General features: G+C 36.2%; 1 protein-coding gene and 1 long non-coding RNA gene across 5 annotated transcripts; one reads left to right on the top strand and one right to left on the bottom strand.

The window, feature by feature from the left end:
- Positions 1–30195: 30195 nt before the first annotated feature.
- LOC114291566 (sterol 3-beta-glucosyltransferase UGT80A2) lies at positions 30196–65735 on the bottom strand. 4 transcript variants are annotated; one of them, XM_082883443.1, is made up of 15 exons: positions 65097–65643; positions 56951–57126; positions 56422–56488; positions 53365–53607; positions 51725–51836; positions 41500–41670; positions 40263–40326; positions 39967–40024; positions 39667–39841; positions 37235–37365; positions 36224–36326; positions 36015–36091; positions 31741–31788; positions 31171–31320; positions 30196–30670 (listed from the first exon to the last, which is right to left on the bottom strand). In XM_082883443.1, exons 3-15 carry the CDS (start codon positions 56431–56433, stop codon positions 30488–30490), a joined length of 1527 nt encoding a protein of 508 aa, XP_082739569.1. In that variant the 5' UTR covers positions 56434–56488; positions 56951–57126; positions 65097–65643; the 3' UTR covers positions 30196–30487. The 4 variants fall into 4 exon arrangements, with proteins under 4 accessions (XP_082739569.1, XP_082739570.1, XP_028091210.2 ...); XM_082883444.1 differs by having other exon boundaries at positions 56951–57113; positions 65097–65429; XM_028235409.2 differs by lacking the exon at positions 56422–56488 and having other exon boundaries at positions 65097–65735.
- LOC145797110 (uncharacterized) lies at positions 47028–47403 on the top strand. Its single transcript, XR_014338198.1, has 2 exons — positions 47028–47166; positions 47260–47403. It is a non-coding gene; the product is annotated as an uncharacterized LOC145797110 (long non-coding RNA).
- Positions 65736–72089: the final 6354 nt, after the last annotated feature.

Raw genomic sequence — 72089 nt, 5'->3', positions numbered from 1 at the left:
CATTCTTGGTTACACAAAATGGAGTTTTAACTCAATGCAAATACAGCCCTGGGCTTACATTCAACAAATAACAATAAAATAAAAATGAAGCCTCAGCTCCGAGTCCTTCCAAGTCAACACCTTGGCGAAGGCATAGCACCTGTACCTAAAATGATTTCCCTTATAAGGTGAGCCACAGCCCAGTAGAGATATGCTACACAACATATGAACCATGACAAGACTAAAGAGGAGTATGCTTATGCTATGCTTATGATAAAACAGTTTATCTCTCCTTTTATAAAGCATGCAATGCTGAAATGAAACAACAGATATAAAGCCATTTCCATTTTAAGCCATATCTGTTAAGCGAATACAAGCTCTGTGAATCTCTAGGTGAGTGTCTGCAAGTAGGCCCTAATGCACTACCACTGTCATTTATACCAGTAAACTGGAAGGCTCGACACCTAACCGCGCGGTTCCACACTCCCTACCCAGATTCACCAAGTATTCATCTTTTCGCAAACAGATACATTTACAAACCTTTCTAAAAAATAGATACATTTCCAACGAAATGAATGTAATGCAATGCCCAATGCAAGAAATGAGAAATATGGTTCGATTTACCTAAGTCTCATGCCTTTCTACAACAATCATGGTTATTCTCCACCGATAGTCCAAACAGATATTTCTAAACAGATATTTAAACAATTAAATTTCAAAAATTCTGATAAATACAATCTATTTCACATCTCATTAAATATGAACAACTACACTAGTTTTCATATCACAATCACGTCCACTAACCTCTCAAGGTCCATTTCTAACCGTGTCGGTTTTATTCTAACAGATGCATTAAGCAAAATAATACTGTTAATGCCCAATAAAACATCATTTTCTTTCTAAACTCATTCTCCAAGCATTATTCAACTATGACATCCTATTTTGATCAAAAGCCCCAAAAGTTAAATGTAATTCCTTTGTTTTCTTTAAAAATGCTCTTTTGATCACAAATCGGTAAAAATTTCAAAACCAATCGAGTCGAAGCCCGTTTTTGTTCAAATTTAAAACATAGCTCTTTCATAACCTTACAAACATATTTCAAGTTTATACTTTCACAATTTGGGCATCAACTCTTTATTTTTCTAAAAATTTCCCTTTTAAGCAAATAAATCACAAATTTTTCAAAAATTCTAATTAAATTATATACAACTCTAAGCTCCATATAATCAAGTAAAAGTACATAAAGAAGTGTAGGAAAAATCCCTACCTCAAGCCAAGAAGCTTTCAAATTTTTTGGCAACAGAAATTAAATCTGCTCCCAGCCAAACGACGCATTTTCCGCCCTCTACGTTTTAATCCAAAGCCCTAGGAGTCAAAAATGACTTACACTAGATCAAACCCATGAAAAAGCAACATTGGAACCCTTTCTCTTTTCTTTCTCATTGCAAGAACTCCAAGAACTCTCAAAAGTTGAATAAAAAATCCTTTTGGTTATTTTTATAGATATTTCCTAAATAAATATCTAACTATATATATATGTGTATATAAATTTAAAAATACATTTCAACATCTTTAATGACAAAAGTGAATATAATATTTTCTCACCACAAAATATATTTCGTTTAATGGTACACACCATAAATATTCACAACTCTTTTATGGTAATTAAATAATAATAATAATAAAACCATAACAATATTACATAGTTACTAACGGGTCACAATTCAATCAATTTGGTCCAAATGAATGGAGTTTAATAATTTAAAATAAATCCCCAACTGAGATTAAAATATAAATTTAATTTGATTCAACTCGTTACAACCTTCCCCCCTTAAGGAATTTCGTCCCCGAAATTTAAACTAGATAACCTCGCTGAATCAAAATCAATTACAACCGTAGAAATGCAATCATGGCATGATAACACAACCTCCCAATTAAACATAAGAAATTCATATTATTCCATAACACATACAATGTACATGCTAATATCAAAATAACATTTCTATTACAACTCTCAAACATCGATAAAAAGGTTCGGATACTTCTCGCGGATTTCAATCTCACGTTACCAAGTCGCGCTCTTCAACCCCGTGGTGTCTCCACAACATTTTCACCAAGGGACAAATACGAACAAAAGATACACAAACACATACTGACAAATACAGAGAAAATACACAGATACGTACATATACACAAACACATTTGGGGAATATATCGTTACTGACAAGGAATATTCTGTTTATGGACGTCAGCGAGCATATGCCGTTACTACGACGGAATATTCCGTTAGCTGACGTCATCACGCGTAAGCAAAACACACAAAAGGAAAAGAAACACGAATGCAGGGATACGGGGTTTCGAACCCCCGATCTCGGGCTCAACCTCTTTATCCTTAAACGTCGAACCAGACTAATTAACCAAGTCACTCTTGTGACAAAAATAGTCAAATAAATGTATATAATACATAAATATACAATATATATACATATATGTATACAACTTTCCCGCTTCTTTCTCTTCCTTCGAAAACTGCGTTTGACACGCGGCCTTGCTTTTGCGTCAGCTGGCCGACAAAAGCAAACCTCCTCGATTTGTAAACTCGCCTCGGCTCTCTCTCCCTCTTTGTCTTCTTCTCTTTCGTCTTCTTTTTCGTCGGCTGGCCGACAAAAGCTACCCTCCTCGATTTTCTTCCATCTCATTTTTCTATTTTTTTTGCCTCGACTCTCTTTCACTTTTTGTCTTCTTCTATTCCTTCTTCTTCTTCTTCATCACTCTCTTTCGTCTACTTAATCACTCTCTTCTCTTTCTTCTTTCTCATTCCCCTTGAGAGAGACAGAACATCGAGACTGAGCAGAGGAGAAAAGCTGCCCCAAAACTCAGTCTGTTCTCTGTTATTTCTCTGTGACTCCTTTCTTTCTTTTTACACTTCTCACCACACATGGCCTCATCTCGTCCCTTCACTCTCTTTCCGGACCTCAATGATCCAAGCTCTCCTAGACCAAGTGCCCTTGCTCCTATTCTTCCTATCCTTCTTGGACTGAGTGTCCATGCTCTTACTCTTCTTAACCTTCCTGGACAGAGTGCCCCTGCTTCTACTTTTCTTAACTTTCCCATGATGTCAGTTGAGAAAATCATGGCCGCTCAATCTGACATTGAAGCTAACCACTTCACATTGAGAACCTGCATGGAGACAGTGACTGCGGTTACCAAATTGTCTCACTAGCTGCAGAATAGGACTGGTGAGGTACATAAGTTAAATGCCCAACTTTCTCTCCTTCAGCGCATGTACAAAGATGTGCGAGCAGAGATTTGCGCACTGAAGGCGGAGAATAAAGAGCTGAAACGGAAGACTACCGCCATGGCCCAATTCGGAGCACCTTCGTATTTCGCCTTTGACAACCAACAGGGAGTCAACTCTTTTGGCAGTCCTGTACGCACTGAGGCAGGGCCTTCAAGGGTCACCCAAGACGACAAAAAAATGAAGAGCTCGGCAGGAGAGTCGAGTAAATGAAGTTGGTGTATGGTTGTTACCAAAAACAAGATCCCTCTTCTTTTTTTTTCTTTTTTTTTTTTGATGTCACTGCAATCGGGGATGTCATCTCCTAACTTCAATAAAATCAGTTTCATTTTTTTTTTCTTCATAATCTAGTGCAATAATTTACTTAATATCCATCCAAAGTGATTATCTCAAGACTCTTAACTAATGAGAACACCCTCCCTTTAAAGACACAATTCAATGATATATTTTGTAATTGCAACCGTCACATGACAACTAACTCATCTCAATATTAAAATGAATTCATACTCAGTTACCCAATTGAATAAAACTAACACAAACAATGACTCCTAATATTTCACCCCATGAGAATCTCCATTTGTCCCCTAGTACAATCATATTCTTCCATGAATTATTCCAAAAACAAAATTCACAGATCACCTTAGCCTCAACAACTTCACTTGAACAAGAAGAAACACCAACCCTTACAAAACATAATGCAATCATGCCAAACACACTACTAAAAAATTCTTAGCCACAACTTTAGTTGCCTAACCAAACAATTTCTGTATTATTTTTACCTATCCACTCTATTTCTTTCACTCGACGAACCGACTAACAGTTTACGCAAACTTGTCTACATCCACCCACACAATTTCACTCTAACATAGAATTTACCCAAACGCTCACACAATGCACTTCGAGTCCACATAGAATTCATCAAGACTAGATACACATTCTAACAATACTAAGATACTCCCAACAAATACTCATAGTTGTAGTGACTTTGAAATCTCTTTTGAAGTCTCTGGTCAGCTCGCTTCTACCCAAATTCTAAAATATATAACCACAAGCTATGATGCCACTCATTTACTCTAAAAAAAAAAAAAAATTATATGTTAGCAATAGTCATTCCATAACAATTTCCAAGACTAACAAAACAACGAAAGTACTTCATACCAATTTATTCCCCTATGAGGGGTCTGCCCAATAACTTCTTCTAAGGTAATATCACCACAAAATACGACGAAACAAAATTAAAATAATGAATCATCATCTATTAGGCAAAACTAAATACATTTTAATTAAGAAAACACTTACTACTTAAGGTCAAATACACTCATCAAATTGAACTCAATGGTAATATTAGACCAACATGCCAACAATACGAATTCTTACCACACTTATAGCAAAACGAAGGATCAATATAAAGGATTCACAACTTTTACTCTAAGGATACAAAACAATCTTGTAGCTAAAGGACAAATGATACAAAATAATCTCCATTTCCATTACATGAACCACGCCATCACGACACACACCGAATTTAACTCAAAATACTCTCATATACCTTCCATCTTCACAATTTCTAGCTCATACATAAAAGTAACTATAAAAGTTAACATCAATTACTTTCGATGGGTCAAGCATAAATTCCCATGGAAATACTCAAATTACCATCATACTAAATATCCTAACGCACCTAATTTAGAATTATAATATCCTCACAAAGTAATCTTAAAAATTTTCTCTAAAAACATTGCTTGCTAACACAATTCCACAACATCCATCACATCATGTCCCTCAACACTCATTTATTGCACTCAAGAATATCAACAACTAACACTAAGACAATGGACTCCACCAATCTCGAAGGCACTCAGAACTCGGCTACATATTCTAAAATATCGACTCACGAGTCAATGTTGTTACTACTAATAATCTCATCAAATGGCGTAACCTAAATCAAATTTAATCTCATTCTAATCTATCTCAAAATTATTTATCTCATTTGCCCTCTTAGGATTTGCAGCAAAATTATGAATAAAATAAACTCTCTAAGAAACACATCTCTTACTACACGATATAATTTCTATTATGCTAAGACTACGTTTATCTCCAAACACATACAAAATAATTGGCCTAGGCCCATCACTAACCTCACAAGTAGTTCATCAAGTAAGTGAAACAATCCAACTATAACTAACTTCATCTATCCCAAGAAAATTTAGAACTAGTTTTACGTGTTTTAATGTCAACAATCCAAAGCATATTATCTTAGATTACTTTAATCATAAAGCTGTAAACACAACAATAACTCCTCAATGATGGTACTACTATTTCTTAGATTTTTTTTTTTTTTCATCTAGTCCACTTCTACAAACTTGATATAAAATTGAAAAATAGTTAACTCCTCATAACAACAAATTAGTCGCTACACAAAACAAACTCTACTATTTTAAGGTCACATTTACACCCGCAATCATATAAATTGGTTAACCTACGCTTCAATACTAATTCCACAACATCTTGACCAATCATCCCGACCACATTACTCTAGCTTACACCTTCTTCCTGGGGAAAAGGTATGATCCTAATTTTCTTAAGTCATTTATTTATTATTATGATTATTATTATCTTATTTTATTTTTTGCTTTATTAATTGTGTGGTCACATGAGAATTTAATGTGATATTTAATGAATTAAATGTGGTGATTAATTAACTTAATGTGTTATTTAATTATATATAATTAATCCAAATCTTTAAATATTTATGTTTGTTATATATATAAAAAAAAGAGAGGTGATATATATATATATATATATATATTTAATCTTATATTTATATTTATATATATTATAATTATGTTGTATTATATAATATAATATATAAAATAGTTTATTAAGTTAGAATAGGATTAGGTTTTAATATAATATTATAAAATAAAAAAAAAAAACAAAAGAAAAACAAACAAACAAAAGGGTGTTATATTATATAGTCAATTAGGTTAAATGATTAGAGGCTTAGTAAGAAAGAAACAAAAAAAAGGGGAGCCGCAGCAGAAAGCCTTGGGAAGAGAAGAGAAAAAAAAAGGGAGAGACGGCTCGAGAGAGGAAGGTGAAGGAAAAAAAAAAAATTAGGATTTTGTTTTGATGGTTCTATTAGTTTTCCAAATATTTCATAGATCTTCAAAATAATATTGTGAGTACAAAACCCACTTCCCTTGATTTATGTTTAATTCGTTATTTTTATTTATTTATTTATTTTTATTTGTTTGATGTTAGTTTGATTTTGTTTTTATATAAAGATGATAGATTAATTTTAATTATTTTGATTAGTTGTGGATGCAAGATTTAGGGTTTATAGATGATTGATTGATTTTAATTTTTTGTTTAGATGTGTATGTAAGGTTTAGGGCTTTTTAGTCGATTAATTGATGTTAATTATTTTGATTGGTTGTGTATGCCAGGTTTAGGATTTTTATATGGATTTATTTTATGGTTGTAATTACACTCATGGCCAGATGAAATTAAAATTAATTAAGAACCTATAGATAAATTCCTTATACTCCACCATGACTCCATGGATTGTTGTTTTATTTGAGTGATGGTGAAAAAGAGTGTATAAAAAAAAATGTGAGGATTATGAGATTTATTTGAATGCCTTAGGCTTGGCATTGTTATGTTTATTCTCATGTGTGAGATGTTGTGTGTATATATATTGTTGCCTCGTTCTCATGAGTAGACGAGTGTTTTGATTTGCGCGCGTACGTATATGCTAACCATCCGAGGAGTGTGAGTCAAACTCGGGACGATATCCCCGTGCAAGTTTGGGTTCGGAGCGGTGTTAGGTATACGGGAGGCACATGAGATATATGTGTAGGCCGGAAGGGGAGGGCCAAAGTGGTGGATTTAAGGTACAAAAAATTTAATTATGAGTTTATTGATTTGTACATCTTGAAAAATAGTAATCAACTTCAATAAATTATGAGATTTGAGGAGAGGCATGTATACGTGATTTTGGACAACTTTTGTGTTGTACCTTTTTATTAAAAAGATCGATTAGAACTTATAATCGGATGACCTTGGTTATTGTCGGTTTGATTCATTTTGGTAATGCAAATTTTATAGGCTGTTTTAACTCACGAAACGAGCTCATTTTTTTTGGTTTCGCGTAAACTGAAGTAAAACATTAGTCTGCACACTTTTCGTGTTTTGAACTTTTTTGAAAAAAATCATCTTAGGGCGGTTTTTGTTCATTTTCAGCTTCAGATTTTTTGATTGAATTCCGTCTAGATTTTTAGATCAAGTTTTTCTCTTAACCTGTTCAGTTTCTGTTAAATTCGTTTGTGCTGTCTTTTAGGAAATTTGATTATGTACAACTTTCGTTCTTTGAGTTTTGGTCAATTCAAATTATTTAAGTAGAAAACGGTGCATTTTTATACTTATTCAGCAAGTTACTTATGATTAAATTATACTAACTTTATTTTTTTTGCAGGATGGTGGGTCTTACTAACTTTTTATGCAGGGCTGACCCACCATATTTTTATTTCTATTTTGTCTATTTTGTAATCAATTTATATTTCATTGTGTACGGACAAGAAACTAAATGCCACCGTATCTCGAGAAACTACCCATTCGTCTCGGTGCGGTTGGAACTACTTGTCTTGTCTTGTAATAAGAATTTAATGTATTTTTGTTTGTGTCTGGTGGACACGTGGGTGTTGAATCTTGTACTCATACCAGTATACCTGTATACTGACCTGTTTTGTCTCTTAGCAACTCGGGTGCGTTCTGTTTGAGCGCAGCCGGGCTTCCTTTGCAGGATTAGTTGAGGCTACGATGGTGACGAGAAGTAACTATAGTTTTTGGGCATATCTCTTAAATTTCTTTTGTTTTCTTGAGCTTAGGGTTGTTAGTAGTTTATGTATTTATTTATCTTTATGACTATAGTATTGGAATAATTTAGCATGGTTTGTAACCGTACTTTATTTAAGTTGTTTTGACTAGTTGTTACTACTTAAATGTTGAGGTATTGGTTAGTTATGAAATTATGATGGATGATTTGGTTGGCGTTTACTTTTTTTTAGTTTTTTTTGTTTCACTCCTAAGATTTAGATGATGGAATATTGATTGGGGTTAGTCCTAATATAATATTTAATTGTCCGAATTTTGGGGCGTGACAGTATCCTCCTACATGAGAACATCCCAGGCACCCCAAGTGCCTCTATTACGGCCTCTCCCGCTTTATGACATCTTATATAAGAGACATAATTTAGCTCAGAAGTAAGTACTCCACATTAGTTCTAACATGCTGCGTACGGATTAAACATAAACCTACACATGTATCTACATCACATAAGGCAAACCATATAAGCACATAGTCACATAGAGCACATACGAGTTACCCCTCCAAGATATTGACTCGTTCCACAAACATTCAAAGACTTCCAAATAGAAATAGCATTGATTAGGTGCTTTTCTAAAAGGACCTCAAAGAATTTCATAGACGCAAATCACATCTCAGAAGTTTAACCCTATACCCACATAGTCACCCAAACATGTTATCACATAGCATATAAGATATGCAATATTTCTCACTAGCGGAATGAACCCATTATGGTAAAAATCACTTCCCACGAGCCCCAAGTATTCAAACCCAGTAGCTTTGATACCAAGTTGTAACGCCCCGAAAATTGGGCAGGGTATATCTATTTATGCAACAAAACCCACCTGATACACAAACACATATTTATAGCTAACTATTCCATACATCAATTTCCATTAAATCCCAAATCCCAAATACATGCTATTCGCATCTCAATGCCCCAGTTCTAATCCCAAACTTGCATTTTACAACAAGTATGAAATGGAAGCCAAATAGATAATAAGTGCCCTATAGCCTTACAAATTTATCCAAAAATATTCTTGGTTACACAAAATGAAGTTTCAACTCAACGCAAATACAACCCTAGGCTTACATTGAACAAATAACAATAAAACAAAAATGAAACCTTAGCTTCGAGTCCTTCCAAGTCAACGTCTTGGCGGAGGCATAGCACCTGTACCTGAAATAGTTTTCCTTATAGGATGAGCCACAGCTCAGTAGAGATATGCTACACAACATATGAACCATGACAAGACTAAAGAGGAGTATGCTCATGCTATGCTCATGATAAAACAACTTATCTCTCCTTTTATAAAGCATGCAATACTGAAATGAAACAACAGATATAAAGCCATTTCCATTTTAAACCATATCTGTTAAGTGAATACAAGCTTTGTGAATCTCTAGGTGAGTGTTTGCAAGTAGACCCTAATGTACTACCATTGTCATTTATACCAGTAAACTGGAAGGCTCGACACCTAACCACGCGGTTCCACACCCCCTACCCAGATTCACCAAGTATTCATTTTTTCGTAAACAGATACATTTACAAACATTTCTAAAAAATAGATACATTTCCAATGAAATGAATGTAATGCAATGCTCAATGCAACAAATGAGAAATATGGTTCGATTTACCTAAGTCTCATGCCTTTCTACAACAATCATGGCTATCCTCTACCGATAGCCCAAACAGATATTTCTAAACAGATATTTAAACAATTAAATTTCAAAAATTCTAATAAATACAATCTATTCCACATCTCATTAAATATGAACAACTACACTAGTTTTTATATCACAATCACGTCCAGTAACCTCTTAAGATCCATTTCTAACCGTGTCGGTTTTATTCCAACAGATGCATTGAGCAAAATAATACTGTTAATGCCTAATAAAACATTATTTTCTTTCCAAACTCATTCTCCAAGCATTATTCAACTATGACATCCTATTTTGATCAAAAGCCCCAAAAGTTAAATGTAATTCCTTTGTTTTATTTAAAAATGCTCTTTTGGTCACAAATCGGTAAAAATTTCAAAACCAATCGAGTCGAAGTCCGTTTTTGTTCAAATTTAAAACATAGTTCTTTCATAACCTTACAAACATATTTCAAGTTTATACTTTCGCAATTTGGGTATCAACTCTTTATTTTTCTAAAAATTTCCCTTTTAAGCAAATAAATCACAAATTTTTCAAAAATTCTAATTAAATTATATACAACTCTAAGCTCCATATAATCAAGTAAAAGTACATAAAGAAGTGTAGGAAAAATCCCTACCTCAAGCCAAGAAGCTTTCAAATTTTTTGGCAACAGAAATTAAATTTGCTCGAAGCCAAACGACGCATTTTCCGCCCTATACGTTTTAATCCAAAGCCCTAGGGGTCAAAAATGACTTACACTAGATCAAACCCATGAAAAAGCAACATTGGAACCCTTTCTCTTTTCTTTCTCACGGCAAGAACTCCAAGAACTCTCAAAAGTTGAATAAAAAATCCTTTTGGGTTAACACTTGCCAAAATTCTTTGGACCTCCAATTTTATAATTTTTTTATATATTACGATTATGCCCTAAAGTAAAATTACATTAAAAGACATTATTAAATAGAACACTCACCTATCAATAAGAACTAATACTCTATAGTATTGGACACCCACCCCCATCCACACCTCCAACTCCAACTATACGTATTCCATGTTTGTAAACCCTAAACCTATTACTTTTCATAACCAACTAACATAAACCCTAAATCTATTATTTTTCATAATCATCTTAAATCCTGAATGTGTCATTTTCATCACCATCATCAACGCTATTGAACTTGAAAGTTTTGCTTCAAGTATAACGTATACTTCATCACTTATTTCACTGTATAGAGCAATAGAGGACGAGGACAACATTCTTGGTCGTTTATCTGTCTTGTATTAACATTCTCGGTCGTTTTCGCTCGTTCATGTTTCGTTCGAACTGTTCGGTACTGGTTTGCTGACTGTTAGAATTATGTTCGGTAATACAGTACTGAACATAATCCTTTTGTTGAATACATAGGTTCCGAATATTAATGCAGATAGTCAGTTATGTAATTTTCTTTATTAAACTAACTTAGAATGGAAAATAGTAAATTGGAATGGATTTAAGTTATGTATTTTGAATGGATTTAATTCATGTTATTTTAAGTTGTGAATTGGAATGGATTCAAGTTACACAGTGATAAACAAATTTGTTCGGACATACAGTATAGCGATCCCGGGTTTACCCTTGTTGAACAGTGATCCGGACATGTGTCCATGGATGTTGGTAGTTGATTATTATCTTATTTACATCCTTTTTACTTCGTATTTGAGTTATAGGATGTGTTGGGCAGGTTTGTTATGGGTTGGTTGAGTTTAGAAACCAAAACTAGTTACCCAGATTTTGGCCTGTCTGCTCGAGCGGGTCTTCTTGCGCTCGAGCGGGGATTACACACTTCCAGTATTTCGTGTCTCTGCAAAACTTCTGCAGATGTGATTTTTGCGCTCGAGCGGGTTTGTTTACGCTCGAGCGGTGGCGCTCGAGCGGGTAGGTGGGCGCTCGAGCGGGTAGTACTTCCAGAGTATTAGTTCTGGGAGGGGGAAATCCATGCTCGAGCGGACTGGTTTTCGCGCTCGAGCGAAAGTGCTTTATTCTTGTGTCTTGGCGCTCGAGCGGGCCTTATTACGCTCGAGCGTGTCCAGATTTTTGTTCTTGGCGCTCGAGCGTCGTGTTCTCCGCTCGAGCGGGTCATGCGTATATGAGTTATCCGCTGGGTGATTTCAAATCACTTTTTGCTTTTCTTTCTCTCTCCTACTTTTTCTAAAAGCCATTTTGAGAGCTCCTCTCTCTAAAATCTTGTCTTCTCTCTAGATTTTGATCTAGCTAGGGTGAGTTCCTCACCTTCGGCCTTTGTAAAAGTCGTGTTGATCGTCGAGGGCGTCGTTTTCATCCGAGAATCTTGGTCTTTGGAGCATTTTGATTTTGGTCTTCATCTCCTTTGGAGCTCAAACTTTGAGGTAGGGATATCCTACTCCTCTCTATGGATTTTGTCTTTAAATTTTGGTATTTTGAGATGTTGGGGTTGGTTTGGTAATTTTGTGAAAGTTTGGGGCTTTTGTGTTATTTTACAAAAGTTGGGGTTTTATTTATAATAAACCTAGAAACATGTTTGGTATAGAGAAATGGAATAAATGTTGAATCATTGATGAAAATGGGACCTAAGGGTTGGGATGGTAATTATGAAAAATGACCTAATTACATTGTTTGATTAATTGAGATAATTAATTGTGAGAAATGAGGAAATGAAATGGAATTGTTGAGATTGGGAATGTATGGGGAAAAAGGGTGTAGTTGAATTATTTATCACTCACCAAATTGAAATGTTGATTGAATATCCATTGTGCATTTATTTTCTGTATAGAGATAACTGCTTTGGGCTATCGGCGGAGGATAGTTGTGATTGTTGTAGACAATGCATGATGATTAGGCAAACGGAAACTAATCAATGGAATGTGTCATGGAAATTGACGGTTGATAGAATACATTAACTGTATGTATTGAGTGATTGTATATAGAACCAATGTGTTTGTATACGTTATGTGTAGAGGAGGAGATGGGGGATGTACTCCGCGGTTTAGGGAAAGATAGGAGATGTACCTCTAAGCCGGATAGTGTTGGAAGAAGATAGGGGATGAACTCCGTAGATACAGCTCATATGCTTGTCTAGAGAAGTGAAGATAGAGCTCATATGCTTATCTTTGTGAAGTGTGGATACAGCTTATATGCTTATCTGTGAATGTGGGATATTGTTTTTATACATATCTGTTGAAAGGATGATAGAGCTAACATGCTTATCTGTTGAAAAAGGGGAAAATGAAAAGTATCTTGGACTCATAAGTCGTATGACATAAATATGTGATTTATGTGAATGTATCAGTGTTGGCCATCTATCAATTGCTAATCTTTTAGTCATTGTTCATGGTTGGTTTAGTGTATTTCTACTGGGCTGTGGCTCACCCTATATGGGAATATCATTTTCAGGTACAGGTAGCATGCCACCTCCAAGGACATAGCTTGGGAGGTTAGAGGCGGACATACTTTTGTCGTCTTATTTTTGATGTATTACATGTAAATTCAAGCCAAGGGCTTAATGTGTAAATGAGTTAGCACTCTTTTGTTGTAACTAAGTGTTAACTTGGAAAGCTGTAAGCCCATAGGGCATTTGCTTTTGTTGTTAACATGTAGTACTTTTGTAATGAAACTCTGATGAATGTAAGGTTGTGGGACTTTTATATATCAATGGATGTCTTATTTGACGGGTGTAATGTTATTATTTTGAGGGCGTTACATACAGTGTTGACAGAATCATTATTGTTCGACAAAACAGTTCTGAACAAAATACATTTTATCGGCTACACAGTGGTAAACAAATTGGGAGGGTGTGCATTTCATTGTGAAAATATGGAGATTAGTTTTCTATTCTGAAAATATTATGGAAATATTATGGAGATTAGTTTTTCGTATATATACATTGTTTTCTATTCCTACAATTCACATCAATCTTCACTTTCTCATCTGAATTTCCCAATCAATGACAAATTCCAAAGAGACCCACGTCATCGAAATCCCAATCGACGAAGAACACCAACCCCACAAGTAAATACATTGTGTTTTCGGGAACCACTTTTTAGATGTGGTTAATGTTGGAGAAAGAAGAGAGAGAAAAAGCTAGGGTTTTGAAGGGGTTTTGAGAGAGACAGAGAGAAAAGAGAGAGAAAAGAGAAAAAAAATCTTCACTTTCTCATCTGAACAAAAGGGGTTTTGAGAGAGAGAGAGAAGAGACATCACTGATGAGGAGAGAGAGAGAGAGAAGAGAGGGAGGCAGAGAGTGGGTGTGGTTGGGGGTGTGAATTGCATGCATTTACTTATGGATTTAGGCTAAGGTTAATGTTGGAATGGATTCAGGTAGGTGTGCATTTCATTGTGAAAATATTATGAATATGGGTAGATTTGGTAATAAGTGGGGTGTCCAAAAAAATATTATTAAAATTTAGGATTTAAGGTTGGGGTCCAAAGAAATGGGGGGTCCAAAAAATTTTGGTAAGTGCTAATAGCAGCATACTTTTATAGATATTTCCTAAATAAATATCTAATTAAACAAATATCTAACTATATATATATGTATATAAATTTAAAAATATATTTCAACATCTTTAATGACAAAAATGAATATAATATTTTCTCACCACAAAATATATTTCTTTTAATGGTGCACACCGTAAATATTCACAACTCTTTTATGGTAATTAAATAATAATAATAAAACCATTACAATATTACATGGTTACTAAAGGGTCATAATTCAATCAATTTGGTCCAAGTGAATGGAGTTTAATAATTTAAAATAAATCCCCAACTGAGATTAAAGTAAAAATTCAATTTAATTTAACTCGTTATACAAATCACTCTAATTTAGGCTTAATCGTTATATAGATAATTTCACAGAGTTTATATTATTATAATGCTTGAAAGAGTGTTTTTTTCAACACTTTTTTTTTTCTTCTAACCAGAGTTTATATTATGTGGTGTTTTGAGAAGTTATTAAAAAGTTAATTTTTTAGTTTTTTAAGTTTATTTTGTCTTTTTGTGAGTAAAAAATATGAGAATTGATGTGATCCAAAATAGATAAAAAGCTAAAAATTGACTTTTTTTTTACTTCCCAAAAGACCCCTATTTATTTTAATATTTTTTTTATCTAACCATCATTAAACAGTTGATACAAACATTACAATTTAGGGTTGAATAAAGAATCCGTAAAATCCGTAATCCAATCTAGTCCAGTCCAATCCGGTAGGTTTGGATTAGTTTTTTGAATCCGCGGTTCGGTTCTGGGTTGAAGAATTAAAAATCCATAGCCCACGGATTGGTTTTATAGCGATCCCGGTTGTCCCTTTACTGTTCAGTTGTATTCCGGACTCGGTTCCGTGGAGTTGGTAGTTGTATCTATCTTGTTGTCGTCCTTTAAATCCATGTGTTTGAGTTTTAGGATGTGTTGGGCTTGGTTGTTACAGGTTGGTAGAGCTTTGGCTCCCATTTCTGTTGCCCAGTTTTTGAGTTGTCCACTCGAGCGGGTCATTTTACGCTCGAGCGGGGTTTACACCCTTCCAGCATTTTGAGTCCCTGTAAAACTTCTGCAGGTGTGTTTTCTACGCTCGAGCGGGTTTCTTGCGCTTGAGCGGGTTGCGCTCGAGCGGGCTTGTTGGCGCTCGAGCGGGTAGTGCCTCGTTGGTGAAAGTTCTGAGAGATGAAAATCTACGCTCGAACGGACTAGTCTTTCGCGCTCGAGCGGGTGTGTTTCGTCTTTGTGTCTTGGTGCTCGAGCGAGAATTCTTGCGCTCGAGCAGGTTCAGTTTTCTGTTCTTGACGCTCGAGCGTCCTGCTATCCGCTCGAGCGGGAATGTCGTATATCAGTTGGCAGCTGGGCATTTTGAAATCACTTTTTACATTCTCTCTCTCTCTAACTTTCTAAAAACACTTTTGAGAGCTTCTCTCTCTAGGATCTCCCTTCTCTCTAGGGTTTGATCTAGTTAGAGTGTCTCCCTATCCTTCGGCCTTTGTAAAAAGTGTGTTGATCGTCAAGGGCTTCGTTTTGATCCGAGAATCGTGGTGTTTGGAGCATTTTCGCTTTCTTCTCCTTCTCCGTTTGAGCTCTAACTTCGAGGTAGGGATATCCTACTCCTCTTTATGAGCTTTGTCTTTGAATTTTAGCATTTTGATATGTTGGGGGTTGTTGGGTAATTTTGAGAAAGTTTGGGTCTTTGTGTAATTTTACAAAAGATGGGGTTTTATTTATAATTAAACCTATATGCATGTTTGGCATAGAGAAATGATATAAATGATGAACTATGGATGAAAGTGGAACTTTGGGGTTGTTATGTTAATTATGGGAAAATGCCCTAATTAGTTGGATAAATTAATTTGTATAATTAATTTTGAGGAGTGAGGAATTGAATTGCGAGTATTCAAATTGAAAAGATTATGGGGTTAACGGGTGTAGTTGGATTCATTTAATCGCTCACCCAGGATGAATGTTGATAATATATCCATTTGGTGCATTTATTTCCTGTTTAGAAATAACTGCTTGGGCTATCGGTGGGGGATAGCCTTGATTGTTGCAGACAATGCATGGTGATTAGGCAAACTAAAACTAATCGATTGAGTATGCTATCGAATATAGCGGTTGTAATAATATATCGACTTTATGTATTGAATGTTTATGTATATGATCTATGTTTATATACATTGTGTGTGTGGGAGGAGATAGGGGATGTACTCCACGGTATAGGGGATGTACTCCACGGTTTAGGGGAAGAGAGGGGATGGACCTCTAAGCCGGGTTGTGTGTGACATTGATACAGCACTACAATGTGTATCAAGTGTTGATTATGGAAGTGTTTAGATTGATTTGATATAGCACTAAAATGTATATCGTTATCAATTGTGAAGTATAGAAGTGTTTCTATGTCATGTTGATACAGCACCACAATGTGTATCGTTCGTATAGTATGGGAGTGGCTTATGTGTTATTGATACAGCATCAAAATGTGTATCCACCATGAATTTCGAAAGTATTTTTAAGATGAGTCTTATTCTCATCAAGTTATTTGGCTAAGTTTTGAGCCTTGTTTTCAAACTCAAGGTTGAAAAAGAAATGAGAAATGAAATGTAACATAGACTTAAATGTCATGAAACCGGAATGTGATATAAGTGAGTGTATCGGTGTTGACCATCTATCAACTACTAATCTTTTAGTCATTGTTCATAGCTGGTTTAGCGTATTTCTGCTGGGCTGTGGCTCACCCTTTATGGGACATCATTTTCAGGTACAGGTAGCATGCCACCTCCAAGGACATAGCTTGGAAGGCTAGAGGCAGACAGACTGCTTTTGTTGTTTGCTTTCTTTTGATGTATTACATGTAAATTCAAGCCAAGGACTTAATATGTATTGAGTTAGCACTCTTCTTTTTGTAACCAAGTGTTAACTTGGAAAGCTGTAAGCCCGTAGGGCATTTGCGTTTGTTTTTAACATGTAATACTCTTGTAAGAACTACTCTGATTAATGGAAAGATGGTTAGTTTCTTTTATATCAATGCATGTCTAAAGTGATGGGTTTTATGTATTTTTTTGAGGGTGTTACAACTTGGTATCAGAGCTTACCAGGTTCGAATACTTTGGGTACGTGGGAAGTGATTAGTATCACAATGGGTTTGTCTCGCTTGTTAGAGACTTATGTGTAACATTATGTGTTTATTTGATAACATGTTTATGTGACTACTTGGGTATGGGATTTAGTTTCTAGGATGCTGATTGGATCCTTGGGTTTCTGTGAGTCTTGTTGGAAAAGCACTTGATCAATGCTGTTTCTAACCGGAACTCTAGTAACACCTCATGATTATCATTATCCGGAAATGAAATTCGTAAGTGCTTATGTGTTTATGTGCTTACGTGGAGTGAATTACAGTTGTCCATGTATTAGGACGCGAGTGTTTAGTTTTGGCACATTTATGAATGTGCTAATGTTCTTCGTTATCTTTATTAGGATGTCAGGATGAGGAAGAGGTGGTAGACGTGGCAGGCGTGGTAGGCATGAGATGCCCTTACCGGATGATGTTCCGGCACAGCAGGAGGGGGTTGGCCAGGCCAATATGGCAGAGCCAGCAGGTCAGGAGGCTATGGGCGCTTTAACCCAAGGGATAGCCGATGCTTTGAGGGAGTCTGTGGGTATTTTCAGAGCTGAGAATCCAGTTGAGGCTCCAGTGCAGGCCCAAGTTGTTGAGGCAGGGCCTTCCTTCTTGAAAAGGGAGTTCTTCCGGTCTAACCCGGATGAGTTTATTGGGGATCTGAAGGAGCCACTGAAGGCTGACGAGTGGTTAGAGCAAATGAGTAAGACATTCGAGATGCTTGGCATCGAGGACGGAGCGTTGAAAGTGACCTTGGCATCCTTCCAGCTAAAAGGGAGTGCGGGTCAGTGGTGGAAATACATGAGGGGCCGTATTGCTGGCACGTGGGAGGCTTTTGTGGAGGCTTTTCAGGAGAAGTATTTATCTCCAGCAGTCAGGGAGAAGCTGAGAGACCAATTCTGTCAACTTTTACAGTTGAGTTCTTCAGTAGCCGAGTATGAGGCTACTTTTACTAGCTTGTCCAGGTTCGCACCTGAACTTGTGGCGTCTGAGGAATGCCGCTGTATCGAGTTCGAGAAGAGGTTGAGGCGTGGCCTCAAGATGAGGGTTGGAGGTTCAATGATCCGAGACTATGGGCACTTGGTTGATGCTGCAGCCCATATGGAGATCATGATGCAGGAAGAGGAGGGACAGAGAGGCTCCAAGAGGAGCCAGGATGGTCAGGGTGATGGCATCAGACAGAGGAGTGCTAACCCTCAGCAGTCTCAGGAGGGTGTTGCTAGATCGACCTTTCCGGTGTCAAGTGCAGGCTCGGGGAGAGGTAATCAGGGAGATTTCACCTGTTACAAGTGTGGTCAGTTGGGCCACAAGGCTTCAGTTTGCCCACAGAGGAGATGAGGTCAGAGAGCTGCTTCATCATCAGCTAGACCGCAGAACCAGAGTCAGGGCAGGGGCCAGCCCTTGTCTTGTTATTAGTGTGGTCAGCCTGGGCACCTGAAGAGGTTTTGCCCACAGTTGAGTGCCACTTCTGGCGCGTCTGGTTCTAGGCAGACGCAGGGTTTTCAGCCAGCTCAGTCTGTGCAGGACTCGAGGGCCAATCCGGGAGCTTCGTTGTCCCAGTCAGTGCAGCAGTCGTTTGCTCCGAGGGGTGAGCAGTTGGATCAGGGGCTTACAAGGCGCATATATGCTGTTACCGCGCAGGATCTTGTACCTGCTCCGTCAGTTGTGAGAGGTACCTTCTTGTTTTGCAACTCAGTTGTTAGTGTATTGATTGATACGGGTGTATCTCATTCTTTTGTATCTGCTGCATTCGCATCTGTGTTGGAGTTGGAGTTGGCACAGTTAGCATCTCCTATTTGTGTTATATCACCTGTGGGGGGTGAATTGATTTTGAAACACGGATGTAGAGGTTGTGATATAGAGGTCGCCGACCATAGGCTTCCTTTTCCTTTTGTTGCCATGCCCATGAAGGGTTTTGATGTTATTTTGGATATGGACTGGCTATTATCATACCGGGCTGTTATCGATTGCTACCGCCAGAGGGTCACAGTATGTACCTTGAGCGAGAAGTGTTTCCATTTCTTGGGGGATCGAGTTGGTAATGTGTTGCCACAGATGTATGATCCGCGAGGGCGGAATAAGCTTAGTGGTCTACTTGCTAGCTTTATGAGTTGTGAGTGTGATGAGACCCAGACTGTATTGCCGAGGGTGGTTTGTGAGTATTTAGATATTTTTCCCGAGGATCTCGTTAGTTTGCCACCTCGCCGAGAGATAGAGTTCTCTATTGATTTAGTGCCCGGCACAGCACCGATTTCTATGGCACCATATCGTTTTGCCCCAGCCGAGTTGAGTGAATTGAAGATTCAACTCCAGGAATTGCTAGATAAGGGTTTTGTTCGCCCTAGTGTTTCACCGTGGGGAGCACCGACCCTCTTTGTTAAAAAGAAAGATGGTGCCTTGAGATTGTGTATCGACTACCGAAAGTTGAATTGGGCTACAATTAAGAATAAGTACCCTATGCCCCGTATAGATGATTTGTTTGACCAGTTGAAGGGTTCCCGTTGTTTTTCTAAGATAGACTTGAGATTGGGTTACCACCAATTGAGGGTCAAGGAGGAGGATATTCCTAAGACGGCATTCCGTATGCGGTATGGCCATTATGAGTTTTTGGTGATGCCATTTGGGCTTACCAATGCACCAGTAGTCTTTATGGACTTGATGGACCGGATCTTCCGGGAATTCTTAGATCGATTTGTGGTTGTTTTCGTGGACGACATTCTTATCTATTTGCCTTTTGAGGAGGAGCACGAGGAACACTTGAGAGTGGTGCTTGAATTGCTTAGAGCCCATAGGCTGTATGCCAAGTTTGGGAAGTGTGAGTTCTGGCTAGGAGAGGTCAAATTCTTAGGCCATGTGGTATCCGGGGAAGGGGTGTCTGTTGATACATCCAAGATAGAGGCAGTGCAAGATTGGGCACAGCCTAAGAGCGTGTTTGAGATCCGCAGTTTTTTGGGATTAGCTGGGTATTACCGTCGGTTTGTGAAAGATTTCTCCAGGCTAGCTTCGCCGTTGACTAGATTGACGCGGAAAGGGGTCAAGTTTGTGTGGAGTGAGACTTGCGAAAAGTCGTTCCAGGAGTTGAAGGTTAGATTGATCACCATTTCGGTTTTGATTATTTTGGAGAGAGGGTTGAGTTATGCGGTTTATTGTGATGCCTCACGAGAGGGTTTGGGTTGTGTATTGATGCAAGAGGAGAAAGTGGTAGCTTATGGCTCACGTTAGTTGAAAATACACGAGAAGAATTACCCTACACGCGACCTAGAGTTAGCAGCAGTGATCTTCGCCTTGAAGATTTGGAGGCACTACCTTTATGGTGAGAGATTAGAGGTGTTCTCGGACCACAAGAGTTTGAAATATCTTTTTACACAAAGAGACTTGAATTTGAGGCAGAGGAGGTGGATGAAGTTCATTGAGGACTATGATTTTGAGTTGCACTATCACTCGGGAAAGGCCAATGTTGTGGCCGATGCTCTTAGTAGGAAACCCATTAGTGATGTAGCTTGTATAGCCATCCGGGAATGGGAGATGTTGGGTGCACTTACGAGTTTGATTTGCTTCTGGGCGAATCTGTTGAGGCTGTGGCCTTGTTTTCTGTTGTTGTGCAGCCTACACTTGTGACCCGAGTATTAAAGGCACAGAGAGGTGACCTTGAGGTAGGATCCCTCCGAGAGAAGATCTCCAGTGGGAAGGTTGAGAAGGGTTTGACGGTGTATCCCGATCAGAGTGTGAGATACCGAGACCGTTTGTTTGTGCCGGAGTCTTGCCGAGAGGAAGTACCTCGAGAGTTCCATCATTCACACCTTGCGGTGCATTCGGGAGGCACTAAGATGTATCGGGATTTGGGTCGCTAGTTTTGGTGGCGGGGTATGAAGAGAGATGTGGCTGTTTTCGTATCAAGGTGCCTTATTTGTTAACAAGTGAAGGCCGAGCATCAGAGGCCAGCGGGTTTGTTGCAACCCTTGCCTATTGCCTAGTGGAAGTGGGAGCATATCACTATGGACTTTGTTGTAGGTCTTCCGAGGACTCAGCGGGGTAGTGATGCTATTTGGGTGGTTGTAGACCGGTTGACTAAGTCGGCGCACTTCATTCCTATGCGCGCGAGAGATTCAGTAGATCATCTTGCCGACTTGTATATTCGGGACATAGTGAGGTTGCACGGGGTCCCAGTGGCAATCGTCTCAGATAGAGACCCTCGTTTTAGTGCTAGGTTGTGGCAGAGTTTGCAGAGTGCCTTGGGCACTAAGTTGACCTTTAGTACGGTTTATCATCCTCAGACTGACGGGTAGTCCGAGTGCACTATTCAGATCATTGAGGATATGCTTCGAGGTTGTGTCTGTGACTTTAGTGGGACGTAGGAGAGGCGCTTGCCCTTGGTGGAGTTTGCCTACAACAACAGCTTTCAATCGAGTATCGGTATGGCACCGTTTGAGGCCCTGTATGGCCGACCGTGTAGGTCTCCAGTTTGTTGGGCCGAGGTGGGTGACGCACCTTTGTTGGGTCCGGAGTTGGTGAAGGAAACGACAGAGAAAGTTGAGCTTATCCGTAGGAGGCTTGTTACAGCCCAGAGTCGTCAGAAATCTTATGCCGACTGCAGGAGGCGACCTTTGGTATTTGAGGTGGGTGATCATGTCTTTCGGAAGATATCACCTAGGCGGGGATTGATGAGATTTGGGAAGAGTGGGAAGTTGTCCCTTCAGTTTATTGGCCCTTTTGAGATCCTTGAGAGGATTGGCGAGGTTGCCTATCGTTTAGCTTTGCCGCCGCAGTTGTCCGGAGTTCATGACGTGTTTCATGTGAGTATGCTTCGGAAGTACGAGCCGGATCCATCCCATGTATTGGATTGGACCGACTTAGAGGTTGATGAGGATGCCTCGTATGAGGAGAGACCGATTCGGGTCTTGGATAGGAGGGATCAAGTCTTGCGAGGCAAGACCATTCCCTTGGTAAAGGTTTTGTGGAAACATCACGGAGTGGAGGAAGCCACTTGGGAACGTGAGGCGGATGTCCGTGAGAATTATTCGGACTTGTTTGTTGATGTATAATTATGTATTGAGATTTTGTAATATTATTGAGCCTTAAGAGCATTGTATATGTCTTAAGTTGTAAAACATAGTGATGTTTTGGTTTATGGAAATGTTGTAGAACTTGCCTTAAAACTGAAAGTTTGTTTTAACATCTTATATGTGTTAAATATATTGTGGAAATGCAAACATGACATAAATGTTGCAGATGTGGTGGAATTGTGGAAAATGTGTTGAAATTGGTAATTTTCAAGGGAATGCATGTTGATAATGCAGGTTAATATATATGTGATGTGTTTTGCCTCTTGAAAAGAGATGAGATCGACCGGTAATGAGTCGGTTGTTAATGTTGTGTTATAACATTGTTGGGAATTGAGGAAAACTTGTATTTAATTTCGGGGACGAAATTCTTTAAAGGGGGGAGGTTATAGCGATCCCGATTGTCCCTTTACTGTTCAGTTGTATTCTGGACTCGGTTCCGTGGAGTTGGTAGTTGTATCTATCTTGTTGTCGTCCTTTAAATCCATGTGTTTGAGTTTTAGGATGTGTTGGGCTTGGTTGTTACAGGTTGGTAGAGCTTTGGCTCCCATTTCTGTTGCCCAGTTTTTGAGTTGTCCGCTCGAGCGGGTCATTTTACGCTCGAGCAGGGTTTACACCCTTCCAGTATTTTGAGTCCCTGCAAAACTTCTGCAGGTGTGTTTTCTATGCTCGAGCGGGTTTCTTGCGCTTGAGCGGGTTGTGCTCGAGCGGGCTTGTTGGCGCTCGAGCGGGTAGTACCTCGTTGGTGAAAGTTCTGGGAGATGAAAGTCTACGCTCCAGCGGACTGGTCTTTCGCGCTCGAGCGGGTGTGTTTCGTCTTTGTGTCTTGGTGCTCGAGCGAGAATTCTTGCGCTCGAGCGGGTTTAGTTTTTTGTTCTTGACGCTCAAGCGTCCTGTTATCCGCTCGAACGGGAATGTCGTATATCAGTTGGCAGCTGGGCGTTTTAAAATCACTTTTTACATTCTCTCTCTCTCTCTAACTTTCTAAAAACACTTTTGAGAGCTTCTCTCTCTAGGATCTCCCTTCTCTCTAGGGTTTGATTTAGTTAGAGTGTCTCCCTATCCTTCGGCCTTTGTAAAAAGTGTGTTGATCGTCAAGGGCTTCGTTTTGATCCGAGAATCGTGGTGCTTGGAGCATTTTCGCTTTCTTCTCCTTCTCCGTTTGAGCTCTAACTTCGAGGTAGGGATATCCTACTCCTCTTTATGAGCTTTGTCTTTGAATTTTAGCATTTTGATATGTTGGGGGTTGTTGGGTAATTTTGAGAAAGTTTGGGTCTTTGTGTAATTTTACAAAAGATGGGGTTTTATTTATAATTAAACCTATATGCATGTTTGGCATAGAGAAATGATATAGATGATGAACTATGGATGAAAGTGGAACCTTGGGGTTGTTATGTTAATTATGGGAAAATGCCCTAATTAGTTGGATAAATTAATTTGTATAATTAATTTTGAGGAATGAGGAATTGAATTGCGAGTATTCAAATTGAAAAGATTATGGGGTTAACGGGTGTAGTTGGATTCATTTAATCGCTCACCTAGGATGAATGTTGATAATATATCCATTTGGTGCATTTATTTCCTGTTTAGAAATAACTGTTTGGGCTATCGGTGGGGGATAGCCTTGATTGTTGTAGACAATGCATGGTGATTAGGCAAACTAAAACTAATCGATTGAGTATGCTATCGAATATAGCGGTTGTAATAATACATCGACTTTATGTATTGAATGTTTATGTATATGATCTATGTTTATATACATTGTGTGTGTGGGAGGAGATAGGGGATGTACTCCACGGTTTAGGGGAAGAGAGGGGATGGACCTCTAAGCCGGGTTGTGTGTGACATTGATACAGCACTACAATGTGTATCAAGTGTTGATTATGGAAGTGTTTAGATTGATTTGATATAGCACTAAAATGTATATCGTTATCAAATATGAAGTATAGAAGTGTTTCTATGTCATGTTGATACAGCACCACAATGTGTATCGTTCGTATAGTATGGGAATGACTTATGTGTTATTGATACAGCATCAAAATGTATATCCATCATGAATTTCGAAAGTATTTTTAAGATGAGTCTTATTCTCATCAAGTTATTTGGCTAAGTTTTGAGCCTTGTTTTCAAACTCAAGGTTGAAAAAGAAATGAGAAATGAAATGTAACATAGACTTAAATGTCATGAAACCGGAATGTGATATAAGTGAGTGTATCGGTGTTGACCATCTATCAACTGCTAATCTTTTAGTCATTGTTCATAGCTGGTTTAGCGTATTTCTGCTGGGTTGTGGCTCACCCTTTATGGGACATCATTTTCAGGTACATGTAGCATGCCACCTCCAAGGACATAGCTTGGGAGGCTAGAGGCAGACAGACTGCTTTTGTTGTTTGCTTTCTTTTGATGTATTACATGTAAATTCAAGCCAAGGGCTTAATATGTATTGAGTTAGCACTCTTCTTTTTGTAACCAAGTGTTAACTTGGAAAGCTGTAAGCCCGTAAGGCATTTGCTTTTGTTGTTAACATGTAATACTCTTGTAAGAACTACTCTGATTAATGAAAAGATGGTTAGTTTCTTTTATATCAATGCATGTCTAAAATGATGGGTTTTATGTATTTTTTTGAGGGCGTTACAGGTTTTGGATTGAACCCCACGGTTCTGGATTGGAACCGATCCGAACCGTATACAAATAGTCTATATTTTATTATAAACCCTCCCGTATAGTCTCTTCTCTTATTCCATATAAAACCTAAGCACAAACCTAAACCCGCATAGTATCTTCTTTAATTACTTTTGTTTGTTAGTTTTTAGTTTTGATTTGTAATGATCTAAATACTTATGGTAGAACCAGTTTTCTTATGGTTGTTTACATTCTAGAACAGTATATCGCTATTATAGAAAGACATGTTACTATTGTGGAACTAATATAGTGCTATGTGTCTGTTTTTATGAAATTAAAGTGTTATATATATATTTTTATTATTTAATTATATAAATCCGTGGTCTTAAACCGATCCAATCCGTGTTTAAATGGATTGGTTCGGATTGTGTGATAACTCTGTTCCGTATTATGCTAATTGGTCCTCACTATGAATTTGATTATGTGTTTGATATGATTTTGTGTGCTAATTGTGTGAATATATGTGGTTTTGAATTTCTATCTGTTCACCGTATATCTGTTTGATTATCTTTTTTGGAATTTAAATTAAAGGCCTTATCGGCCACAGAAACCAAAATTGATTGCGCCATTGTGATTGGCATAATTTTTAGAGCCTACGGTGAAATTTAATTGAAAAATTGATTCGGACCAGATTAAATTGATTAAATTGATGAATTAGTGCCTAATTATTTATTATTATTAAATTGGTTCAGTGGGACTTTTATAAAAAGGGCAATACACACTCAACACCTCTCTTGGTTTCATCTTTTGGCTGATTTAGCCCTCTAGAGGAGGAGAGAACCGGACTAGAGAGAGAGAGAGAGTGTAGGGTCTTGAAGGCTTGGAAGTTTGAAGCTACACAAGAATTGATCTTAGTTTGGGAGATTAAAGCTCTTAGAATCAAGCTTCAGGACAAATCTACGAGCCGATCACTGTGAGTAATATCTTAACAAAGATATCTGAATTATGTTGTTATCCAAATTGCTTACTTCTATGTAAGTCTTATAAGCTCATTGATTCGTTTGGTGGACAATGGTTGTTAGAATAAATGAATGGGCCAGAGGCCGTTTTGATAAGAATAAATAAATGGGCCGAAGGCCGTTTTGACATTAATGAATGGGCCAAAGGCCGTTTTGACATGGATGAATGGGCCAAATGCCGTTTTGACATGGATGAATGGGCCGAAGGCCGTTTTGACATTAATGAATGGGCCGAAGGTCATTTTGACAAGAATAAATGATTGGGCCGAAGGCCGATTGACATAAATGGTTGGGCCAAAGGCCGTTTTGACACAAATGAAAGTTTGATATGCATGAATAGGCCAGAGGCCAGATTGACATGAATGAAAGTTTGAAAGGCCTAAAGGCCAGTTTGAAATGAAAGTTTGAAAGGCCTAAAGGCCAGTTTGATGTGAAAGTTTGAAAGGGCTAAAGGCCAGTTTGAAATGAAAGTTTGAAAGGCCTAAAAGCCAGTTTGATATGGAAGTTTGAAAAGGCCAAAGGCCAGTTTGACACGAATAACAGTTTGACACTAATGAATTGGGCCCAAGGCCGTATGATGTGCTTGGAACCGTAGTTACTTAACTTACATATGTCTATGTATGTATGTATTAGTAGAAATATAAATTGGGCCCAAGGCCGTTTGGTGTTTATTATTCCAATGTGTATTCTTTATTTGATATTATTCACTGGGCTTTCGCTCACGCTCATTCATGTGTTTGTAGGTGAGCCAAGAGAAGTCCAAACCCAGCCCCAGTGAAGTCTGTATGGAACAACTAAGGTTTTGAAGAGTCAGCCCTTGCGTCTCACGCACGAGATACGTCTTCGCCCTTCTGCCATTCTATGTTATTTTGACATGTTGGCGAGGACTTTGGTTTTGTTTTGGCTGACTTAGATTTGAATGATCCTGTCTGTATAGAACTTTATGTTACTATACTTTCTGTTGTGAGTTATTAACATACGTATGTATGAAATGTTATGATGTGCATATAAGCACGGCTCTATGGACAAAGTTTTCAATTTGCTTCCGTTTGGCCCCTTTACTCTGATGAGTTTTGTCTCACTTGGTTTGAGGTCGTAGGTAATCTCGTGATTACTGGCCGGTTATGGCCTTAATCCATAGGGCCGGGTTCGGGTCATGACAGATTGGTTCCACGATTTAAACGAATTAGATTGGTTCTAATTTTTCAGGAACCGTAAATAACGGATTGGTTCTGATTTTATCTCAATTCGGTCCAATCTGGACCATGCTTACCCCTACTACAATTAATGAGAATTCGGATCCATTATGCTTTGGGGCGTTTTGAAAACTTGCTTTTTTGGCTTTTTTTTTAATTTTTTTTGCACACAAAGTTATAAAAAAAAATCACAAAAAAATTAACCTTTTTAGTAAAAAAAAAGGTCATTAAAAAATTTAAAAAATTAAAAAGTCAATTTTTTTTTTATCAATTTTTCAAAACATCACTTTGTATTAGATGATAGAGTTAGGCCTACTGAAGTTCTCAAAAAATAAAATAAAATAAATGGACTTTCATTTTCACTCTGACTATATGATGTAAGCACAACCTAATTATACCTATAGTGTTGTGATTATTATACTCAAAAACATATATATACAAATATATAAGTGAATATATATATATATATATATATAATGCTTCAATATATGTACATATATATGTTGCATATACGTATTTAAGCAATATGCAATTTGCACCCGAACCAACAATAACGGAAAATTATATTTCTATATATCCTTTTATCTCTGTGCAAATCATATCTCAATTTATACAATTAATAAATTTGATACTGAAGTTCTCAAAAAATAAAATAAAATAAATCTGATTGATGGACTTTCATTTTCACTCTAACTATATGATGTAAGCACAACCTAATTACACCTATAGTGTTGTGATTATTATACTCAAAAACATATATATACAAATATATAAGTGAAAAATATATATATATATATATATAATGCTTCAATATATGTACATATATATGTTGCATATACGTATTTAAGCAATATGCAATTTGCACCCGAACCAACAATAACGGAAAATACTATTTCTATATACCCTTTTATCTCTGTGCAAATTATATCTCAATTTATACACTTAATAAATTTGAAAAAAAATATTTTATTCAGTACACAACCCTTTATACTAGAAATACTCTCCTTTTCATCCTTCCACCACTAACCTTAATCTCTAACCCTAACTAGTCACTGTCGCCATCTTCACCATAACCGCCGCCGTAGCCCATCCCAAAATACTACGATGCACTTTTTTCAAACTTTTTATTGCCTATACAACTAGAGAGTTCACACTTGTATTGCACCCTAATTGATAAAATTTATTCTGAAAGATCGAACCGTCTCTGGATAAGTTTTTTAAATGGCTTCTAACCATTGATTGCACTTGTTCATTTTCTACATTAAAGTGGCTTATCTCTCTATATTTATATGGAAACATGCTATTATCAGCAATGCTTGACCTGCTACCACACTGATAGAGTTGTTGCTTGTAACCCAATCTTGAATTTATACCCTTATTGAGGCGATCAAGGAAGGAGGCCAGCAGTGCTGCAGCAACTGGTTAGAGTAGAAATTTTAAGGTGGCTTGGAAATTAGGGTTTTGGATGTGAAAAATAAAAGGATGTTTTGATATTTTTATTTTAGGATAAAAATGTAATTAATTTTTTGTCCATTAAGTGTATGGAGTGCGGAAACTTTATGAGTGAAAATAGAATTACCCAACAATAACTCACCCAACACTAGCCCTTTAGGGTTGATTTCCGGGAAATTTTATTTATTACGCACCACTAAACCTCTTAGTTGACACTATATTCTCCTATTTACTCAATTCACACCACACTTAAATTGAAAAGTTTGATTTTATTTGACTACACACCCTTATTTTTTAAATAATACCAAACTACCCTCCCAAACCCTAACCATAACCCTAATCACTAGCACCATTGGTAGCCGCCGCCGCCACAGTAGTTACAACTTCTCGCCTTCGGCCGTCGTCCCCCCACCACTCTTCATTCTCCCACTTTGTCGTTGCTGCCCGCTTTCCCATCTCTGCCATCAGCCCCATTTTACCTCTCACACCCTAACATTAGATCTCTCTCTCTCTCTCTCTCTCTCTCTCGTTGCACGGTGGTAGGTCACAACTGTGTGGGTTGCATAGCAGTGGTTGCAAAGGCGATGAGTGGTAGGGCAATAGAATTGGAGGGTTGCGATGGTGGCCAAAGAGGGAAGTCGTCATCGTGGTTGCTCGAGGACAACAGATGGAGGTCAAAAGTCGATCACATCAACCATCGCATCTGCCATAGCTAGCCTTCTCTCTTGTCATTTTCTTCTTCTTCAAACCTTAGATCTGTGTTTTCCAAATCTCTCAATTGGTTATGGCTGTGGAGATTGTTGGCAATGGTAATAGCCGGCGGTGGAGATTAGGCTACAATGGTAGTGGGAAAAGGGAGTCATGGTGGTGGTGGTTAAGGACAACAGCCGAAGGTGGCGGAGACTGGTGATGATGATGGTATGTGTTGAGAGATTAGGGTTTAGAAATTTGTTCAAAAAGGTAATTTTACCGTGGGACAAAATTGTAATATAAAAACAGAGAGTAATAGTGTATACTAAGAGTACTGAAAGTTTGGAAATAGAATTTTCCTTGATTTTCCTTGCTTTTCGTTAATGTTTAAAATTACAAAAATAGCTCTTATATACGTAACAAAGAGTCATTAAGATTAATTAGGGTTTACTTCATTTTTCCCCTTATTCCTTCCTTCCCACGGATCCTAAATGTACAAACTACAGAATTTTCTTATACATTTCATGAAATTAAATTCCTAAACCTAAACTTGGATCCTAAATGTTGAAGAGCTGAACAAACTATCACGCTTGTTTTTTTTAATAATACTGTTTTCCTTGTTCTCCGAAAGGAAGAAAAAAAAAAAAAATAAACAAACTATCACACTTAGTTTTCTTAATTTCTTATCCATTTCATGAAATTAAACTTTTACTGGTAATAGGATGTTTAACTTCATACTTCTCGGGGTTCAAGCCAGCCATTGACGAAACAATGATGCAAAGAGGGTAATATATCTCAAAATCTTATATTTGTCATTACAAAAACAAAAACAAAACATACTCACACAACCACCAATGAACTCAGAGGGTAAGCCAAGAGAGAACAAAAAAATATATATTTTTTTTTTTTTTTTTTTTTTCAGGCAGCGGACTTCACCTTTTACTACAAAAAGCAAAATACAGATGAATACATATATTCAAGAAAGACAGCACACTACTTTTTCTTTTCTTTCCCCCCCTCCCTTTGACGAAACATATGCAGAAATTGGATCTTTAAAATTGAGAGCAACCAAAACACCGCCTTATAGAAAAAGCACTAGATCGAGGACGCGATGGAGGATCAGGCTTAGGCTCAAGGCATTCACGAGGAAAATGTTTATAGAAGGAATTTACTGCACCTGATGCCCCATCCTCATTTTCCATGGCCTTTGCCAATTCGACAGCACATTGTTTCACCTGCACACACAACATAAGCTACCTTTATCAACTTTTCCGTTAACAAATATGCTATGAGCAACCAAAACTATGACACTTGAAATGCTGACCACCATACAACATGAAAATGTGTAACAAACCTGCACATGCTCATCACTCCCACAAGCTTGATGTTAAATTCAAAAATTTCAAAAGAGTCTGTGTCTCCTGAACTTTTGTCACCCCCTCACAATACAAAAGGGTTTTCGAGTAATTAAGTGATATTCCTTGTTTTGTGACATCCAAAAACACTAACATTATTGTAAATTAGTTTCACTTTTTATTTTTTTACGTCTTGAGAATAATATTGCAGCATTGGAATTTTCCAATTATCAACTTCAATTTCTCCAGGGGCCAAGTAGTTAGTTTCGCATTTATGGATAGCTAGCTACACAATATCAGTGTTCAAAAAGGGCACAAGCTGCATACCATTAACATATAACAATAATAACAGCAAGAAAAATGCTAGTGAGAATGATTACCATAGGATCCTGCATGAAATGTATTGCATTAACTAACTTTTCAAGTGAGAACTCCTCAATAGGGATGGGTGGAGGACCTATTCCCCTGGCATGAACCCGCTCTCCCCAAAATGGTTGGTCCCCAAAGAAAGGAACAACAGTTGTTGGGCACTGAATTCAAATGAAAAGATGCACACACAAGATGAGCAAGGGAAATAATCAAAAGACAATAACGGTTCGTTTAGATAGATGTGGATTTCAAATCGAGGGATGAGGTTAAAAATATTGAAGAGTTAGCTATTATTAGTGAACAGAAAAATTATAGAAGATAAATTGAGATAGACGACATGTATTTTAGTAGGATCTTTGTACCTAGACGAGAATCCTTAGCATGCTTTCAAATAACTACTTTTATATAGTTATTTCAAATCCATCATGATAAAAGCTATTTAATTCAATCTTGAAATTCATAAGTAAACCATCAAATCTAAATTTGAATTCTTATCCTCGAATGATTAATGTCAAATCCATACATTTCAAATCCACATCCATCCAAACACCCTAAGTCCCACAGAAGGAACAGTTAGTTACCGCAGCTTTAAGACCAGCAGCGGTTGTTCCTGCCCCCCCATGATGCACCTGGAAAAAGCTCAACAGAATGTCATGCTGCATTTGATAGTGGGAGCAAAGGCAACCAAAATTTCAGAAAAAAAAAAGAAAAAAAAGAAGAGTAATTGAAGTACTGAACCACAGTAATAAATGAAATTTGTTCTACAATATCCCTTTCTATCAAGTACTAATGTAAATGCTTCTCTTTACAGCTTACAATGATGTGATTTTAATTCCTGCCTCAATAAGATCTTTTTTTCTTTTTTTTTTCACAAGTTAATCAGCATGTGTCTTTCACATATATAGGTTCTCACAGAAAAAACTGAGTAAGTCAAAAGTAAACAGCATCAACAATGTAAACCAATGCAAATAAGTGAATCCAATATGTATAGTTTCCTCAACAATTTGTTAACAACACTAGTTTAGATTTGTGTATTAAATAATTTACTTAAAATTCAATTGAATGCGTTAATGTATCACAACGATAAGCATTAGGGAAATGATCTACAACTTGGTGAACAACAATGCAACTGCTAAACATGTTCAGATATTCAAGTTTGATCATGAACAAAACATTATGTTGGACTGGACTTCATCAGAAAGGAGCTAAACTTCACCCCCAAAAAAATAGAGGAAAAAGGAAAAGATATATATTACTGTGATGCCGAGTTTCACCACATGCCATTTCATTCCTTTGGTTACAATAAATTCTCTCTACATTATTACTTAATATCTTTGCTTGATTGCCTATATCAATTGATGGAAATTTATTTAATTTTGAGAATAGATTATTAGTCAACATAGTTTAGTAAGACTTCTAATTTTGTTTTTTTAATTCCATGTTTGATCACAAATTAGAACTTTAAAATTTATCACATTGCTACTACCATCACTACTAACTACAACTTTAAAATTTATCACCATCTATGTTACATGGACTCGGGTGCAGGTGTCAAGTACGGGCATGTCTATGTGTCCAATTCATCTAATTTCCATGTCCAAGGACATGGGAATTCTTTTATTTTCAAGGATAAAAGGATGATCATAAGGTGTCATGGATCATTTCATATATAATAATGAGTTTTTATACATTGTTTTATGGTAAACTTGAATTAATAAATTTTCTCGCTAGGTGAATGTCCTTCTAAACATGTTGGACACATATCTCTTACCTTTAGCCAAGTGTAGATTGCCTGACAGAGGAACCTCATACATTTAGAACAGTCAATGCAACATTGATCACCATACTACTAAGATGCATTACACATCTCATCTCCTAATGCAGATTAAATGCTTCAAAAAATTCTTGGTTAACTCTAAATAAATAATCCATTTAAAATTACCCAAATTATGTAATAGTAATTGACATTGACAACATAAAACAAGGGGAAGGAGTCTCAAATTATTGAGTTTGGCTCATAAACAAAATACCTCTGATATCAATGAAGCAAGGCGAAAAAGTCTCTCAAATCCAACTCGTCTAAACATAATACCTTCCAAGTATTTTAAAATTATCAATGAAAAATTTCAATTTCAACAATAGAAAATTTAATTACATAATTAGATTCTCTTTTCACCGACAAAACAACAAAAAATAATCATCCCTCACAAATGACGGTGGATACTCTTTCTAATATTGTTTTAGTGAGTAGGACCCTAACACACAGGTGGGGCCTTTCATGGTATGCAGGCATGAAAAACTTATGATGACTCCTAGAAAGGAGCCAGATCCCAAGATGTCTCACCCAAAAAAGTGATGTCTGGTATATCCAAGTCCATAAGTAGTGACTGACCTGTAGTATACAGAGATAATCCTCTAACAAAAGAGTTCAAGAGATTTCGAGGGTTACAGGGGCAATGGAGATAACTTATGGCCTGTTGGTCCAGGTGTTAGAAGTGGACTAGGTACAGAGCTAAACCTCCTTTTTTCTCAGACAAAATGGTTGCCTCAAAAACACCTTTGCAAACTTGACAGCAAGCTTTTACTGATTTACCAAGCAATCGCCCCTAAAAGGACTGAGTTTATGATATAAAATGAAATCTATATCTGAATATCAATCAAAAAATTGTGTCTGAATGCACAACAGAAATATGAAATTAAACACTAACTTTCTCTTAGCCTGAGAAACCACTATGCAATATTTGATCTTCTCATAACGCACTTCAAGTTTTGTAGCAGTCTAAGTATACTCACTGCTAAGAAGCACGGACACGGACACGGACACGGACACGGACACGGACACGGACACGGACACAGACATGGATATGAACACAAGACACAAAACACGGTGATTTAAAAAAATGGGGACACGGACACGCCGGGAAGCCGACAATACAATATTTTTTCATATATTTTTATTTGTTATGTAGATTAATATTTACATCCACAAACAATCAAAATTAACAAAAAATAACACTAATTCTATATTTATTTTTATAAAAAACTTTTAAATTAACACTAATTGTTTATATATTTTTATGAATGAAGTATTTAAATTTAAGAAAAAAGTAATAAACTTTCAACATCCAACATTCATTAAAATGATGGAAACAAGGTGGCATGTCCCCAAAGTGTCCCCGGAGTGTCCCTTGAAAATAAATTAATTAAACAAGAGGGACACGCAACCTAGCGTGTCCCATACATGTCCTTGCTGTGTCAGTGTGTTCTTGTCGTGTCCACGTGTCCGACACGGCTACGGCACTTGTTTTGAATTGTTAGTGCTTCATAGCTCTCTATGAATCTGATTTGTCAGTCTTTCCATAGCAAAAAGCCAGAATGTAACAGGTTGCGGGAAGAAAAGTAGCAAACAAAGGACCAATTTTTGCTATTCTCTAAGGCTTACAAATCATCAAAGGCACACATGAAACATCCTCTTTGTTAATGCCTTAGGTGATAGGAGAATAGTTGCACTAAAGAAGACCTTTGAGCAAAGTTTATAAAAGCAAATGTGTAACTCGAGGCATTTTACCCCTCATGAGGCGAGGCGTAATCCTTAGGGCGTCAAGGCATAAGCATTTCAAATTTTAAATTTTGATATTTAGTGAATAAATTAAATATTTTACAATAGTAAAAATAAACAAATAATTAAATATAAAGGTGTAGATATTTTTCTCCGCAAGGCATTAAACATTTCGCTACAAAAAATGAAGTTTGGCTTTACTGAAAGTGAAATTGATATCCTTAGTTTTAGTGATTGAACTTCTCACTTGAGAATTAATTGTGTTTTTTCTTGATTGGTCATTTACTTTTTTTTTTTTTTTTTATAGTCGCAAAATGGGGTTCTTTTTTATTTTTTATATTTAATCAATCTACTAGACTAAGTTTAACAAAAGCCTAAGGCAACCTCTTCATATGCATATTTCTCATATGCTTATGTGCAGAAGGCATACAAGGTGCACCTAGGAATATCATGTATAAACTTTTGGGGAGTAAAGCCTAAAAATCAAAGCATTGATGCGTTTTACCTTAGCCTCAAGGTGAGGCGAGCATCGAGCCAAGTCCCTAGCTTGTCCCCAAAGTGTCCCCCACGTGTCCCCGGTGTCCCTTGAAAATAGATTAATTAAATAAGAGGGACATGCAACCCAGTGTGTCCCATACATATCCCTACTGTGTCAGCGTGTTCTTGTTGTGTCCACGTGTCTGACACGGCTACGGCACTTGCTTTGAATTGTCAGTGCTTCAGAGCTCGCTATGAATCTAATTTGTCAGTCTTCCCATAGCAAAAAAACCAAAATGAAACAGGTTGTGGGAAGAAAAGTAGCAAACAAAGGACCAATTTTTGCTATGCTCTAGGGCTTATAAATCATCAAAGGTACACATGAAACATCCTCTTTGTTAATACCTTTGAGCCATATCGAAGCACTCATAATTCCGGCATGGAAAAAGAAAAACCATGCATTGGAAGCATGATTTTTCTGTTTTTATTTTCTGAACTGTTTGTTTATTACCCAAAGTTGACAAACAGAATAGGAACTTAAAGACTGGGTGGCGGAGGGCAGCAGCTGTGCTGATGATGGCAATGAGTCAAAAGCATTCATGTCCTCCCCTCATCAGAACAACCAGTATTGTTTTCTAAAATATTCAACCCTTTTGAGAAAAAGGGGGGAAAAAAAAAATTGTACCATCACCTTAATATAACTGTTGATTGTCTATGCTGTATTCATGTAATCTAAGCAACCACATGAAATCAGGAGGACACTAATACTGTATCATTTTAACTTGACATAAATCAATGAGAAAACTATTGAAGTCTTACCACAGCAGCACATTGTAAGAATAACCAGTCATGAGGGCAATTGTCCAATAAGTACACAAAGTCCTTTGGTTCTGCCACTGATAAAAGAAAATTAAATACATACCATCTATTCATGTAACTTTAACAGCTACATATGCAAAATTCTAGGAAGCAGATAACTTGGTGACATAAAACTACATAGTAAACGAACGCAAGGAACCCAAACTTACAGTTCCCTAGGCCACCCCAGCCTTTGTTAATGATGCCTCTTTGACCAGTCAATTGAAGAGCCTTAACAATTATGTTGGTCATTTCCTCTGGTTCTTGAACAGGCTGTAACAAGTTAAAAAAGTAGACATAAATACAGATAACAAAAATATATATCTACTACTGCTGCTGTTGATAATCCTTGCCCACCAACTAGTTTCAATAGGTGGTGATGATTCCAATCTTCCCATTGCTCTTAGAAAAGAGGTTAAGACTAGTATTCAACACCCTGTATCTAAATTTGTTCCCTATGATTCATTGTCTCCTTCATATTGTGCCTTTGTTTTGTCCTTGTCCCATGTGTGTACTCTGTAGGGTTAGAAGGAAGCTAATGATCAATGCAAATAGGCTATGGTAGAAGAAGTAAAAGCTTTGAGCAAGAATGATATGTGGAAGTTGGTTTTGTTGGAGAATCAGGGAGCCCACGAACGCACAACAATACAAGCCCAATCTGTGTGGGAGAAACTCTAGAGTCTACACTTGCAACACTAGGGCCCAACATACATTATTTGGAACTCATACTCACTTAAAAACTTAAGCTTGTAAGTAGAGAGCCCATCCAATGAATATTAAGACCCATTGCCTTTTACTCTTTATCTTATATGAGACTCTACTTTCACATGTGCTCCAACAATCTCCCTTTGATCTTTAAAAAAATCATTGAATACAAAAAAAAACAAAATACAAAAAATTCAGTCCATTCTTGTATTTTGTTGTATACAATGATTTTTTAAATTTTTTAAAAAAATTTCGAGTGTATCTAGATTAAGTGGATCTAAAAAGTTAAAAAAAAAAAATGATTAAAATGTTAAAAAAATTCTCTAAAAATAAAAAATACAGATTGAAAATTCAAAAAAACTATTTTTTAAAACTCCAAATCAAACATAATGCCAAAATCCAGAACCTCAAGAGAGGTCCCTCCAATTTTCTGAAAATACTAATTATAGGAAGAATGAGCTCTGGATGAAACTCACAAGGCTACCGAATCCAATGTAGATGGGCGCTCTACCATTTTCCAACCATTGCACAAGTGAATCTGGAGGTACATAATTTGCGGCAAGGTCTAGGAAACAAAACCCAACCACATCAATCTTAGGTCCCCAATCTGCAGGCCGAGGAAAAAACTATACATTAAAATGCAATTCTTACAACAAAGTTTAGTAATTTATCAAATTTTAGTAGTTTCTTTTCCAAGCTTCAGTTAGTGTAGGATATCTCCAAGTTCTATATAAATCATTCTAATGCCTCTAATTCAATTTTGATGCAGAGTATAAGAAGCTTGAGGAAGACTAAATTCAAAGAAGTGATGATATTTGGATATTGGCATGATTTCAAAGAGAATATGAGAATCTTATATAATTATGTTTCTAGTGTTATTAAAATCTTATTTTATGATTATTTTTATATTTTATGGGTTAGGAGTATTTTGGTAATTTGCAGAATTTCTGAATATGAGTTGTATTTGTTGCCTATGGGTCATCTTGTGGGATAAGTTATTTAATTAGTCTTTGTTTTGTTTCTTATTTGGTTTTAGATTAGTTTTGGAAGTCAAAGATATTGTAGTAGTTTCTTTTTTTGGTTATATAGTTGGTTTAGGAAATCTACTAATTTTATATAAAGCCGTGTAATACTTATAATTTGTGTTAATATTTTAGAGAATTTCAAGAGCTTTTGAAACGTCTTTATGGATTGTGTGATGCAATCAAACCCTGGTGTGATACCTAGGTAATTCTAGGAGTGATTCTTAAACCTATCTTCTTTCTTTTTCTTTGTTTCAATTTACTATTCTCGGATTACAATTCACAGCCCTCTAAAAGTACACTTTTCAACCTCAAAACCCTATCCAATCACCCCCAGACCAACCCTAATCCTTTCCCCTATCTATTAGCCTTCAATTTAACCCTTAAAACCCTAAATTACTCACTGTGTTGGCCGTCAAATAACCTCTGCTTTCAAAATCCAGCTGTGTCCTACATCAGATATATTCTGAAGAATTTTGTGAAGCTTTTGAAGCTCTTCTATGGATTGTGCAATGCAACCCTAACCTTACGTTTAAATGGCTATGGGATTCTAGGAGTAATTCCTAGTTTCTTCTTCTTCATCTTCTTTTCTTTTGAAATTTGTTCACTTAATCTTCAATCAGCTGATCTGTTCAAGCTTTCTTTTGTTCGTAATAAACCCTATTCAGCAAGGTCAGTCCTCTCCCTCTAGATAATTTAAAGCCTAGCCCCTTTGAAACCCTGAAATATCAATATACTGTCCACAAGTTACCGCTCAATGCTCCTGAACAGCCTTAATTTTTCCATCAAAAACTTTTTCTCTTCAGTAACCAACCCCTAAAACAACCCTTGGCCATTTTTCTCACTAAATCAAACCATAACAGCTAAATAAACTTGAATTAAATTTATAGGTGCTGCATCATGGAGCTGATTACGAAGTTACGTTTTAACATCTTATATGTGGTCAATATTACTTTCCTGCCAAAGTTTCTTATTTCCTTATTTGATTTCTTATTTTTAGTAGGAGAATCGCAGAAACTTGTACATATGAATGTATATGAGAACTTGAAAGTGTGTTTGTGTCATTTTGCTCAACCCTTGTGAGGGTGAGCCCTTTTTTCTACTTTGAGGGTTTAAAAAAAGAAAAAAGAAAAAAAGTGAACTTAATAATTCCCCTGTTACTATTCAACACCCTCAAAGAGACCCTATTTCAGCCCGAAAATCCCAGTTTATCAAATATTCAATGGTCCTAACTCCTTCCCTTACCTTTTGACTTTCAAATCCATCTCAAAAATCAATTATAAACGTTCTCCAAAATTTCCAACAACTTGCCACTTCAAAAATCTGATCTAATTTCAACCCCACTTCATCTACTAACCTCAAAACCTTTCCACTACCTATTATAGAACTCTATCCACACGCTTTCCTTTTCCCAACCAAACCATAAAGCTAATCATAAGCAGCTTTTTGTTCAGTTCTTTTTACCAATGAAGCTTGATCTATCAATATGTAACATGTTCTCACATAACAACATTAATAAATGTAGAATGAAACATTTTGCATTCAGAACTGGTTGACTATTAGGTTACAAACTTACAAAGGTAGTAGTAGTGGTAGTAACAGCAGTAGTAGAAGAAGAAGAAGCAACAAACATGGAAGATATATTTAATTAAATTTTTTTAGAAAAAAAGAAAGAAAAAAGAAAAAGAACAAAAATAATATGAGCTAAAAGAAAAAAATAGCAACTATTAGTATACCAAAGTATCTCTAGCATCAAATGTAGCAAAAACAACTCCTGAAATTTGCCAACGGACAGAAACTAATAAATAAGTCCAAATACATGTGCAGACTTGACACTACATTACCTCTTCAATAAACAGCAATATAATGGATAACAGGGAAATGACCTTTCGGTTTGGGAACAAGATGAGGACACCAAAGATATCCATAAGGCACATCTGGAGAACTATAAGAACCGCTTAAATATGTCACAGGTCTTAGCTTCAATTTTTTCTTCCTAAACTCATTTATTAGGTCCCGTATTCCAAGCCAAATTAGTGCATCAACAATTTGATATGATAGCTGCAAAAAACATTAATCTTCATTTAGAAATGGAAACAAATAATAGAAGCATTCTTTTGAAATTAATTGAGACCCACATAAATGCAACAAAAAAAAAAAAAACAATTGTAGAAGAAAAGGCTTACTCTATATCCAACTTGTTGTTTAACACGAGAAAAAGGATGTGGAAACTCGCTGGTAGGCCTGGAAAAAAAAATGGTTAAGTGTAAGGGGGAAAATAATGAGTTACTAAATAAACATGCCTACTTAACTCAATAGTGCACAGGATGTATGCCTAAAATTATACAGAGATTAATTTACGATGCTGGAATAAGTAGGAAACTTAAAACAACAGTACAGATTTCTCAAATTAACATTTTAAGCATTAAACCAACTCCCCCTCCCCACCCAAAAAAAAAAAAAAAAAGAGTAAAAAGCTTACGTCCATGGCATTGTGAAAAATATATGGAGTGGTACATTTAGTGCCTCTGCAACATGCGTATGTCCTGAAGAAGTGTTTTTTCACATGAGGAATCAGTTGAAATATTTTATCAACACTTCAGATAATGAAAATCCGACAGATTATTCAGCACAAGAAAAACAAAAAACAAAAACTATAACAAGAAATAACAGCTTATAGATGTTATAAGTCTACATTAAAAAGGAATTTAGCATTGTGAACTTATATTATCGTTGTTAAGGAATAACAGCTTATAGATGTCATATGTCTATCAGTGCTTTTACCAACACTGTTCTCAGGGTTAAGATGTGGCTGCACGCAGGTTAAAACAACAAAGAAAAGTTCAAGTCCAAGTTTAGAAAAGAAATCAAACCCTATGAATTCCTAGTCTTCAGCTTCACCTTCAAAAGGGTTATGCTTGGACACACAATCTCAAATTCTCCAAAACTCAACTCAATTGAATTATTAGATAGATTACATAGGTAATTATAGGCCATTGAACTTTTCCTACAACTACCAAGACTTGAAACTTCAAATTAAAGAACTACAACCTTTAACTTCGGAAAGACTTTTCTAGGCCTAAGACCATTTTTTTTATAAAATTCAATAACAGAACTTGCCAAAGAAAAGACCAATGAACTATGTCTGCACCCATGTCTAACAAATCTACTAGTTACCAGAAAACCCTCAACTTTTAAAACCTAGTAAAACATAAACAAAATTTAACTCCACGAGGTCTGACATGGGCTGTGTAAAATTTCCAATTCACCCTTGTTATTATTTGCATCAAAATCTCGTGGTTCATTAAGTTGACAACACTAAGTTCCGTCAAAGGTTTTCGTTCTTGAAATATACCTACCTCTTACTCCAAAGGTTTCAGTTGTATACAAGATTGGCTAGTAGCATCCATATTTTTCGACATTCACATTGATGCCATATAGGCTCCCTTCCCCTTTCTTATTATTTCCAAAAACTATATAACATAAAAGAATCAATAATATGATATTCAAACTCAAACTAAAACCTTAAAAAAAAAAATCCCTCTTTTTTTTGTTGGTAATCTAATATTTTTCATATCAGACATCCTGCCCATTTGACCTGTGTTATTACATCCTGATCATATGTTAATATAGTTTAAGTAGGCACATAAAAAGGTTCAAGTCGACATTATAGGGGACATGACAGTAACACAAAAATGAAACAAGTAATTAGAGGTTACCATATGCAGGGGGATTGGCAATTATTGCATCCACTTTAAATGGAACTCTAGTATCCGGATCAGGATCCGTGCATGCAGGAAGTAAGGAGAATATGATTTCCTTTATTTGATTTCGCTGAATGGGTATTTCTGAAGGTCCAGATGGCAAGAACCCTTTATTTTTTACCATGTCTGCACAAAGAATACAGATTAAAGTAATAAATAACTGAAGGGGCACTTGGAGTTGCAGTACCAGATGATTTCATGTCTAGTTATCTGTTGTTACATCTTCCTTTCAACTTTTACTCAAAATGCAATCTACTTCAACTTTTACCTTCTTAAAAAAGCTTCCACTTTTTAATTGGTCATTAGTTACTCAAGGAGATGGAAGTAGTCCTGCTGGAGGGACCCACCCTCTAATACCTCTAGACAAGGTTTTCTATTCAATAATGTTTCTCTTATCGATAAGTATAATGGAGAAGATCCATTCATTTCGAAAAGCCCATAAATTTAAGCAGCTCATTGCAAGCAAAATATAAGAGCTATAAATTCCATACAAAAAGCTGAAACTAAAAACTCCATATCTAATAAATCAAGTTCTGAAATGATTATCTTTACAAGCCAATCTCTCAGATCAAGGAGATCAAGAATGTGTAGTTTTAAAGAAGAGAAAGAGTTAGGAAATGAGTTAGACTTCATTCCCTTTTATATTGATAATTGAGCAATTACAAGTATGGTCTGAGTAATCAAAAAAGGAATGAATAAGAATACAACCAATTATTTCCTATTCTAATATTTCCTACTCTAACACTCCTCCTCAAGCTAGTGCAAAGATATCTCTCATGCCCAGCTTGTTGAGAATGCCATGAAAGGATTTGGTCCCTAGTCCCGTGGTGAGAACATCAGCTAGTTGGTTCCCAGTCTTCACAAATGGCATATATATGGTGCCACTAGTGAGTTTTCCCTTGATGAAGTGCATATCAATCTCCACATGCTTAGTTTTATCATGCTGAACTGGATTATGAGCTATATTGATTGCGGCCTTGTTGTCACAGTATAGTCGCATGGAGTCAATCTGATAGATTCCCAAGTCTCCGAACAATAGTTTAATCCATAGTAACTCACATACACCCTGAGCCATAGCCCTAAATTTTGTCTCAGCATTAGATCTAGCCACCACATTCTGTTTCTTACTTCGCCATATAACTAGGTTGACACCCACAAATGTGCAGTATCTGGAAGTTGATCGTCTGTCAGTGACTGATCCAGCCTAATCTGCATCAGTAAATGCCTCCACACTGAGATGGCTATGTTTTGAGAAATAGAGACCCTTTCCAAAAGAAGACTTCAGGTATCTCAGGATTCTCATAACAACCTCCAAGTGGGAAGTTCTAGGAGCATGCATAAACTGGCTCACTATGCTCACGACGATGGCAATGTCTGGACGTGAGTGGGACAAGTATATGAGCTTGCCCACTAGTCTCTAGTATCTCCCCCTGTCCACTGGATCTCTCTCTTGATCCTCACTCAGTTTCTGACCCGGTTCTAAAGGTGTATCACATGGCCTACCACCAAGCATTTCAGTTTCCTTTAGCAAGTCAAGTACATACTTCCTCTGGCATATGATGCTGCCATCCTTGGACCGAGCTACTTCAATGCCCAAAAAGTACTGCAAATAGCCAAAGTCTTTGATTTCAAACTCTTTGGCTAAGTATTCTTTCAAATGAGGAATCTCCTCAACATCATCTCCTATCAGAACAATATCATCAACATAGACAATAAGAGCTATGGTCTTACCATGTAAGGAGTGTTTCACAAACAAGGTGTGATCAGCTTGACTTTACTTGAACCTATATTTCAGCATAGCTTGAGTAAACCTTTCAAACCAAGCCCTAGGAGACTGCTTTAGCCCATAAAGTGACTTTCGGAGCCTACATACTTTACCATTGGACTTAGCATCTGTAAAACCAGGAGGAATATCCATATAGACTTATTCTACTAGATCTCCATGAAGAAAGGCATTCTTCACATCAAATTGATGAAGGGGCTAATCCAAATTTGCAGCAAGAGAGTAAAATTCTCACAAAATTCATCTTAGTAACCGGTGCAAATGTCTCTTGCTAATCCATCCCATAAGTCTGAGTGAAGTCCTTAGCAACCAGTCTTGCTTTGTATCGTTCTATGGAACCATCTGCTTGATGTTTTACCGTGTACACCCACTTACACCCAACTAGATTTTTGCCTCTAGGTAACTCTACTAACTCCCAAGTGCCACTCTTGCTGAAAGTTCTCATCTCTTCCATCATGGCATGTTTCCATTCAGGAATAGAAAGAGCATCCTAAAATTGGTAGGTAGACTTACAGAAGACACTTTAGACAGAAAAGCTTTATATGAGGAAGACAAATGAGAATAAAAGACATAATTACTAATAGGATGCTGAGTACATGACCTAACCCCCTTCCTATTAGCAATGAGAACATCAAGATCTAAAAAAGCAGGAATAAAAGCACTAGAATCAGAATTACATGGACTCTTAATAGAGGTGGGTGATTCTGGACACTCATCCGGAGAAGAAGTTGGCAGTAGAGGAAGAAAAGTAGTCTCTTGTATCCAGGTGACTTGTTGTTTATCCTTGTCCATGATATAAACTTGGCCTGCTTCCATTTCCTCAACAACTGCTGGCTCATCATCCTCTATCTGTTTAACAGGAACAACAATCTCTTCACACCAAGGCTCCCCCTGAAGGGATGACTGTGATACTGGGGGGGTCGGAAAATAGGGCTAAGACTCCAAGGACAAACCATTTGTGAGTGGAAGGATGATAACACTTATAACCCTTTTTGGTGGCAGAATAACCCAGAAAAACACACTTAAGAGACTTGGGATCCAATTTACCATGAGTGGGTCAATGATTATGAACAAAGCAAACACAGCCAAAAGTTTTAGGAAGAATGGAGAATCCGGAAGGGGTAGATCCGAACAAAACTTGAAGAGGTGTTTGTTTTTGAAGAACTTGGGTAGGAAGACGATTAATCAAATAAGCGGCAGTGAGAATCGCATCCCCCCAATAGGATCGAGGAACCCACATCTCAAAGGATAGACAATGGGCGACATCAAGGAGATGGCGGTTTTTGCATTGTGCAATATCATTTTGTTGAGGGATACATGAAGTCTGGTGAATAATGCCATGAGTGGCTAAGAAAGTGGCAAGACCAAAGTGAATATATTCCCCCCCCCCCCCCAAATTATCAAAATGTAAAATTCTGACAACCGCCCCAAACTGAGTACAGACCATTTTATGGAAGTTTTGAAACACAGAAAACACATCACTTTTATTTTTTATCAAATAGACCCAAGTGGCCCTGGAATAATCATTGATGAAGGTAACAAACCATTTTTTACCGGTCAAAGACACAAAACGGGATGGACTCCATACATCAGAATGAATTAAAGAAAATAGAACTAAACTTTTATTAATAGAAGGAGCAAAAGAGGCTCTGTGTTGTTTTCCAAGTTGACAAGACTCACATTGAAACTCTGACACATTATTTTTCTCAAAAAAAGAAGGAAATAAATGCTTAAGTAATAAAAAAGAGGGATGTCCTAAGCGACGGTGCCACAGCTAAATGTCTTCTTTGGTGGATGGTAACTGAATAGATGAGTGAGCTAGCTTGTTGGTCTGATCCAGAATGTAGAGACCATGTTTCTCTCTACCACTGCCAATCCTTTTCCTCGTGATGAGGTCCTGAAAAAGACAATGATCAGGAAAAAACGTCACGCTACAATTTAAGTCACAGGTAATACGACTCAAAGATAAAAGATTAACACCAAAAGTAAGAATATAGAGGACAGAGGACAAAGGGAGGGAAAAGGTAGCATAAATTAAACCTTTCTCGAACACTGATGATATAGTACCATCAGCAATATGCACTTTTTCCTGACCTGATGAGGGGTTTTACTCTGAAAATAAATTAGAGGAGCCAGACATATGGTCGGAAGCACTAGAATCAATAATCCATGGTACAGTCGTATGAGAGAGCAATACACACAGAGAGGAAGCCAAGTTACTTGAATTGGCAAAAGAAGAAGAGAGTGCACCTGTAACAGAAATGGAGGCTCGACGGTCCAACAAGTGGTGAAGAGCAATCTCAAAATCTGAGGCAGATAACCCCAAAACATCAGCAGCAGGGGAGAAAACTGGAGAAGAAGATGGTGGCTTAACAGTGTCTGAAAAATGTGCCCAAGCATTGGCTCCTCGGCCTCTAGACTGACCAGACCTACCCCCTCGAGTACCAGGACGGTCTCTTCAGCCACCAGAAGGAGTCCCATGCAGCTTCCAACAGGTCTCTCGTGTGTGGCAAGGTCGACGGCAATAGTCACAGAAAAGATTATCCTTCTTAGAGGAAGAATGAGAACCACGAGTCACACGGTCTCCATCGCGAGGGGGTGCAGAAACCAAGACCGAGCGATCAGGAGTAGTAGAAGGAAGCATCGTAGAGTAGCGACTCTCCTCATTCTGCACAAAAGCTGTTAGAATTTCCCATCTTTACCTTCACCTACTCCACTACTCACTCCACTTCACCTATCTCCACTTCACCACACACTCCACTTCACCTAACCCACTATCACCTCCACTACACCTACTACCACATTTTCTTCTATATATAGATTGTATAGGAATTGTAATTAATCAATCTTGTAATACATCAACATTACATCAATCAATAATACAATCATTTCTCTTTATACATTAAATTTCTACATGGTATCAGAGCTAGGTTAAAAACTTAGTATTTTTCGCTTCACCGGCGGGCGGCAACCTCGCCTTGGCCGCCCGCCGGACCTCAACCTAGTCCGCTAGAATTTTCTACACATACCTTCATCCATCTTCACCACCACCACAAATGCCCACAACATCACAGCCCACCAGTTGCTACAAGTCTCTCTTCCCTGTGACCCCTGCTGCTGCTGGAATTGGCCTCTTTTGAATTCCATATTGCCAGGCATCTCTGGGATACTGCTGGTCAAGAAGACTATAACAGACTGAGGCCTCTTAGTTATAGAGGAGCTGATGTTTTCCTCCTTGCCTTTTCTCTAATAAGTAGGCCTAGCTTTGAGAATATATCAAAGAAATGGGTCCCTGAGCTAAGACATTATGCTCCATCAGTGCCCATTGTTCTAGTGGGGACCAAACTTGATTTGAGAGAAGACAAGCAATTCCAGATTGATTATCCCGGTGCATGTACAATTGCTACAGCACAGGGTGAAGAACTAAAGAAGCAAATAGGAGCCGTGGCATATGTAGAGTGCAGCTCCAAGACGCAGCAGAATGTGAAGGCTGTCTTTGATATTGCAATCAAGGTGGTTCTACAGCCTCCAAAACCAAAGAGAAACAAGAGGAGAGGAGAACTTTAGCTTCTTATCTCGATTACTTCAGCAGAACACAATGAATTCGGAACAAGTTCGTACTCAGATCATGGACAATACTTGCAGTGGATTCAAAAAGATCTGGAAAAAGGGTGGGATTTGAAGAGAGGGCAGTCAACTTGAGAACGATGTTGGTTGCTTTTGCAGATCACTGACTTTGGTTTAACAGATTGCTATAATTTCTCACAAGGTGCAGTGGCCTGCTGTCTGGTAGGTTGTTTGGCATCAAACCCTTCATCTACAGCTTACGGGAGTCGAAGGTAATACATTTCTTTTTTATTAGTGGTGATTTAAAATTATCATCTGAAGACCTTCAAGAGTTCACTGCAAGTTCCAAATGCCAAATAACTCAGGAACCAATGCATGGGCATCAAGACGCATTTTGGGCTGAATCGGTGAGCTGCATTTTCTCCATGACGCGATTTTTCTGGCTGAACTTTGACGTGTTTCACATTGATGAATTTGAGTGAAGAAAAAAGTACATCATATTTTATTCATCTCAGGGATCCACCCCGATCACAAATTTACACACACACACACACAAAAAAAAAAAAAAAAAAAAAAAAAAAAAACACAAACAAACAACACCCACAGTGGGATTTTTCTCTACTCTGCCGCCGGTCTCTTCTTCTTGCCTCCGTCCTGGGCGGCCCTTGACGGTGTTGCCTCCGTGCTTCCTAAACCACCAAGCAAGTTGCCTCCTCCCTGCTCCTCCACTACAGCATATGGAGGACCTCCAAAACGGAACATCACGGTGGCCTTCCGCTTCAGCTCCTTGTTTTCTGCCCTTAGCACGCTTATCTCTGCTCGCGCATCCTTATACATGCGTTGGAGCAGAGCCAGCTGGGAGTTTAAATGCTGCACCTCATTTGTCCTACTCTGCAGCCGGTTCGACAAGTTTGTGACCGCCGTCATGCTTTCCACACATGCCTTCAAAGTATACTGATTGGCCTCCACATCCGACTGCACTGCCATTTTTTGCTCCACCGACCGCATCGGAAAGTTCAACGGAGCAAACCCTGGTGCGCTTGGTTGAGGTTCCAGTGCCACCGCACCAGTTGTCTCTCTTGTTGACTCATTGAGGTCGGGAAAGAGAGTGAGCAGACTCCGGGAAGATGAAGCCATTTTCTGGGCCACAGAATATTACAGAGTATCTCTCTCAGAAATCTCTCTCAGACAACAGAGTGTTACGGACTATCTCTCTCAGCAAAACGAAGAAGAGTTTTTGTTTTTTCCGAGGTTTTTCGCAGCTTTTCTCTGCCTCAGCCTCAGCCTCTGTCTTATAGCCGAGGCAGCCACGCGCATCGCGCGCCTCTTATCACCAGCCGACAAACGGGCACGCAAGCCAAGGCGCCCACGTGCCTCGCCATCATGTCCGGCACACCTTTTGATGAATTGGGCACGCCTTTTGATGGCACATCTTTTGATAAAGTGGGCGCGCCTTTTGAGGGCGCGACTTTTGAGGGCTCACTATATATATCCATATATCTATATATTTGGACAGCCTATATACACCATCATACAGTGTATTTTTTTTTATGGGTCCGACAAGACTCTGTAAACTGTCCCGACATTGATTCCGGTTAGCTCCTTTATGGGTCCGACAAGACTCTGTAAACTGTCCCGACATAGATTCCGGTTAGTTTCTACAAGGATCCGACAAGACTCTGTAAACTGTTCCGACATTGATTCCGGTTAGTTTCTACAAGGGTCCAGCAAGACTCCGTAAACTGTCACAACATTGTCTTCTACAACGGTCCGACATGACCCCATAAACTGTCTTCTACAAACGGTCCGACATGACCCCATAAACTGTCTTCTACAACGGTCCGACATGACCCCATAAACTGTCTTCTACAACGGTCCGACATGACCCCATAAACTGTCTTCTACAACGGTCCGACATGACCCCATAAACTGTCCTCTACATCGGTCTGACACCACCATACAGTGTCCTCTATAACGTTATGACACCCCATACAGTGTCTTCACCAACGGTCTGACACGACCATACAGTGTCTCCTATCCTTTTTTATTTTTATGTATTTTCTTGTTTTGTTACTCTCTCCAAACTCAAGTTGGTTAGTTTCTCTCCTCCTTGAGTTTGCGGGGGGCTGTTAGAATTTCCCATCTTTACCTTCACCTACTCCACTACACACTCCACTTCACCTATCTCCACTTCACCACACACTCCACTTCACCTAACCCACTATCACCTCCACTACACCTACTACCACATTTTCTTCTATATATAGATTGTATAGGAATTGTAATTAATCAATCTTGTAATACATCAACATTACATCAATCAATAATACAATCATTTCTCTTTATACATTAAATTTCTACAAAAGCAAAGGCTTCTTGGAGAGAAGGAAGCACATCCATGCCAAGTACTCTACTTCAAACCGGATCATACTCCACATAAGGCCTTCCAAGAACTTGAAGACCCTCTCTTGCACCACAAATGTCCGGTAACCAGTAGAATCAATAGGACAGACAGGCTTGTAATCCTGAAGGTGATCAAGTTGCTTCCACCCATTGCTAAGGAAGATAAAATATTGGAGGATCGTCATATCACCTTGTATCGACCTTTCAATGGAGCGATGTAACTCGAAAGCCTGTGAGAAGTTCCCTTTTCGGGAGTAAGTGGTAGTCAGGGCCTCCCAAATATCTTGTGCAATGTCCATAAAGAGATAGCCGTCTCAATCTTCGGGACCATAGAATGAATCAACCAACCCATAATAAGGGAGTTGGTGATCTCCCACTGATCATAACTCGGGTCTGTGGTGAGGGGTGCCTGGATTCTGCCATCAACATACCCCATCTTCCCTCTGCTCTTCAAGAAAATAGTCAGACTCTGCGACCACGCTAGATAGTTCTGACCATTGAATAGAGAAATGGTGATTTTAAAGCCAGGATTGAGATTATCAATCATAGTAGAAGGGATAACGGAGCTCTCGCTCTTAGGTGGCTGAGAGATTGTGGACTCACTAGTGAAATATGCCATGAATATTCTACTAAGTAACCCTCAAACTCAGTGCCAATCACAAACTCGGAAGATGGTGGAGGAATAGTAAACACTATGACCACAAAGAGATCAGCAAAAGAATAATTTTTTTTTTTAACATAGCATCATTTTTTTTTCTTTTTTTTTTTCTTTTTTTTGTTTTGTTTTTTTTTAACTAACTAACCGTTATAACTTTATAAGAAAAGAGAGAGAGAGAGACAACAATCGGGAGAGACGACACTGCGAGAGAGAGTCGATAGTCGAGAGAGAGTCGACAGTAGCCTAGGAGATGCCGATAGAAGCCAAGGAAGCCAGAGGGGCTGTCTACAAGCCCTAGGGTGCCTTACGATGGCCTGGGTGAGGCCCTAGAGTGCCGATAGACCCCCTAGGTGACTAACGATGGCCTGGATGGACTGTGGGATGACAGACGATGGTCTGGGTGAGAGGCTACTATGGCCGACTAGGCTCCTGGGGAAGATAGAGTTGCCGGCAGACAAGAATAAAGTATGGGCTAGGGCTTAGGCTCTCTGATACCATGTTGTTTTAAAGAAGAGCAAGAGTTAGGAAATGAATTAGACTTCATTTCCTTTTATATAGATAATTGAGCAATTACAGGTATAGTTTGAGTAATCAAAAAAGGATCGAATAAGAATACAACCAATTATTTCCTATTCCAACAAAATGCAACCTTGATCACGTGGAAACAGTTCAAAGGGCATGAACAAACAAAAAGAAAAACAACAAAAATTTAAGACAAAAGGCTTAGTTTGGTTTAGTTTGATAATAAAAATTTTAAATATATATATTGCTTATATCATGGGCCTGCCAAGAAAAGAATAACAAAATAAAAAAAAATATGAAAAACTTTCTTGAAGCAAAAGATTATATGCACAGGTATCAGGCTTGGACTTAACATTCCGCAGCAATTAATTGAATAGCAGCTGTAGACCAATCACTGGTCTTCAAATTGTACAATGTGATTGCAGTGTATATATAGGGGAGTAGGTTCATGGTAAAAACTTCCTACACCATAACCTCCCGTAAGTAATTTTGACATAACTATATTCTTGCCACAGCTGGTTACAATTTACTTATTATTGTACTTTTTCTATTGTCGATTTTGTGTATGCCATGCAGTAAAAATGATCAGAACCATGTCATCTGTCTTCATTCAATACAGCAATGCATGTTTGCATTAAGTATTGAACGATGTAATATCACAATTTGGCAAGTGTAATTAAAAAAAAAACTTGAGGTTGAAATATTATTTTTTGTAACATCAATATTTAGAGGCAAAATCTTAGACCACAAGCTTAAAGCATATACAGAAAAAAATGGAGACAACCCTTCTGACTTCACGCTTCACTATACATACATCATATTCGTATTCATATTGTGAAAAAGAAAATATAGGCAAAATGCATTAGCATTATCTCCAAAATGATTCAGCGATCAAAACAAACTTTGTTACAAAATTTATCAGTAGTAAATTATTCCCTTTCATTCTTGAGATGCAAAACGTAGCAAAATTTCTGAGAGCTTCCACAAACATTACATCTGGAGCCCATTTATTTCAAAGACCAAAAAATTTAAGTTGTACACATCCTTTCCTAACAATTTAAAGAATCTCACCCCTTCTTTGGAGCTCCATAAATGATAAGAGTTTTGTTGTTCCTAGATAACTGTGCAAAGAAGTCTATAGTTTTTCAGGCTAATATAAAATGGAATGACCAGATAACAGGCTCTTGTTATCAAGGCTTTAAGAATGATGTTGAGAGTATGAAATTAGATCTGCTCAGATTACTTACAACCAGCAAGAACTTTTGGATCTCCACCAAGAGGAAAAAATTCCAATCCAGCAGCCAACACAAACTCCTTGAAATTAGAGTGAGTCGCTAGTCGCACCCTATGACCAAATTCCTGCAAGAAATATCCATTTCTAATATCTCATATTGCTGAAAAAATATGGTTTTGAATTGTGCAACCACGAATGACATATGGTTAATCTGCATGCATTTAACACAATGAACCATCCTTGAGATTCAATGAATTTACATCAACATTTGACAAAATCTGTAGCAACAAAGAGATTACAGATATGCAAGTACTAGTTTTCCAATTCATGCTTGGAATTGAAATGCCATCTTGAAGCATCCAACATTGATTATGCTATAATGGCTCTTGGAAAAAAATGACAAAGTGCTACAGTACATATCTTTAAATATACTTTATAGAAGATGCAAACCCAATGACAACAATGTGCAAAAATAAATGTGTGAGCTGGACTACACCAACAGCCCCTGTATTATGCCCAAAACTTTGCTCTATCTTATTGGAGATAAGATTATATTGTCAAAGATATCAGAATATATAGAAGATATTAGAATATATGAAGATTCCATGATTTGTGCTTATTATGATTTTTTTGTATCTTTGATTTATTTCAATTCCTAAACTAAAGGGATTTGATTGTATCTCCTACTTTATATATATGGTGTATCATGTAAACAAGAGTATAAAGTTAAGTGAATGAAAGATGTAGCCCCCTAGGGCTTTGTGTGTGTGTAGATGCAGGCTAATATTGGCCAAACCACATTAAACCTTTGTGTTGTTTCTTTTCTCTTTCCTTTCTCATTTTCTCTCCATATTCAACCTTATTGCCTTAATTACAAAATTCAACTTATCTAACCCTAGTAAACCACAACAGATTTAGAAGATGAAGTACTTATACTACTCCTAGAAATTATGTTGATAATACCTTGTTTAACTTCTCTATACTATCTGCTGGAGATTATGCCACGCTGAGCTTACAGCATTGCCGATGGGTCTTGGAAAAGGCCATGTAAGAAGATGGAATAACATTGATTCAGAAAGAGACACTTGGGTTTCATCTGGGTCGAGTGAAAAAGAAGTCCATAGGCTTCTGGAAGTAGTTGCATAGGGTTTGTGAGAAAGTATGAACATTGATAAGTGATAGTTTCTTCCATTTATTATATCTACGGGTTTGCTAATGAATATTATGACTTCCAGTCTTCCAGAGTGTGTGCTGCCACATCTATAGAAGAGCCATTTATCCTCTTTAATCTTGAGATGGCCAGGTCATCATTTAAATGTTCAATCTCTTCTAAAGAGGACTCCATGTCCTTCCCCACGTTTCTCTTTAAATGGCTCAATGAATTTCTGTTTTCCATTTTTTTTTCTTCAAAAAAAGGTGTTTCCAACATCCATGTGTGTATGAACAAACCCAAATATCAATGAAGTAAAAAATCAAGGAACAACGGGAATGAAGATATCCTTTTAAATACAGTGATGTGATCATCTTCCATCACATAAACAACCTATACTGATTCTCAAAGTGAAACATTCTAAGGAAATAAATAGAAAATAGAATATATATGTATATGAACATATATAACCATGCTTCTCCAAACAGTAAAACATGTTTAACCTGTAAACGTTTGCCAATGGCAACAAATGGCTGTACATCCCCCCGTGTTCCAACAATAAGCATAACAATTTGCAGTGGAGGTAGATCTGGAATGACTATTGCATCAACAGGTTCATCAGTAGTAGTTCCATTATAAACAACTCCAGTTCCAAAATCAAGGCTTTGGGGTTTAATATCTCCTGGAACTTCAAACTGCACAGTTCCATCATTTTGAACCGTAGCAAGTCGATTCACCCACTTGAGCTGCATGTTTAATGGCCAATTATGAATCTGAGACAACTGATTAAAAGAAAACATGAACTAATCGACTAGAAATTTCTATAAGATATTAGGTCAACCCACGAAAACAATCAAAACAACCAAAGTAAAATTATCACCAACACATAAAATCCCTGAAAATAAAAACATGGAAGCAGTTGAACTGGAAAGTCCAAAAAATTAGGGACACAATTAGACGAGAAAGAGAGAAAAAAAAAAGAAGTGAAGTGAAGAAAATTAGACAAATAGGTTTTGGGTGTATAACAAACCCTCCATCTTAGCAGATATTTATATTAAAATTAAAACAATAAAATAGGACAATATGACAAAAAGTACCCTCAATATAACATAATCAAAATATAACATAAAATACTCTATTATTCAAACACTCCCCCTCAAACTCAAGCATATAGATAAAAAAATACCCAGCTTAGGAAACGAACGTTGAAAAGATGACTGAGTTAACAGTTTTGTGAGAATATCACCTAACTGATCATCAAAACGAACATAAGCCGTCACAATCTATTTCTGTAATAATAAAACCCGAAAAAAATGACAATTAATCTCAATATATTTGGTTAGCTCATGAAAAACAAGATTATTAGCAATCAAAATAGTAGCTTGATAGTCACAACACACGCACCAGGAGTTGGAACATCAATACCAAACTATATAGAAGAGAGTGAACCAATAACATCTCAGAAACAATATAAGCCATAGCTCTATTACCGACAATTTTGTGTGTCCTGGAAGTGTGGCTCTCTCTCTCTCTCTCTCTCTCTCTCTCTCTTATGAGCCAAAAGTACACCCTTAGGAACCCCTAAGGACACTCGCCTGATGTTGATTCAATGATTCTTATTGCCTCAAAATGGTGCAGAAAAATACCTGCTCAGAAGTGGCTCTAATTAGCTTACCTCTCATTTGCCATCCATCCCTAACTTACATTCCTCTATGTTTTGAGGGGGGACTAGTGTCCCTCCTTAAGGTCATCCCTCTACTAATAGTCGTAGGAAGATAGGCGGGTAATTTTTTCTATTACGTGGAGGTCATACTTTGTGCCAAGTAACAAAGTTACCTCTGACAAAGGTACAATAGCCAGAAATAGAACATCAATTAGTAGGAACTTCCAGACCATTCATTGTCTACTCTAGTGGGAAGGAGTGAACAGACTGACTGCTTTCCTCTTATATGTCTCTTTTCCTTTCTATTTCGAGTAGATTTTATCCAGTCACAGACAAGGAAGTCAAAGGTTGATACAGCAGTCCCAACTAGGTGCATTCTTATGGTAAAGCAAGATACAACAAACAGCTTCAAAATGAGGACAACAAGGAGTGTACATATATTGGATGACCACACAAACAACATAAGTAAAGTCTAAACGAGTGACAGTGAGATAAATCAACTTCCTAACCAAATAGCAGTAATGACCTATATTAGAAAATAATTCCCCTTGATCACCCGTCAAGCTTAATAATTGAATCCACGGGACCGAGCATCCAAGAGACCATTCTCACAAAGGAGATCAAGCACATATTTCCTATGAGATAAAGAGATGCATTGTGAAAAACGAGCAACCTCAATGCACTTTTTATATCAAGCTGGTATAAGGGTCAAGAACGAATAATACAACAAAAAATAGAATCCAAACAGAGTTAAGACCGTCCACAAAGGAGAATGTATTCAAATAATCAACACCATATGTCTATGTACCCTTAGCAAGCAGTCGTGCCTTAAGAGACTTAACAAAACCATCAGGAAAATACTTAATAGTATAACCCCAACAACATCCCACAATTTGTTTGCCATGAGGAAGAGGACCCAAGTCTGATTCTTGAGAAAGGCACTCATTTCCTCATCCATAGCATGTTCCCATCCAAGCACAGAAATTTACTGCTTATAAAATGAGGGAATAGAAATAGAGAACAAGTTTTGAACAAAGGAATATAAGCAAAGTGAAGCACGAGTATAAGGGGAAAAATGGGCGATAGGATGTTGAGTGCAAGTACATTTATCCCGCCGCAAAGCAATAGGCAAATCAACAGAATCCGAAATGGAAGAGGAAGGAGCAAAACCTCTTATAGAGATGGTACATCCAGACCATAAGAAATGACACGCCGATCTTGAGAGTGCTGATAAACCTGCAAAGGAGGTGGAGACAAAGCCAAAGATAGCACAAGAGTGGAAGAGAAATACCGGAGTGATGCAAAATGCACCAAAATAGTGGGAGAGGGAAAAGAAGACTCCTCATGACAAAAAATGAGATTAGAAAACGATTATTGCCCAGGTGAAGAAAAAAAGGATGTGGACTCAAAAAAGGTAACATCAACACTAACAAGGTAACAACGAGACTTGAGAAGATAAATCGATAACCTATCTGTGTAAACGAGTACTCTAAAAAGAAACACTTGCAAGCCCAGGGAGATAACACATTCTGACCAGGATCAAGGATATCAAAAAAAAAGCCACACAACTGAAAATATGAGGGAGTGGAAATGGTGAAAGGTCAAGATATAAAGAGAAAAAATAGATTATTCAAAACAATTGATGGCATACGATTAATCAAATAACAGGCAATGAGCACAACATATTATCACCCCCGAAATGTTTGGATACCTCACCACATCATTATCTGAAATCCTTGACCAAAAAAATAAATAAAATAAAATGCTCTCTCTCTCTCTCTCATACTTCAACCCAGAACACATGCCCAATCGTTCTTCTTTATTATAACTGAAATAAACTTTCATATCTTAAGTGCTTAAGCATTTAGCAAACTATATCAGTCACAGTTCAAGTTACCTTAAATGGCATAACGTGGTCCTTGTGTAGTCAATGCCTAGTTGGTATTGCTCAATAAACCACTTATCTGGAAAGCAAGAAGAAGAAAAAAAATAACTCCAGAGATTTGCTCACAGTTCAAGGGCAAGGAAGACAAAAGGATGAATCAGTCCATCATCTTACATAGCATGCTACTCCTAATACCTGCCCTTGACGTGTTCTCTTCGAACTGCTGTATTTTTTGATCGAAAATTATGGTACAACTTTTAAAGACTTAATTGAAAAAGAGCACAATACTAAATTAAAGGTGATTGTCAAACCCACTCTCAATCGAACATTAATGTAAAATAACATGAGAAGCACATCCAAGAATCAAATATCACCATTATACAATTAAAAAAAAATAAAAATCAATCCATATGAATAACAAGATGGGGGGGGGAAAAATAAGAGATGGAGAGGTAAAAAAAAAATGTAATTGTAATCTAAATTGAAGTGAATTTTTTTTTTTAATAAGCATTATGGTAAAATTATCTGTGATATACTTGACCTTCTTTTTAAGAGGAATTTTGTCATCAAAAAGTTTAGCTGCCAATACACCAGAATTCTTGTCTTGTCGACGTCCCCCAGTTTTAGTAAGCTGACTGGAGGCCAACTCTGATTTATCTGCAGTTGATCTTTCCACATCCACAATGTTCGGTCTAGGCAAAGTCCTGTCAAGTAATCCTGAGCAAAGCAGATTTGGAAATAGAATAGCAAATGAATACTGAAGAAGAAGAAGAAGGGAAACAAATTCTACTCTTAACTGCTAATGCAAAAGAATAAATGCAAACTAAATACATTTGCTAATGATAGATGTGCAAGAGAATGAACTGAAAACTTCAATATAGGCTAGAATATGACCAACTCAATTCAATACAGACCTATAGAAAATAATACTTACATTCATATCAACAGGTATAACATATCGCCCTAGTCCCAAGTTGAAAACTACAAGTTAACAGTAATAACACAGAACTAGCAAGCAATTCAATCAAATTAGTATCACAGGATCATGAAGCTATTAGTTATGTTTGTAATGCACAAATTTACAATAGAAACAGGAGAAAGACAAGCAACCGTAGATTTTAAAGAACCAGTCTTCAAAGTGATCCAAAAAGGATGAAAAGAATGATTTGACTTACCAATGAATGAAGTAGAGGCCATGTATATATAATAAATTCATGATTCAATTTATGAAACAATATAAACAAGATACTAAATTAGTGATTGACACAATACTAAAACTAAAACTAATTCCTATATTCAACACTCCCCCTCAAGCTAGTGCGAAGATATTCAACAACCGCAGCTTACCAATTGATGACTAGAGCAATGTCAGTCCTACAGACTTTGTTAACATATCTGTTAACTGCTGAAAGGAAGAGACAAAGGATGGACTCACAATACTAGTCCGAACCTTTTCTTGAATGAAATAAATATCAACCTCTATATGCTTAGTACACTCATGAATGACAGAATTAGAGGGCAGCATAATAGCAAACTTGTTGTCACAAAACAAATGAAGCCATAGAATCTCACATGTTCCCTGTGCCATAGCTCGATACTCAGCTTCGACAGAAGATCTAAAAACAACTGTCTGCTTCTTATTCTTCCATGATATAAGATGGTCACCATAGAAAGTAAAAAGTTAGAAGTAGAACACCGATCAGTTTCAGATCCTGCCTAGTTAGCATCAGTGAAACAAGAGAGCCTAGATTGAGGAGTGGCTGTAAAGAATAATCCCAAGCCAAGAGAGGTCTTCAAATTTCTCAAAATGTGATGAACTGCATCAAGATGTTCTGCACAAGGTGCATGCATGAATTGACTAACAACATTAATCACAAATGTCAAGTTAGGTCTAGTGGTGGTCAAATAAATTAGACGCCCAACAAGACAGTGATACATACTTGGGTCCTCTAGCAACTCACCAGACTCTGATGTAAGCTTGACATTGGGATCCATAGGAGTAGAAGTAGGTTTACACCCTAACATGCCAGTATCTTGAAGTAAGTAAGAGTGTACTTTCTCTGAGATAAGGAAATCCCCTACCGTGAGTGAGCCACCTCAATTTCAAGAAAATACTTGAGACTCCCCAAATCCTTAATATTAAAGGTGTGTGTCCCAAATCTCTTTTTACTAGATCAATACCTACAGAATCATCACCTGCGAGAATAATATCATCCACATAAACCAACAAGACTATACACTGACCGGCTGAATTACAACAGATGAACCAAGTATGGTCTGAGTAGCACTGAACAAACCCCATGGAGATGATGACAAAACTGAAATGACTAAACCAAGCTCGTGGAGACTGTTTCAAGCCATACAAAGGCTTGCACAATCAACACACTACCGGAGAGGCGGCAGGGGAGAGCTGAAAGCGAGGGCGATAAGAGTATACCTACAATGGGGGAGAAAGGAGTTGAAAGTGGAGAATGAGAAGGGGGGACAACCTCATTTTTAACCTCGTCCAAAATAGGAATAGGGTGAACACTAGAAGTAACAGGAGTGGAAGCCTGCAAAGGAGGGTTAGTACCAAAAAATAGGAGATCTTCACAAAAAATAACATCCAAAGCATGGTAGAAGTGATGAGACACAGGATCAAAACACCTATACCCTTTTGACATGAAAGAATACCCCAAAAAGACGTAACGAAAAGACGTGTCATCTAACTTCGTACGAGCGGGACTCCAATCTTGAACAAAACAGGTACACCCAAAGACACGGGGTAGGAGAGAAAATAGAGTAGTGTGGGGCATAAGAATATGAAACGAGGTAAGACCTTGCAACACACACCCAGGGGTCCTATTAATAAGATAGACAGCAATGAAGACAGTCATATACCAATAGGACTTAGGAACACTCTTATCACGAAAGAGACACCTCACAACAGACATAGTATGACGATTTTTACATTTAGCAACACTATTTTGCTTAAGAGCCCGTGGACATGTTAGTTGTTGAAGAATACTAGTCTGACAAAAATGGCAACGAAAAGCATTGGAAATATATTCCCCACCATTATCAGAATGGATATTCCTAACAATTGTACGAAACTAAGTCTTAACCATTTGCAAAAACTGAACAAAAATGGAAAACACGTCAGACTTACAACGGAGCAAATACACCCAAGTGCATCTAGTGTGGTCATCAAAAAAGGTGACATAATATCTATGTCCAGAAAAAGCAATAAGAGGAGATGGATCCCAAACATCGAAATGTATAAGGTCAAAAGCACCAAGGGCACGAGCCAAATGAGGTATGTAACTGGTATGAATATGTTTAGATAATTTGTAAGCCACAATATGAAACTTATAATCTTTACAAGTTTTATTTAATAAAGAAAAAAATTGACATAAATATTGAAAATTGACATGACCTATACGTGCATGTCACAATTCTAAAATTTGAACATTAAAAACACAAGATATAGAAGTAGGCAAAACAGATGCTTGAAAACTAACTGAAGTAGAAGGAGGTTGGGCCGATGGATCCCTAAAGTAGTAAAGTCCATCGTGGTCATATCTCCTATCAAAAACCCTCTTCGAACTCAGGTCATGTAATAGACACAAAGAAGGTAAGAAAATAACAACACAATTGAAGGACTTGGCAAGCCGACTAACAGATAGTAGATTATTTGCAAAATTAGAAATATGCAAAACAGAGGATAGAGTAATATTAAGAGATAAAGATACCTGACCCTTATGACGAACTGAGAATAAAAACCCATCAGTAAGACAAACATATTTGTCTATAGTAATAGGAACTGGAGATGAAAGATAAGAAAATTCACCCGTCATATGATTATTAGCCCCAGAATCCAAAACCCATGAGGGACTAGCAGACCGAACATGAAAAATAGTAGAAGTACCTATAGCAAGAGTAGTAGTAGTAGTGGAGGATGATAGGCCAGAATAACTAGTGGTCAAAGTCCCAAGCTGAGTCTGAAGCTAGCCAATCTGAACCTGTAACTACTGTAAAATAAGAATACTCGAAGACCCAAAAGCATGAGAAGTCTCCACTAAAGCAGCAGTGCGAGGTGTGCCAGATCCATGAGGGCGAGAATATCGTTACCTTAACTCAGGATGAAGTTTGAAGAAGCGAGCCTTGACATGACTAGGAGCCCACAATGATGACAGATAATTGAACTAGTAGAACCCCGAGAACCAAAGTTTGCGTCAAGAGCCATTTAGTCAAATAAGATAGGAGTCACTGGAGTAGTGGCGGGTAGGGATGGCAATTTGAACCCAACCCAACAGGGACCCGCCCCCCCCGAACCCAATTAGAACAGTTTTTCTCCAAAAAATATCCCCGATGGGCTAGGGATGGTATTCGAAAATGAATCCCCGACAATTTTCGGGTTGGGGACGGTGATAGGTTCCCCTGGTCTGCCCCTGGCCTTGGCCCTAGCCCCGACCCCATCCCCGTTCCCGTTTCTGCCCTGCATTGAAATTACTATTATACGCCTCTATATATATATATATTTGTGTTTCTCTAATGATACTATTTATTTATTTTTGGTTTTTTTTTTTTTTTTTTTTGGAAGGGGGGGTTAGACATTTGAGAATCAAGATATTATTTTGCATGGGTTATTTTGAGAGGATGGGCCAATGGAATATCTTTGAGAGATGCCTATTGATTTTAGAAGTTAACTTAGCTAATAATGTTGGTTGTGCATGCTACTTTATAAATTTCACAAGTGGTGTTTTTTTTTTTTTTTTTTTTAAGCAAAAGGGGGGGTTGTTTGGAATTTTTTTTTAATTTTTTTTTTATTGTTGTGGTGTGAGTGTTGTTTTGTATCTTGTTTGTCATGTTATTGTTATTTGGATGTTTATGTTTGGAAATTTCTAGATTATGCTTTTATATATATTATTTTTATTTGCCTAAAAAAAAAATGAGGTATGCAAAAAAAAAAATTTTAAAAAGGGTCAGGGATTTTTTGGGGTCGGGGAAACCTGATCCCCATTAGGGGGCGGGGGGGTGATGGGTTCCCTGCCGGGGATCGGGGGCGTGGGCGGGAAATTTTATACCTTCGAGGATCGGGGACAGGGAGTGTAATCTCCAGCCCAGCCCCAGCCCTAACCCCAACCCGAGCCCGTTGCCATTCCTAGTGGTGGGCTGAACCAAACACTGACAATGCTCATCACTATCAATGGTGGCTGGGCAGAGGACTAGGGTTTTTGTGCTTTGGCTCTAATACCAAAAAGGTCGAAAAGAATGACTTGGCTTACCAATGAATGAGGTAGAGGTCATGTACATATAATAGATTCATGATACAATTTAGGAAACGGTATAAACAAGGCACTAAATCAGTGATTGGCACGGTCACAGATTATATACATAATACTAAAAATAAAAAGATTCTATATACTCTAATTACATATTCAACAATCCAAAGTAAAAAGCTAACCATCTTCAGTCAATGAACAATAGCTACTTGCAAAACTGAATGGATTCAGCAACTGGTAACTGGTAAATGATGTAAGACATCAGTTCAAAAAACTACAAATAACTCCTAAATTATGACTGCAATTTTAAAGGGTTGAAGAACTACTTTAGGCTTTGCACATGAAAAGTGGTTGAAATTTACTTAATTTTAAAAACGATTTGTTGCAAGAATTTCTCAACAGCAATTGACTTCAGATGTTGTGTTTGGGAAAGAGGCTTATTAGTTGGGTAAGGGAAGAAAAGATTGGTATCCAAAGGTAGGCTTCTAGGTTGAAAAGGCAAAAAAACTATGGCTTGCTTGTTAATACACCTACAAATCCACTTGGGGAGTATTAAAGAAAGAAGGAAAAGAACAAGAGAAGGAAGAATATCTAGAAATCATTCCTGGAAATCCTCGACCGAGGACTAGCTTTGCATCACATAATCCCTAAGTAAATCAATAGCTGCTCAAGAAAATCAGGGATCATCTTTATAGAGTTGAAAGAGAACAAACAGAAAGGTCATTGAAAATTCACTGCTCCTACCTATGGAAGAGTTTGGAACTTTGACCGGCAAAATGCTTTTAAACCTAGCAAAGGCCATATACATACAGCACTAATAACCAATACACCAACAATCAAAATCCACAGGCCAATAGAATGGGTGCAAACCCTTGATATATGGACTCCCAAGATTACCTACCTCAATCCATACCAAAAAAAAATACAATAATTAATTAGTAAATAATCACGGTATATAGATAAAGGTAAAATACCAAGATACATACCTATAGAAAACATAAAAAATAGACTTAACTAAATATGAAACTTGACTTTGGAAAGTCATAATGGACACCACCAAAAAATCAATATTCTCTCTCCTCTTCACATTTTGCATTGGTTCAGCACCATAAGGCTAGACAAAAGTTCAAGTCTCTGTATATGAAGTTTCCCAACATTATAGAGGCTTCTCTAAGAGCATCCCCACTAGTTTACCTAAATTTTACCCTAAAATATTATTAAAAAATTCATTTCCTATTTTAGGAATCGCTTTTTCATTTACTTCCCCCAACAAGCTCCCTATTTTTTCTCTATTCTATTAACAAACTTCCTATTTTTTTCTTTATTTTATTAAAATATAATTTTTAATTATAAATTTTAAAAAAATAAAAATCATAAATGTATACTACAGTCCCTAAACAAAGCAAAGCAAAAAATATATATATATATATATATAAGGGATTTCTAGGGAGTCACTGTAGCAAAAACTAATTTAGGGGATCATTTAGGGGAGCTGATGCAGGTGTATAAGGAGCCACTTACCCCTTAAAATAGATAAGGAGGAGCTTTAGGGCATCTGTTGGGGATGCTCTAAGCCCTTTGCATTAATGTAGTATCAAATTTTTGCTGTAGCAGTATTTTACCCTTTTGTATCAAGTCTATAATTTTTGCTCACTGTCCCACACTTGGAAATTCACAATTCTGTTGTTTCGTATCATTATAATTTCACATTGCCTTTTATCTCATTATGGGTTACTAATACTATCATACAAGTGATTTCACATTGCCTTATGTCTCATTAAGGGTTACCATCATAGAAGTAATTTCACATTGCCTCATATCTCATTATGGGTTTTATTTTTCCATATTGCTCTGTTTTAGATGATGCAAATTATTTTAAGTTCAAATTTTGGTACTATAGTTATGTACATGTGTCCATCGAAGCCCAAGCTTATGAACGACAATATGGTCACACGCACAAGGCGTATTGAAGACGAAAATAATAAAATTCCCTCTCACTCTAACAACTTAAGCTTTAGATGAGTAGATGCATAATTTTTGGTTGAGTATGCTATACATACAGAAATTTTATACAGAAAATATATATAGCTAACTGTGTTACTTTCATTTAAAATCACAATGCCCATCATTGTTAACCTAATTTACGAGTATGCGACTGTCGCATCATTATGGAAGCTGATGTTGTATAACAACAATGTTAGGGATCCCTAATATTATTATATACACTCACATTTGTGCTTGTAGGACTAACACCATGCAGTGCGTAGAATATATTGTGTAAAATAGTCAGGACACGTGTTTGGTTCACTGAAATGAGAAATAGGGCATGTTTGGTGTAGCTTATTATAAGCTAAAAGCTGATAATCAAAAGTTAGGAAGCACAGATACGAGATATGGGGATACAGATATGACGATATGCCAAAATCTGAAAAAGTAAGATACGGGTACGGCAAGGATACGTTCGTAAAAAAAAATTATATTTTATAATTTTAATAATGTAATATGTATGAAAATAAAACCTAAAGTAAATTAATATATAAATAGAGGGATTCCTATTAAGCTAAGAGTCTTCAAACATTCATAAAACATCCAAAACTAAAAGCAAAAACAAATGCAAATTAAACATTCTTGCATGCCAACATCAAAAAAAGAATGAAAGCATAGAGAAGAAACGTGAGAGAGTGAGAGAGTAAGAGAGAAGTGAGGGAGACAATAAGGATTCATCAATTTGACAAATTTTATTACTTTAACTCTCATTATACTCCTCTTATCAAAGAACTAAACAAAGTATTCGAAGTAATATGTGACTTCGAGTATCTGATACTTCAAAATTAATAAAATATTGATTAAAAAGTATCCAAAACGTGTCCACAATATCCAAAGAGTATCGGTATCCAATAAGTATTCGATACAGATACGTCTCCCTTTTTGAAGTATTCGTGCTTCATAGACCAAGAGCCAAACGCACCTTCCAAATAATCAGTTCTTTTCAACTTATTTAAATTATTTCTGCCCAATAAACTTGTTTAAATTGTTTCTGCCTAGTAAGCTATCACAAGCCGAAGCTGCACCAAACATAGTCAAAAATTAAAATAAGCCGTAAGTAGCTTATTACCAAACACCCCCATAATGAAATTCCGTAGTCTCTTTTATAGCAATCATTCCCTTATACTCTACTAAGAATGCTTTTTTTTTAATTTAGCGAACCAAATTTTGAAATGAACATTTTACATTTTGATGGAATGGTCATTCCACCCCATTTAATTCGAGTAAGTATTTCTCTTTGTATAATAATTATGGCAGTATATCATTTTTTTTCCTTTTGGTTTGTGATTTCACATTAATTTCCAATGAATTTAGTTTCTCATGACCAAAACATGATTGAAAGAAGAAAAAAATAATGGAAAAATTAAAAATGAGAACCTGTGTCTGGGTGGTGGGGAAGGCTGAGAGAGTCAGTGATGGCCGAAGAAGATTCATCAGTGACATCATGGACTTTAATTGGTAAAACAAAATCGACGGAGACATCGCTAGAACTTGTACTCATTGAAGCTGATAAACTAGGGTTCAAATCATGATTCTCTTTCTCCTCCACCACCGGCATCGGCGTCTCCGCCATCATTATCAGCCTCACCCACTTTGCTTGTACAAAGAGCCAGAAATAGAAAGAGACAACAGAGAGAGAAGATGGTGTGTCGGTAAACTTGAAAGGTGGTTTTGGAATAGGTTCTCTGTTTTCTTAGACAATAAACAATCAGATGGGAAAAGAGGGAAAAGTAACCTCGTCCTGTTTTGATTCCTCAAGATGAAGATGATGATGATGATGATGTACATAGGCATGGATAGACGGATCGAGAGTATTTGATTTGTTTCCGTTTTTGATCTTCGAGAAAGGGCATAGAGAGAGGATAAACCGTTAGAAGACACGCCTCTAATTTTTCAAAATCCTCACGCCACGTAGCCGTTGGATGAGGGAGCGAGGGATGGATGGAGAATTATAGAATTAAAAATGGTCGAGATCTAAAAGTTTTATTAAAAATTTTGACAAATGCTTTATATGGTGGTGGGATTTATATCACGTGGGTCTTATATTCACGTGAGAATAAGATATTTGATAAAAAAAAATTTAAAATTTTTAACATTATTTTCATACATTACTCTCATAACGCTTGTTAATATTTTCTAACTAATCATTATTTATCATATTTTTCATATCTTGAATCATTCAATAAAATATGTTACTTATTCATTTTATCTATCAATCACAATATTAAGATTTCGTTTGCAAAGTTTGCTATTTTAACAAGTTATTTTAATTTTTGACTATTTTAATAGGTCAAAAATTTGTGTTTAGAAATATAATTAGATTTTTTTTTATAATTAGATGTGATATTTATAAGAGAAAAATAAAATAATTATGAATTTGATATGATATTTTATCGTACTTATTGTTTTAATTTATTTTATCTTTTTTGTGAATTTTAACTAACTTAAAAAAAAAAACTTTACCAAACAAGGAGTACTATGTGAGTGTTTGAAAAATTGTTATTTTATTAAGTTATTTTAATTTTTGACTATTTTAATATGTTAAAATTTTTATATTTAAAAAGATAGTTAATTTTTTTGTAATTAGATGTGATATTTGTAAGAGAAAAAATAAAATAATTATAAATTTAATGTTATATTTTATCTTATTAATTATTTTAACATATTTTATAATTTTATCCAAAAAATAAAAAATAAAAAATCTAACTTGCCAAACCCCCTATATGTCGGTATAGCAAGACTATTGAATAATCAACCGGAATGGATCGGGCGCGCTTGCTTTATGCCGACACAATTCCATCACAAGGGTTTGTTTGGTGTAACGTAAATTAAAAATTAGGATAAATTGCACTCCACTCCTTCTCAGTTTTGAAATTTTTTTTACTGTGTTTGGTTTGGGTTTTTTAAAAATACTTTTTAAAAAATTATATTTTCTTATTTTTCGTATTTTTTATTGAATTTTTTTAATATTTTAAGTAATTTTTTAATGGGTATTACATTAACACCCTTGAGGTTTGGTCTGATTACTACCCACCCCTTGACGTTTTGGAAATTATATTTCCACTTCTGTGGTTAATAGTCTCATTTCACAAACTCCCTTACTTATATAAAAGGTAACAACTCTTGATAGAAAAATTGAGGAAATTACATTAAAAAATAAATAAAGGAAAGGGGAAAAAAAAAAGAGTAAAGCAAAGCAAAAAAAAAAAAGAGTACATGAGTTCAATGTCTTCATTCCGTCTAAATAATTACAATAACAGGGGGGTTAGTGTAATTTCCTAAACGTCAAGGGGTGATATGTATTAAATCCAAACCTCAGGGGGTGTAAGTGTAATTTATCCTTTTTAAATTTTTAGACACACATAACATAAATACACTTAAAAAGAATAATTTTTATGAAAAAAATCTTTAAAAAATTACTAAATACTAAAAATATAACAAAAATACAAAAATTCAGTATATTTTTCTTATTTTTGTGTATTTATTAATTTTTTGAAATATTTTTTCACAAATATTTTATTTTTTAGATATAACTAAGTAAGGTGCATCTAAAAAAGTTTTTTAAAAAATTAAAATTTTAAAAAAAATAACTAAAAACAAAAAAAAAATGAAAAACAAAAAACTTAGGGTGTGTTTAGTTTGGTTTTGGGAGATAAATTTTCAAAAAAAATCTTGGAGAAAGAGTTTAGAAATTTTTTGAATTTGTTTGGTTGTATATTTTGGAAATAGTTTTGGAATGTGGGAGTTTTGGATGATTTTATATTTTGTTATAGTTGAGTAGATATGTGTAAGAGAAAAGTGATTAAGAATGAGAGAAAAGAGAGAAAAAGTAATTGATTAATGTGTAAGAGATTGAAAGTGATTTTGGAATTTTTTTTTCCCAAAATCACTAAACCAAACAAAATTTTAAAAAAATTTATTTCTCAAAAACAAACCAAACAAGACCTCAATTTTTAGAAAACTAAATTCAAAAAGCTGAAACCAAACACATTGGTTAATTTTACACTTTTGATATAATTATATTAAATTTTTTAATAGTTAGATCATTTTTATTAATAATTAATTAGTTATATAAATAAAAAAATAATGTTGTTATATTTTCTTATTAAAACATGTATTTAGTTTTGTTTATTTCAGTGTCTATTCACAATTAACATTAGTTTTGATTTTTAACCATAGTAAAAGGAAGATTAGCATAATTATGTCAAAAGGAGGGAACAGTTTGCGTGGATTTCAGAATTAGTTAAGGTGCGTGTAAGCTGGTCCTTACACTCGGTCATCAAAAATTTATAGCTAAATTCATTTTACTCCCTTATGATTTGAGACTAAATTACTTTACCTCCCTATCGTTCAAATATAGTCAAAACACCTTCATATAGTTTTAACTAAAGTACTACCGTTAGTTTTTTCATCTAAACTAACGAAAAGTATATTACACATACAATTTTTTAGAGTGAGTTTTGTTTTATAAAAAATTAGAATTAAATTAATACAACAAAAAGATAGTTTTACCCTCATTTTCTCCAAACCTAAAATTAGATTAATATGTTAATTAAAATATAATTAAGAAGTGATCTAAAATATAAAATATAATTAAGAATTGATTTAAAATATAATTAAATAAAATATAAAACAAACAATAATTACGAATTGATTTAAAATGTAATTAAATTAAAATTAGATTAATATGTTAAAAATTATAATAAATAATTAAGAATTTACGATTAATTATGATCTAAAATATAATTAAATTAAAATTAGATTAACAAGTTAGTAATTACATCAAAAAGTTAAATATTTAGGATTAATTTTTAATTGTGATATAAAATATAATTAAATTAATATTAGAATAGAAATTTAAGAATTTATAATTAGTTGTGATTTAATTGAATTAATATTAGACATTATAAATTATGTGTATATATAAGAAATGAGAGAGAAAGAGAATAACAAAAAATATAAGATTTGAGTGTAATATAGTCATTTCGCATCTATATTTAGGAGAAATTATATTTTCACACATCTAATTAGCTCAGGGCACACACTTAATGAAATATTAATTTAATGACAATTATATTATAAATAAAAATGATCATAATAGACATCCAGCAACATTCATAATATTATATAGAAAAATTCTCTATACACATCTTTTAAGAATAAAAAAATCTCAATATACACCTTTTAAGTTAAAAAAAAAAAAAAAACCCTAATTTTTTCATTAGTTCTCTAATGATTATATCATTTTGTCAATAGAATCTATCATAATTCTTAATTTTTGCAATGAAAGAGTTGCAAATCAATAGAAATTTATACTCAAATAATAATAAACAAAAGCAATAATGAAAAAGTAAGTTTTTTTGTGCAATTTTTTTTTTTCACGATTTTAATTCAGTAAACCAGTGCCGAAACATGTTACATTTTTCAGATGTCAACTGTCGAAATTATTAATTCTATTCGAAATTCAAGTTCCGAATTTGGATTCGGAACTCAACTTTCGAATTTAAGAATTTATTTAAGAAACCAAGTTCCAAATTTTTTTTACATATTTCGAAAGTTAAAAATTGAATAAACATTTTCATTCGAATAACCAATACCGAATAAGCAAAATCGAATTGCTTAAAAAAAAAAACAAGAGTTTATGAAAAATAAGATATAGATGGAGTTGTACGTCTTCAATGGAGTTTGATACAAAACGATATTATTTCAAGATCTATGTTGATACAAGTCGATGCCAATTAATGACTTTTTTGATGTTGACTAGATTGTTGATTGAAGGAATTAGTTTGATGATGTAACTGGAAATCAAATGAGGTAATTTGCTATATAATTTGAAGATTCATGGAACGATTTGCTGAGAGATTTTCTTGTGAAAGATGTTGCTATGTTTTCAAGATGGGTGGAATAAAAAATGGGGCTACACCATTGATTCTCTGTGGAACAAATAGTTTAAGTTGTGTGTACAAGGATGTTAGTTTAAGGTATAATTGGAACATGTGAGTTGTGGACTGAGAACAAAAACATAAACCTAATTTTATAAGAGTTTGCATTGAGAAATTATGTACACAGAGATAAAAGTATGTGTGGAAATAAATTTTCCCTATATTTAAAGGTGTAATGGTTGCATTTTAGTCCAAAATTACAAGGAGGGCATATGGTTATTTTTAAAAGACAGTGAAGTAAAGTGCTATCAAGCCATATTAGAGGGAACTGAAATAGATTTTGCTTAAAATTTTATATTTATATTTGTTAATATTTTAAAATAAAAAATATTTAAAAAGATAATTTTAATGAAAAATATCATACATGTCAATTATGACACATTTAGTCCTGTTGATAATTTTTTAACTATTTCCTTCTGATGTAAAATGAAATTATTGTCACTAATTCAAATGGTAACACCTAAATAACATAAAGCAAATGATATATACGCTCACTTTTTAATTGATTGTCATATCATTAAACTTAAATATTAGGTCTAATTTTTGAACTTGTATACAATACCCATAACATAAAAATTATCTTTCAAATGGTTGGAAAAAAAATAAAAGATTCCAAAGACAATCTCAAGATTGTGCGCTATATTTCATAAAGAAAATGATTTTTAAAAAAATCAAAAACTGTTCCAAGAATAATCCAATATGGTTTCTGTAACTTTAAATCTAAACTTGACTATGATGTCCAAGTCCATAGAATTAGCCATAAGTTCCATTTTAATGATCCGAACCGTTCATTTTATAGGGTATTATGTATGTATCATTCATGAAAAAGTTAAGTCAATCCAATAATCATAATGTTTTCATTTAAAAAACACAATATTTGTCATCCATTTTTTCAAAAACCAATGCAATATAATAAAAATGATACGATTATTGAATTAATTTAATTTTTTATAAATGATACACACATAATGATATACAAAATGAACGGTCTGAATCATCATAATAAGACCCACACGGACCTAGACATCAGGCTTAAATTCATATTTGAACTTGAGAATTTTCTAGTAAGTAGAACCTAAAAAGGTTATTCTCAAACATTAAATCTAGATAATAATTTTTTTTTTAAAAAAAAATGGTTTTTCTGGCTTTCACTATTTTTACCTTTTTTAAAAACTGATCATACTTACTACACATTATTTTTTTTAAAAAATGTATTAAAAGTCAAAATAAACCCAAAACTAATGATAATAATAATAAATTGTTCAACCTCTTGTCCACCTCCTAGTAGGTGAAGGCTACTATTTTTTTTTTTTTTTTGTGGGTACATCAAGAATATTTATTAGATATTAAGGAGGAGGGTATGGCTGAGATGTGAATCGTAGGAATGAGCTGGTAGTCAAGTTTCAAAATTACTCAAACAACCTTAGCTCAATAAAAGTTGCTATGATCATGTTCAAATAGAAGGTTATCATACTATAGTAGCCCTTGCCACAAAATAATAATAATAATAATAATAATAATAATAATAATTAACATTAAACAAGGCTTTATTTCTCTCCTCTCTTCTTGTTTTTTCAAAGTACTATGTTCATTATGTGTCCCAATAATGAGTACCATATGCTTAAATGACAATAACAGATAATTGCATCATTAGTCAAACACGCTATCATGTGATGTTTAAGAACCATATAATAATTTTTCCCTTTCCAGATTTCAACCCTTGAAAATAAAAAATTATCCGATAAGTTCAGAGCAATACATGTTTGTGTGTCTGCTTGATTGTTTCTTGTTTTTTTATTTTTATTCTTATTTTTCAAGACACTTAATGACCTGTTGGTAAGCAAGCAACCCTACTAAGGCCATCTCCAATGATTCATCAGATGCTTCACTAAATTCAAATTTGGTGAAAATGAGGTACTTTTTGTGCTCTAATGGTTTCACCAAAACGGTATTAAATTGAAAAAATATCAAATGTTTCACCAAATTGAGGATTTGGAAAGTGCTCATCAGTTTACTGTGTGTAAACATTGGGTGTGGGACCCACTGGACGACCGGTCGGCCGTCCGGCCGGTTGTCCCCCGGTTATCCGGTTAATTGCGCAAAACTAAAGAGGAAACCCTCAATTCCAGCGTGACTCCTCCTATAGTTCTTCAACAAATGGCTAATTTTTTCACTTCAACTCACCAAGCCAAGCGGATCTTCTCTCCTCAACATCTGGTACATATTAATGCCCTTGATTTTCTATTTGGTTGTTGTGAAAATAGAGGAAAAAACATAAGAAAACCATAAATTATGGTGCTGTGAAAGTGGATATTCTCTCCTCAAGATCTGGTACATATTCTTTTCCTGCAGTTTCTTGGCAACCAAAAAGGAGATATGTTCTAACTGTTTTTTTTTTTTTTTTAAGGTGCAGATTTTAGATATTTTT

Source organism: Camellia sinensis, chromosome 8 (genome assembly GCF_055761805.1).
Source record: "Camellia sinensis isolate YWXY chromosome 8, ASM5576180v1, whole genome shotgun sequence".
Taxonomy (NCBI): Eukaryota; Viridiplantae; Streptophyta; class Magnoliopsida; order Ericales; family Theaceae; genus Camellia; species Camellia sinensis.
This window is presented reverse-complemented; position numbering and strand designations above follow the sequence as displayed.

Excerpts from the sequence above, each read along its gene's own strand:
- LOC114291566 (XM_028235409.2), bottom strand. The coding sequence starts at position 65,295 with ATGATGGCGGAGACGCCGATGCCGGTGGTGGAGGAGAAAGAGAATCAT. Across the intron at positions 37,366-39,666 it reads TCTTGTTCCCAAACCGAAAG|ATTGGGGACCTAAGATTGAT; the intron begins GTCATTTCCCTG and ends CTCGGCCTGCAG. Across the intron at positions 31,321-31,740 it reads CTGCTGGTCTTAAAGCTGCG|TGCCCAACAACTGTTGTTCC; the intron begins GTAACTAACTGT and ends ATTTGAATTCAG.